Raw genomic sequence first — 72,089 nt, forward strand, 5'->3', positions numbered from 1 at the left:
ACAAAGTCGTATCTGGTCCCCGGAGTGTCAGCCTTGGTCCCCTGACCTTGCAGTGAGGGCTAAGCACTTTTAAGTTTTTAAGATTTTTTTTTACATGTGTGTGTGTGTGAGAGAGAGAGAGAGAGACAGAGAGCAGAGAGATCAGAGCGATGCTCAGCTCTGGCAAATGTACGTGTGTGAGAGAGAGAGAGAGAGAGAGAGAGAGACAGAGAGATCAGAGCGATGCTCAGCTCTGGCAAGTGGCAGTCCAGGGATTGAACCTGGGGCCTGAGACATGCAAGTCCTGTACTTCCCACTGACGTGCTCTCTCCTGGCCCTAGACGTGCCGAATTGAGGTTTGTACGGAGGCCCAGACTAACATTTCAGCAGGACCTTGTGGCCTTTCTGTGTATGTTTATGCAGTCAGAGCCAAGTACATGTATCATTCCACCACTCTCAGCCACTTTTTCATTCAGATAGAGAGACAGGAAGAGAGAAAGACCCTACAGCACAAGAGCTTCCTCTGTTGTCATTGCTCTTCCCATGTGGTGCCAGGGCTCACACTACTCCCCTTCCTTATCAGCGTGTAAATGAGCTCAAAAGTCCCCAGTGCACATAAATACCCATTTCTCCCACTCTCCCTCTCTCTCTCTCTCTTTCTCCCCCTTTCCCCATCTCTTTCCCTCTCTCACATACATGAATTTCACACTCTGTCTTTAAACACAGCCCTGCTAGTTGCCAGGCATTTTTTTTTAACTAGTGAACAGGTCAGCTTTAACTGAAGGTGGTTCTGGGGATTGGACCTGGGACCTTGGAGCCTGAGGTGTGAAAGTTTTTTTTGCCTCACCTGTCCCCCAGCCTGCTAGGCAATTTTTGCCAAGCCTAAGATAAACATATAATAAAACATATTCTAAGCATATTCCTCTCTCTCTCTCTCTCTCTCTCTCTCTCTCTTTCTCTCTCTCTCTCTCTCTTTCCCATGTACAGAAGCCAAAACTGTGGCAATGACTTTTATTGCCAGGTCAACTCACAAGGAGACAAGAGGGAAAATTCCACCTGTCACCCTGTTTCAGGACCTGGAGCGAGTCATGGAGTTGAGAGAAAAGACAGATGTGGACAGATGTGGAGAAAGGCTGACCTGGGCCGAGGTGACGGCTAGTTTTGATATAGTTCATAGGAGGTGGGCCAACAGGTCTGCCTTGTGGAAACTCCCCCTTTGGCATGTGCCCCTGTGGACTGTGCTTCCCAGCGAGGCCACCTTTCAGCTTCTTGTTCCCGTCCAGCTTCAAGGCAGTGGCGAACAGGGGTGTCTTCTCTCACCAGCAGCAGTCAGAGAGAGGAAAGCCTGCCAGAGGACACTGCCTAGCTCCTGCTCTGCTCTGCCATGCACATTCTGTTCCACTGCCCTTGCAAAAAAAAAAGGGGGGGTGGGGGCTGAAAGATGGTAGCAAATTAAAATGGCAAATCACCTCAGAACTAGAGAGAGAGAAGCTTGAGAAGGAAGATGTCCTGGACAGAATTTATTGTGAATTTCAAAAAGAAAAGAAATGTTGACCTCTTGAGCCAGCAATCTTTGCAGAGAGGTACAGACCCTGAAATACCCAGGAATCATTCTGAACAGCTGTGTCACATTCCAGCAATGGCCCGTGATGCTTTGCTTTATAATGGAGAACAGTTTTGACAAAAATAGGTCACTAGGTGACTCCATCATCACAGGAAGGCTATAGGGTGTAGTTACGGAAACCTAGGCGCTCCAGTCTACCGCACGCACCCAAGCTGAACAGCAGGAACTATTTGGGGTGGGCGGTGGCACACTGGGGAGACACTCCGTGTCTCCATGCTCGAGGACTCGGGTCCAAGTCCCCGGTACCTACCTGCAGGGATGGGGGAAGCTTCAGGTCTGCAGGTATCTCTCTTTCTCTCCCTTTCTATCTCCCCTTCCCTCTCAATTTCTCTGTCTGTATAAAATAACAACAAAAGGCTAATGAGAGTTGTGGATTTGTCATGCAGGCACCAAGTCTCAGAGACAACCCTGGTGGCAATAAAAATAAGAAGCGGGGCTAGGAAGATAGCATAGTAGTTATGAAGCAGACATTTATGCCTGAGGCTCTGAGGTCCCAGTTTCAATCCCCCATACCACCATAAGCCAGAGCTGAGCAGTGCTCTGGTACCATAAAATTAAATTAAATTAAATTAAAATAAAATAAAAATAAGAACATGGGAGCTGGGTGGTAGCACAGTGGGTTAAGTACATGTGGCGCAAAGTGCAAGGACTGGTGTAAGGATCCCGGTTTGAGTCCCCAGATCTCCACCTGCAGGAGGAGACACTTCACAAGTGGTGAAGCAGGTCTGCAGGTGTCTGTCTTTCTCTCTCCCACTCTGTCTTCCCCTCCTCTCTCCATTTCTCTCTGTCCTATCCAACAACAACAGCTATAGCAACAATAATAACTACAACGGCAACAGACATGGGAAAAATGGCCTCCAGGACCAATGTATTCATAGTCTGGGCACTTCTTCTTCTTCTAGTGTTTGCCCTTCTTCCGTAGCCAGTCAGCAGCGTCAGGCCGAGCCTGATGTAAAGTTTCGAGACCTCCTTTGAATCTGGAGAGGTGGCAGTCGTTGACTATGTGGGTCATAGTCTGTCTGGAGCCGCAGGGGCAGTTCGGGTCGTCTCTGGCTCCCCAGCGATGGAACATAGCGGCGCACCGGCCATGGCCTGTTCGATAGCGATGGAGGAGGGCCCGATCATAACGTGCTAGGTCAGAGCCGGGTTGACGCTTGCAGGGGTCTGTGATGAGGTGTTTGTTCTTGACCTCAGCTGACTGCCAACTCTGTTTCCAAGAGACTGGAACAGAGAAGTTCAGTGTAGGCGTAGGGGACCAGATTGGGTGACGAGACGTCAAGCGTTGGACAGGGTGGGCGAAGATCTCCGCGTAGATTGGCAGGTCCGGTCGAGCGTAGACGTGGGAAATGAACTTAGATGATGCCGCATCCCGACGAATATCTGGCGGGGCGATGTTGCTGAGAACTGGCAGCCATGGAACCGGGGTGGAACGGATGGTTCCAGAAATTATCCTCATGGAGGAATATAATTTGGAATCAACCAAGTGGACATGGGGGCTACGGAACCATACTGGGGCACAGTATTCTGCAGTGGAGTAGCATAGCCAGAGAGGATGATCGTAGTGTGGAAGCGCTCGCGCCCCATGAGTTAAGCCCCCGAGATTAGCAACTAGGACCACCATCGTAGACGTGACCCACTGTTGGCCTAGATGCCCCTAAGTGAAGCGTGATTCTAAGCACGAATGTAAGCGCCCGTCAATGGACGTCTAGGTGGCTTTGACTCTTGTACAGCTATGAAAGAGACAGCGATCTACCTGCCGCAAAGGGGCCTGGGAATGTCTGGGGAACTGTCTCCTCGAGATAAATGTCAAGGCACTGGATTGCCCATCCCAGACCTCTGCTCACTTCTTCAATTCTCAGCTGTTCCCCATCTCCCAGAAAGGTTGTAGGGACTTTACACATTCAATGCCACACCTGACTTTGCCATTAGACTCCTTCCCCCACCAGGAACTCTTGCCGCTGCACCTGCTGTCTTGTCAGCTCTGAGGCTGAGGATTCCATTGTGGTGGTGCTAGTGCGTTGTTTGCACTTAGCCAAGGCTGGGCAGTCTTTCCACACGCTTCCTGGCTCTCTGTGTCTCTTCTGTAATAGATTCGTTATTCATGTCCTTTGGTCCTGTTGTCTATGTGGGTATTTATTGCTTTTGTAAATCAGCGATACGTGTTATAAATAAATTTCCTGGCTTGTGTTCTTTAATTTTTTTACAAGCATTTACAGTTCTTGTATTGACAAAAATACTAGCTTTTAAAAATAGTTTCTGGATGGTTAGAAGGGCTTTCTCGACTCCCAGAATTATAAAGATAGAGCTTCTCTCTTCTGTAGTTTTATTTTTCTCATTCATTTATGTATTTATTTTTGCATTGCAGTCCTTAATCTGGAAGTACCAAGGACAGCACCAAAGAGTTCTCTTTTTAAAAAAAAGATTAGTGATTTACAAGATTATCCGATCATAAGGCCTTCATTCCACACCCCTGCCATCACCAAGGTTCTGTATTCTCCACCCACACCACTCCCCCCAGTGGCGACCACCACAGTTCTCCCAAAATTATTGTTATGGACTGATTGTATTTTTTTTTTCTTTTTCCAAGTTCAAGTTCATGGGATTCAATTCTCTGTACTCCACTTCCTCTTCTCCTAGTGTTTGCCCATGCGTGAAATCACCCCACAGTTGTCCTCCCTTTTCTTCCCTCTCAGGTAAGAGAAACAGCGCCTGACTCCCTCAGGTGTTCTTCAGAACCTCTTCCCTCTCTCGGTGAGCACCAAAGACTTCTCTAGGCCAGACGGAGTGATTTCTCCTCTTGTCATCTCTCTCCCCTTTTCCTTCTTGTTCTTTTTGCGGTTATTACTGTGCTTCCTCAGATGTTTCTGCTGCTTCTCCTCCTCCCCTACCTTCTCCTCCTCCTCCTCCTCCTCATCTCTCCCTCACTCCTCTGTGTGTATGTATATAAAATAAAAATATGGGAGTCGGGCGGTAGCGCAGCGGGTTAAGCGCACGTGGCACAAAGCGCAGGGACCGGCATAAGGATCCCGGTTCGAGCCCCCTGCTCCCTACCTGCAGGGGAGTCACTTCACAGGCGGTGAAGCAGGTCTGCAGGTGTCTGTCTTTCTCTCCTCCTCTCTGTCTTCCCCTCCTCTCTCCATTTCTCTCTTTCCTGTCTAACAAGGACAATAATAATAATTACAACAATAAAAGCAATAAGGGCAACAAAAGGGAAAGTAAATAAATAAAAATCAAAAAAAATTAAATAATAAAAAATAAAAATATGAGACCAGGGAACTGCTTAATAGTATCACACATACACCGAGTCCTGGTGCCACATTTTTTTTTACTTTACTTGGAATTTATTCTGGTATAAGAATAAGGAAGAAGGGGGCAGGGGTGGCGCACCTGGCTAGGCGCACACATTACAGTGTGCAGGGGCCTGGGTTCAAGCCCCTGGTCCCCACCTGCAGGGGGGGGAATGCTTCACAAGTGTTGAAACAGTTCTGCAGATGTCTCTCTGTCTCTTTCCTTCTCTATCTCCCACCCCTCTCAATTTCTTGCTGTCTCTATTTAATAATAAAAATATAATCAAAACAATTTTTAAATATTTATTGTTGTAGTTATTATTGTTGTTGTTGATGTCATCGTTGTTGGAGAGGACAGAGAGAAATGGAGAGAGGAGGGGAAGACAGAGAGGGGGAGAGAAAGACAGACACCTGCAGACCTGCTTCACCGCCTGTGAAGCGACCCCCCTGCAGGTGGGGAGCCGGGGGCTCGAACCGGGATCCTTACTCGGTCCTTGCTCTTCATGCCACGTGAGCTTAACCCGCTGCGCTACCACCTGACTCCCTCAAAATAATTTTAAAGAAGGAAGGAAGAAAGAAGTACATCCGTTTTTTTCCTCACGTGGGTATCCCATCATGCCCCTCTGTCTGCCCTCCTCCTCCCCCAAGACGTCAGCCCTGTCTGGCCTCCCACACACTCCCACTCCCACTCCACACAGAGTTCTCACTCCTCTCTCTCTGGCTACTGCTTCCTGTAGTCACCATCCAGGGTCTCGTCTGCTGTATCCTCTTCTCACTTGGTACAGAGTTTCCGGAAACTTTTATCCACACCCACTATTACAGCTTCTTTCTTCTTCACAGCTCACCTCCTGGGCCACAGTCTGGTGCAGGACTCTGCTCAGCCTCCATGTCTCACACCTGGCTTCTTGCAGCAGAACCAGGGTGTGTGTGTGTGTGTGTGTGTGTGTGTGTGTGTGTGTGTGTGTGTGTGTGCACGCACACACACGCACAGACTTTCCCTGGCTCTCCTGTCTCACCACCCTGCTGCCCCATCCCAGACGCTGCCCTGCCCACACCCTCCCACATGCTACTCCTAAGAAGATGCCTCTCCTGACACCTGTTCATGCCTCTCCCTTCCCTTGTGTCTGTTCCCTTCACTCAATGCCTTGTCATGTCTCTCTCTCCCTCTGGTCCTTCTCCCTCAAGTTCAGATTTCAGTAAACCAACACCTACTCTGTGGAATCCATCCCACCACCTCTGCTTGTGATGCCCGGGAGCTAAGAATAGTTTCACATCTTGCAAGAGTTGTGAAAAGGCTTTTTTTTTTTCCAGACAAAGAAAATGCAAAGCCAGCATAAGGATGCCAGTTTGAGCCCCCAGCTCCCCACCTGTAGGGTAGTCGCTTTACAAGCAGTGAAGCAGGTCTGCAGGTGTCTGTCTTTCTCTCCTCCTCTCTGTCTTCCCCTCCTCTCTCCATTTCTCTCTGTCCTATCCAACAACAACAACAGCAATAACAATGATAAAAACAACAAGGGCAACAAAAGAGGGAAAAATGGCCACTAGGAGCAATGGATTCATAGTGCAGGCACCGAGTCCCAGCGATAACCCTGGAGTCAAAAAAGAAAGAAAGAAAGAAAGAAAGAAAGAAAGAAAGAAAGAAAGAAAGAAAGAAAGAAAGAGAGGAAGAAAGGGAGGAAGGAAGAGACGAAAGTGCAAAACAAAATAAGTCAGCAGGAAAAAGATAAGATGGTAGGCGATTTCACCCATGTACGTATGCAGCCTGAAATACCAGTGAGACACAATGCAACATACAAACAAACCAGTGGAACCTTGAAACAGAACAAGATGGCTGGCTTGGGGGTTGAGGTGAGACAGGGCTGTGGGGAAGCAGGGAGGAGGGTGAGTGCTGGTTTTTCTAAATAAGCAAACAGGGACATAAAACAAGTGACTCCCTTTTTTTTTTCCTCCAGGGTTATCACTGGGGCTTGGTGCCAGCACTATGTAGCCACCATTTCCAGCAGCCATTTTTCCTATTTTTTTCCCTATTTTATTTGATAGGACAGAGAGAAATTGAGAGGGGAAGGGGAGAGAGAGAGAGGAGAGAGAGACATCTGCAGACTTGCTTCACTGCTTGTGAAGCGTCCCGCCTGCAAGTGGGGAGCAGAGGCTGGAACCCGAACCCGGGTGCTTGCACACAGTAATGTGTGTGCTCAACCAGGTGCCACCTGGTGCCACCAACCAGCCCCCAAACAAGTGACTTCAAGAGAATAAACACATAGCAGAGCAGAAGGAGCAAAGAAATGGCTCACTTGGTTAGCGCACAGCCCAGGTTCAGGCCTAGCCTCTCCCAGCATATCTCTCTCTCTCTCTCTCTCTCTCTCTCTCTCTCTTTCTCTCTCTCTCTGCCTCACTGCTTTCTCTATTTCTACCAAAAATATATAATAAAAATAAATAAATAAATAACAGAGAAGCAGATGCAACAGAGGTTTTCGTTGCCCGCAAAGACTGAAATATTTCCTGTCGGTCCTTTACGGCAAACTCCACCTTTGCCTCTGCTCTATGTGCAAGATAACGTGCTGTGTGTGTGGGGGGGTGTTTTTAAAATCCCTGAACTGTTCAGTTGTCACTGTGATGTTAGTTTGCACCTCGGCTAGTCTCCTGTGAATTGGTGGCTTTTGGAGAGCCAGACGGCTGGGGTTTGGAGAAGGAGGCTCGAGCTCAAACGGGGAGGCTCTGGGCCCTGTTCTCAGGATATCGAAGGAAACCTGGACACTGTAGCCTTTAAAGAGAAGCAACAAGAGAAGCCAATAGGGTGTGCCAGATGGTGGCACACCTGATTGAGTTCACATGTTACATTGCACAAGGAACTGGGTTCAAGCCTCCCAGCCCCCACCTGCAGAGGGAAAAGCTTGGCAAGTGATGAAGCAGGTCTGTAGGTGTCTCTCTCTCTCCCTCTCTATCACCCTTCACTCTTGATTTCTGGCTCTCTCTATTCAATAAATACAGATAAAAAAAATAGAAAAGGGGAGTCGGGTGGTTAAACACACGTTGCACAAAGCGCAAGGGCCAGTGTAAGGATCCCAGTTCGAGCCCCCGGCTCCCCACCTGCAGGGGAGTCGCTTCACGGGCGGTGAAGCAGGTCTGCAGGTGTCTGTCTTTCTCTCCCCCTCTCTGTCTTCCCCTCCTCTCTCCATTTCTCTCTGTCCTATCCAACAATGACATCAACAACAACAACAACAATAAAACAACAAGGGCAACAAAAGGGAATAAATAAATAATAAATAAATTTTTTTTTAACTGAAAAAGAAGCCAACAGAGACGACCACTCCTCTCTGAGCAGTTTCTCTCTCCTTCTCTAACCCCTCTCCGCCTCTCAATTGCTGTTGAAAATAAAGTTTAAAATAAAAGAAAGAAAGAACCCCGAGACTGTCTGGATCAGGCGCACAGCCTCTTCTTCCCTTTCAGGATTCAGGCAGACGAAGGCTTTGCACCAAAATCCAACTTCAAAGCCAAGGAAGAAGCCAACCTCGGTCTCCAGGAGCCCTTCGGTGCTCTGCAGTCAAGGCCTCTCCAGCCTCGCAGGGTTGGAGCCCAGTTCATCCCACACTAAGTCAAACGTAGACACTCCCGCTGCAGGCAAAGTTAGCAAGGAGAGCTCAGGCGCCCAACACAAGGAGAAGCTGGCAATGAAATGGGACGCCACTGTTGCCTCCATCCGTGATTCCCCGCCCCTCCTGCCCCAGTCCCAGCTGCTTCTCTCTCACTCCTGTCCTGACATCAATTCTAAGAAGATGTACTGGGAAAGCAAAGCTTCTGGGGTGCAAATCAGGGGTTATTTATCTAAGACATGGATCTCACAGTCAAGTCTGCCCGACTCAACAGCCAGATCACAGACCAGCTGCCGGCTCAGCTTCCCAGCACCGATCTCTAAAAACAGAGCTGAGATATTGAGTTGCCAGGAAACTAACAGGCTGTGCGCAAGGTTCATCTGTCAGTTGTGTTAGTGCCACCAACCTCCCACCCATGCTTATCCCTGGCTACTTTCTTATTCGAATCAATGTCTCCTCAGGAAGATGGGTGGCTTCCAGGTTTGAGGTATTACAAATTGTACTGCTATGAATATAGGTGTACACAGATCTTTCTGGGTGGCTGTGTTGGGTTCCTTAGGATATATCCCCAGGAGAGGAATTGCAAGGTCATAGGGTAGGTTCACTTCTAGCCTTCTGAGAGTTCCCCAGACTGCTCTCCACAGGGGCTGGACCAATTTATATTTTCACCAGCAGTGCAGGAGGGTCCCACAAAGGAATACTTTTTTTTATTTATTTTCCCTTTTGTTGCCCTTATTGTTGTTGTTGTAGTTATTATTGTTGTTGTTATTATTAATGTCATTATTGTTAGGACAGAGAGAAATGGAGAGAGGAGAGGAAGACAGAGAGGGGGAGAGAAAGACAGACACCTGCAGACCTGCTTCACCGCCTGTGAAGCGACTCCCCTACAGGTGGGGAGCCGGGGGCTCGAACCAGGATCCTTACACTGGTCCTTGTGCTTTGCGCCACCTGCGCTTAACCCGCTGCGCTACTGCCTGAGTCCCAAAGGAATACTTTTAGTGCAGAGTTGTGGAATGCACCAGTATGTACTAGATATTGCTAAGCCAAGTCCTAGTTCCAATGTTAGTCTATACTGACATTTTTTGAATGGAGAGAGAGAGAAAGACATGAAAGCCCCATCCATGGATTTCCCCTCCAGTACTGCCCTTGTGGTGCAGAGGGTCAAACCCAGGTCTCACACGTGGTCAGACACGCACTTTACTTGGGGAGCCACCTCCCAAACCCTGGTGAGTGTTGATCGTCTGTGTGCTTCACGCAGCTGCAAATCAGACCGTTGGCTTTGTCTAGCCCTAAAACAACCCAACAGAGTCGCGTACCGTGGTGCCATATTGTAGCAGAAACTGGGCCCAGAGAATTCGGGATGGTTCATTCTTCCACTTGGGCTACCGCAGACTCGGAAGATCACGGACTGGGAGGGTTGAGAAGCAGAAATGGGGAGGAGAGAGGAGCCTAAGGAGAGATTAAGTGACTGCTAACAGTTCAGCAGTTTATCAGTGGAGACACCACCTCCAGTCTGTTCCACCAACAAGGGGACAGCTGAAGGGAGGAGAGGACTCCCCAGAGACTCACCAAGTGCAACTCTGAGTCTCCATTGCTACTGCCCTCAGAATCTGGAGCAGCAACAGGGAGGGACACCAGGGGACAGAGATCTAACCCGGAAACTCAGGAGAAGACCTATACCTCGGTGGCATAGCTGAGGGGCTGTGAAAGTCTCTTTGCATAACCACTGGATTATCTCTGCCACACCCCGCTTTATCTCTTGGTCAGGAGTCAGTGATTAAGCTAAGAAGCCTATTGACAGTTTAAAAGCCCTCAGGCTCCCATGGCCTACAGGGAAGAAAAAAAAAAAAGAGGCTTTTACACCACTGAGCTCCAACTCAGGGATTGAAAAAACTGTTAACTTCCACCACGGTAAAACCTTTAATTAAATTACTTAGACACAAGTCAATCCAGGCAATAGTGATCAATAATTTGAAAAGTACTGATAAAGGGAACTCATAACATAATATATAAAATGGTTAAAAGAACAAGAAATGGACTTTCTCATCATCTGGAGGCTGGAAGCTCAAGATCAAGGTGGCAAGTGAGATCTTTCTGCCTGGTTTGCTGTTGGCAGCCTTCTCACGGCTTCCGAGTGGCCTCTCCTCTGTGTAGGGACCACCACCACCCCACCCCCATATCTTCCTCTTCTTATTAGGAAAGCAGATCTACAGGGTCGAGACTCCATGCTCATGGGCTTGTTTGACCTTAATGACCTTCTGAAAGAATTTCTCCCATATACAACCCCATCGGCTGTTAGGGCTTCAAACTATGAATAGCAGCTTGTTGGCTAAAGAGCCCGTAATGGTTAAGAAGCAGAATCAAAGCCGCCTGATGTCTTGTTTTCTCCAAAATAAGACATTATGGTTGTGTTTCATTATGATCAATAGTGGAGTATAAGACTGTCAGATGACAGGGTCTGGTTCCACACTGCACCCACCACCAAGGCTATGTGTCCCCACCCTCCCACCGCCCAGAGATAATCACAGTAGTTCACACAGTCTTAGGAATAGCTTGGGTCTTCTCTTCTTTGTGTCACTCTTTTTTTCTTCTTTTTTTTATATTTATTTATTCCCTTTTGTTGCCCTTTTTGTTTTTTGTTGTAGTTATTATTGTTGTTATTGATGTTGTTATTGTTGGATAGGACAGAGAGAAATGGAGAGAGGAGGGGAAGACAGAGAGAGGGAGCGAAAGATAGACACCTGCAGACCTGCTTCACCGCCTGTGAAGCGACTCCCCTGCAGGTGGGGAGCCGGGGACTCAACCGGAATCCTTACGCCGGTCCTTGTGCTTTGAGCCACATGCGTTTAACCCGCTGCACTACCACTCGGCTCCCTATGGGTCTTCTCTTCTTTCGCAATTGCACTAACCACACACAATTGCATCCAGCTGTGGCTACATGACTTTCTGAAGAAATTCCCGCTGTAATTTGGAGGTTTCCAGGTGATCTTTGTCCTTGCCTTAACTAGCTGGCCTGGGGCAGTGCTACTCCAAGGCCGAGCGTCCAGAAGTCTTTCACCATCATTTTTTAAGTGGGTGTCTTTCCAAACTTGCTGTTGTTGAAATAAGCTTTCTCACTATTTTCTCTATCTTCAGGTAGATAGATTATCCTAATGATCATCTCCATCAAAAGTCTCATCTCCAGCCACCATCAATTAACCTTCTTCCCCATTTTTCACTTTCTAATATTTCATTTATTTACTTATTTGGATAGATATCTGCCCTTTTTATATACCTCTGCCCGCCTTCCCTCTAGCCTCCCTGCCAATCCCCTGGGAATCACCAGTCTGTTCTCAGTGCCTAATGGTTTGTTTTTGTTTTGTTTTATTTGCTGTGTGCTTTTTTTTTTTTTAATCTTCAACACAGGTGAAATAAGATAGTGTTTGTCTCCTAAGTAATAATGTATCCACTAAAAAAAAAATAACCCCCTCTAGATCCGCGCGTGCTGTGACAAATGGTGGGATTTCATCTTCCTCATAACCAAGGAGTGTTCTGTGTGTGGAAAGGTGGTACCACATCGCCTCTCTCCCCCTTGTCTGCTAAAATCATTTAGGTTGCCTCCATGTCTTGGCTGTTAGGAATAATGCTGGAGGCGGGGCATCCTTCACATCAGTGTTTTCATACTCTTTGGAATACGCCTGGGTGTGAACTGGTGACATCACATGGCATTTCTGTTCTCCACAGTGGAGACACTGACTTGCATTCCCATCTGTAGTGTAGGGACAATCCCCTTTTCTTCTTTTAATAATATTTATTCATTACTGGATAGAGACAGAGAGAAATTGAGAGGGGAGGAGGAGAGACAGAGAGACACCTGCAGCCCTGCTTCAGCACCTGTGAAGCTTTCCCCCTGCAGGTGGGGACCGGGGCCTTGAACCTGGGTCCTTGTGTGTAGTATGTGCCCTTAAGCAGATTCCCCTCTGGCCTTAGACTTTCTTCCTTCTCAGGAGCACACAATCCCCTTCCTGTGCAGGCCATGGCTTCTCGGACTGAGTGAGGAAACATCCTGCTGCTGCCTCTTAGAACTTGCTAGAAATGAGACAGTTTCCCTGCAGCAAGCTCGGTTACAGAGAAAGACAGATGGCGAAATGTCCACAGCATAGCGGTCACAGCACATGCATCCACACCAAGCAAAGTTCTGTCCAGATGACCCCATGGAGAAAGGCCACCTCTCTGGGAAGTAGCACACCTGGTCAAGCATGCACATTACCGAATGCTAGCACCTAGGTTCAACTCCCCCACTGACCACCTACAGGGGACACTTCAAGGTCAGTGAAGCAGGTCTGTATCTTACTCTCCCCTCCTCTCTCAATTTCTGTCTGTCCTATATAATAAAAATTAGAAAGAATAAAAAACAAAAAAAAAAAACTAAAGAAAGACGAAATTTTATTTTCAGAATCTCTGGTTAATGGCTGGGGAGATAGTCACAAAGGGTTATGCAAAAAGACTTTCATGCCTGAGACACTAAAAGTTCCAGCTTCGGTCCCCAAAACCACCCTAAGGCGAGCTAAGCAGTGCTTTTGTAACTAACAAAAGCTAAAGCTAAATAAATAAGGGAAAAGACTATCAAATAGAGAAAAGACACATTGTAGCCTGACACATGGAGGTGAACCCCCTTTCCCCAAGACAGACTCATCAGGTCTAGGGGAACCTCGCTATATACAGATGCAACCTGGCCAAACACCTAGCTTGCAGTGTCAGGAAATCCTAAGCAGAGAAACACATCAGTACTTCTAGCCCATAGGAACTGGGAGATAATAAATGTATTGTTTCACGAGGGCAGGCAGTGGCGCACCTGGTTACATGCTCACACTACAGTGCGCGAAGACCCAGGTTCAAGCCCCTGGTCCCCACCTGTGGGGAGGTGGGGGGGGGACTTTGCGAGTGGTGAAGCAGGGCTGCAGGTGTCTCTCCGTCTCTTTCCCTCTCCATGTCTTCCTCCCCTCTCAATTTCTCTCTGTCTGTATCCGCGAAGAAATAAATATCATTTAAAATAAGTGATGATAATAAATAGATGTATTGTTTTCAAGTAAAAAAGGAGACAGCCTCTTGGAAAGGGGTTTGGCTTCATGACCGCACACCAGAGGCGGCCAGGAGGTCGGCAGGAGCCCCGAGTTTCACGTGGTGTTCTCTTTTCTCTTCCCCAAACCGCCAGCTAATGTCCTGGAGGGTGACTCCATGGACCAGGACGTGGAGAGCCCCGTGGCCATTCACCAGCCCAAGTTGCCTAAACAAGCCAGGGACGACCTGCCCAGACACATCAGCCGGGACCGGACCAAAAGGAAAATCCAGAGGTACGTCAGGAAGGACGGCAAGTGCAACGTGCATCACGGCAACGTGCGGGAGACCTACCGCTACCTGACCGACATCTTCACCACCTTGGTGGACCTCAAGTGGAGGTTCAACCTGCTCATCTTCGTCATGGTTTACACGGTCACGTGGCTCTTTTTCGGGATGATCTGGTGGCTCATTGCGTACATCCGGGGGGACATGGACCACCTAGAGGACCCCTCATGGACTCCCTGTGTCACCAACCTCAATGGGTTTGTCTCTGCCTTTTTATTCTCCATAGAGACGGAGACCACCATCGGGTACGGTTATCGGGTCATCACGGACAAGTGCCCGGAGGGGATCATCCTCCTCTTAATCCAGTCCGTGTTGGGGTCCATTGTCAACGCCTTCATGGTGGGGTGCATGTTTGTGAAGATCTCGCAGCCCAAGAAGAGGGCGGAGACGCTGGTGTTCTCCACGCACGCGGTGATCTCCATGCGGGACGGGAAGCTGTGCCTCATGTTCCGCGTGGGCGACCTGAGGAACTCCCACATCGTGGAGGCCTCCATCCGAGCCAAGCTGATCAAATCCAAACAGACCTCAGAGGGGGAGTTCATCCCTCTCAACCAGACCGACATCAACGTGGGCTACTACACCGGGGATGACCGCCTCTTCCTGGTGTCTCCTCTCATCATCAGCCACGAGATTAACCAGCAGAGTCCTTTCTGGGAGATTTCCAAAGCCCAGCTACCCAAAGAGGAACTGGAGATCGTGGTCATCCTGGAAGGAATGGTGGAAGCCACGGGTAAGGAGCACAGCGCCCTGGGGCGGCCCGGTAGTGGGTGGGGGGCTCCTTTGCAGCTGGGCCTGGCTGGACTGGGCTGAGTGAGGACGGGAGGTGGGCGAGCCTGGACTCCGGGCTCATGTGGTCGCTTCAGGAAATCCTACGGCCTATGGTGTGGTTGTCCTGTGGCTTGAAGGAGATGTGTCAAGAAGCTAGCCACTTGGCTGCTTTTTTTTTTTTCTTCTCTAGTTTCTTGTGTTGATATTTTATTTATTTATTGTATAGAGGCGGAGAGGAATCCGGGGAAGGGGGAAGGAGAGAGGAAGGCTTAGCTTTGTTGTTGTTCACTAACTTCTTGTATTAATATTTTATTTATTTGTTGGCTAGAAACAGAAAGGGGGCGGGTGGTAGCACAACGGGTTAAGTGCACATGGCACGAAGCGCAAGGACCTGCTCAAGGATCCTGGTTCGAGCCCCCAGCTCCTCACCTGCGGGGGGGAGGGGGGGTGCCTCAGAAGTGGTGAAGCAGGTCTACAGGTGTCTGCCTTTCTCCGCTGTCTTCCCCTCCTCTCTTGATTTCTCTCTGTCCTATCTAACAACAATGATAACAACAACGATAAACAACAAGGGTAGCAAAAAGGGGAAAGATAGTGTAATGCAAAAAAAAGAAGAAAAGAAACAGAAAGGAATTGAGAGGGGCCAGACGGTGGTGCACTGAATTAATCACACACATTATAATGCACAAGGACACAGGTTCAGTCTCCTAGTCCCCACCTGCAGGGAGAAAGCTTCATGAGTGTCGAAGCAGGACTACAGGTGTCTCTCTGTCTGTCTCCCTATCCTTGTCCCCCCATCCTCTCTCAATTTCTATCTCTATACAATAATAAATAAATAAAAAGATTTTTTTAATGTCTTCAGACATGAAAGAGAGGAATCAAGAGGAGAAGGGGGAGAAAGAGAAAAAGAGATCTGCAGCACTGTTTCACCATTTGTAAAGCTCCCCAAACCCCCCATCACAGGTAGAGACTAGGGACTTGACCCTGGTGCTCTGAGCATTGTGACACATAAGCTCTGTCAGGTGCACCACCGACCCCCACCTCCATTCAGCTTTTACTGATGACCTTCAGGAGACTGATGTAAAAAGCAATTTTTGAAAACACCGCTTAATATTTTTGAATTTCCAAATATTTGCTTAAATTAAAAGGGGGCTGTCTCTATAGAACATGTTAAATGGTTTTAAACCTTTGCTTAATTTAAATACTTGAGGTTATTTCTTGCCAAGCCAGGAGGAAGAAGGTAAGTCTTTCAAACAAAGACTGACAAATTGCTTTAATAAAAATGTAATCGTATTCCTTCTTGGGGAGCCGTTTATAAGAACAGCTATGCTTTTCTCCATACTTCACCTACCTAATAGCCTCAAAATGTAATCCTTCCCTGCAGTGCATAACTTCACACACACGGTGAAGATCCATGTATCAGAATCCTATTGACTGCTTCTCAATATTAATTTACTTATTAATGATTGGGGGGGGGAGAAGAAGGAAAGCATCACTCTGGCATTTGTGATGCTGAGGATTGAGCTCAGGACCTTATGCTTGAAAGACCAGTGCTTTATCTACTGCACCACCTCCTGGGCTGCCCTACTGACTGTTAATAACTAACCACTGGGGGGTTGGGCGGTAGTGCAACAAGTTAAGCGCAGGTGGTGCAAAGCACAAGGATAGGCATCAGGATCCCGGTTTGAGCCCCTGGCTCCCCACCTGCAGGGGAGTCGCTTCACAGGCAGTGAATCAGGTCTGCAGGTGTCTGTCTTTCTCTCCCCCTCTCTGTCTTCCCCTCCTCTCTCCATTTCTCTTGTCCTAACCAACAATGACAACAATAATAACTACAACAACAAAACAACAAGGGCAACAAAAGAGAATAAATAAATAAATAAATAAATAAATATTTAAAAATACAAAAAAAAAACTAACCACTGGAATCTTTCAGGAAAGATGACCTGTTCACAATCAAGAAAAATGTCCTATTTTTACTGAGGTTTTTTTGATCATGCCTGGAGTTTCCATTGTAGCATGCCCAATGACACATCAGATTCTGCTGTGAGCCGTCTGGGACAGCCCAGAAAATAGACCCAAAAACTCTGACTTAAGCTAAGGATGGGGTTTCACAGGGAAAGGACACACTAGAACTCAAAGTCAGCAAATCCTCTTCTTCTGCAGAGTTACCAAGTGTAGCCTTTGGTTAGACACTCTGCGCTACTAGGCTCTGGAATCATCTGTGAAGCTCAGGGCTGGCTCACAGGACTCAGCAAAGTGTGACCCTGTTCACAGGCCAACCCCACACTCTTCGTGAGCCCTGAAAAAAATCAGACAGCCTCAGACACTCCTCCCCCTGGGGGCCATGGAGTCCCTGGTTCTCTCTCCTTCGACCCCACAGACCAGTTCTAACTCCCAACCAGTCTCTGATACTGGTGGAAACTCTTGCGGTTGACTGTCAAAACGCAGCAGGCCATGAAAATGCAAAGGAAGGGCTTTGCCTAGAGCACTACAGCCTGAGCCTGAAGCTCTGTGCTCCCAGGTTCAATCCCCAGAACCACCATTAGCCCAAGCTGAGCAGGGGTCTGGTAAAATAAACAAACATGAATATAATCCCAAAATGTTTTGTTCTTATTATTGCTATCATTCATATTATATATTTACAAGTTTATTTGCTTTCATTATCTATATTCCACATATGAATAAAATCATCTGGAAGTTGCCTTTCACCTCCGAAATCCACCTACCATCATCAACTCCAGTTCCATCCATTTTTGCCCAGGAAGGTGCGATGTTATCTCCTCTAATGGTGTGGAATTCTGTTGCGTATGCGTTCTATAAATACCGTCATTACTATTATCATGATCATCTTCATTTATTTATGGGATAGGGACAGCCAGAAATTGAGGGGGAAGGTGGAGAGAGAAAGGGAGAGAGACTGAGAGACACCTGTACCCCTGATTCACCACACGCAAAACTTTCCCCCTGCAGGTGAGGACCAGGAGGTCTCAAACCTGGGTCCTCACGCATTATAACAGATGCACCGCCATCCAGCCCCATAAATTCAGGTCACCTGCTGATTGAGGGACATTTGGGTTGACTCCACAGTACAGCTATGGACATAGGGGTGCAGAGGTCCTCCTAACTGAATGTTTTTGCGTCCTTCAGATAGATGCCTAGCAGTGGCAAGGCGGTGTCCTAAGATGTTTATGCTTAATTTGTCTAAGGACTCTCTGAACTCCTTTCCAAAGTGCTGCACCAGTTTGCATCCCCAACAGCAGTATACATTTTCCTCAAAGCCCTCAGCACCAAAAAGGTCTTTAAAGAGTAACAAAATGATCCTGTGAGATTGAAATAAGTGGGCTGTGTGTGTGTGTGTGTGTGTGTGTGTACACACAGGAGCAATTTCTCCCACCTGGTCTGAGCCCGGGGGGCTCTGGCTCCCTCTAGTGGCCATCACTGAGGTCCAGACTAGGCCAGTTCTGATGCAGTGTTTCGGTTTGTGTTTTTAATTTTTTATTAGTGGTTTAATAATGATTAACACAATTGTAAAATAATAGGGATACAATTCTGTGCAATTTCCACCGCCAGAGTTTTGTATCCACTCCCCTCCATTGGAAGCTTCCCTATTCTTTATCCCTCTGGGAGCATGGTCCAAAATTCTTTATGGGAAGCAGAAGGTGGAAGGTCTGGCTTCTGTCATTGCTTCTCCACTGGACATGGGCGTTGGCAAGTGGATCCACACCCCCAGCCTGTTTCTACCTTTCCCTAGTGGGTAGGTCTCAGGAGCGGTGGGGTTCCAGGACACATTGGTGAGGTTGTCTGCCCGGGGAGGTCAGGATGGCGTCATGGCAGCATCTGCAACTTGGTAGCTGAAAGGCAGTAAGATATAAAGCAAATTGTGCAATAAACAGGAACTCAAAAGTATGAGTAGAGCAAATAAAACTAGGGGTATTCATAAGAAGTTAGGAAGTCTATTTTAGGTCTGTTCCATGTGGCCGATGACTTTAGTCATTCTTGCCTGAGCCCAATAGCTAACATGCAGATGGACTGAAAGTAGTGTCTGGGAAGTTGGTGTCAGAGTTGAGAATAGGACTAGAAAGCTGAATTAGGGCACAGAGTAGCTCCCAAACTTGAAGAAAATATATAAATGCAATTAACTGCTTACCACATCAATCTGACCCAGGGCCCACATCTATTCATATCTAGCATGGGAGCCTGTGTGACCTCTGAGTCCCTGTCAGTCTGAGCTCACAGTCTCTGGTCACAGCTGGTAATGTTCTAGGCTGCTGTCATTTCAGGACCCGTCTTCCTCGAGGGGGCAGAGTGGGCCGACCAGCAGTTTTAATACTATCAGCAGATCTCTCACTGCACGGCGTGGGGGAGGGGGGCATCCTGGTTAGCCCAGAGTCTCTGAACTCCAGAAACAAAAAGTTCTGGAGTTGTGCCCTCTGGTTACAGGTGTTAAGCTGAGTTTCTGCAGGGCCTCTGCCAAAGATGTTTCTCACTAAAGACACGGATCCAGAGTCCATAATGAGCTCGTTCTCTTTGGGGCACCCCTGGGGTAGACTTTGTCTTTCCAATGACAGCTTGTAGTGAGTGAGCTGGTCCGCAGGCAGGGACATCAGAGTTGTACGGGGTGACTGGCAGTGTTACTGGCCTCTGAGCATTCAGTGGCCTTTCTGTTGCTTTCTGAGAAGAGGCCCTGTAGCTGCCAGGCAGAAGAAAATGTGTCCCCTTTCCTGGGGTAAAAGAGAAAAGGAAAGAAAAGAAAAGAAGGGAAGGGAAGGAAAGGGAAGGGGAGGAGAGGGGAGGGAAGGGGAGGAGAACACACTCATGAAGCTTTCCCCCTGCAGGTGGGAAACAGGGACTTGAACCCAGGTCCTGGCACGTTGTAACATGTGCGCTCAACCTGGTGCGCCACCACTTCTGAATGAAGAGCAACTTCACCAGGAGGCAGCCCTGCGGGAGAGCACAGAACTTGCCTTCTCTGAGGTCCCAGGATCCGCCCCGGCACCACATGTGGAGGAGTTAAACAGTGCTCTGGCATTTCTCTCCCAGAAATAAGGACTGAACAAGCTAAACTTTAAGAAAGGCTACAAGCAAAGGCATCGTCACTCCCTGTGGACATTGAACAGGCCCTTGAAGGAGAGAGGGAGGAGCCTTAACAAATCCAGATCTTACTTGGTTCTCTTGGGGAGAAGGGAGTGTGGGGACACAGAGCTGTGGTGGTGGGTGTGGTGTGGGACTAGACCCTGTCATCTCACAGTCTTGTCACCTGCTACTCAAACAAATGAAAAGGATATTAAAGAAATACACAATGTTCTCCTGGCGTGAAGCCCTGGTGATAGCTAAAGAATCCAAGTCTTAGTGGGGGTCGGGCAGTAGCACAGTGGATTAAGCACAGGTGGCGCAAAGCACAAGGACCGGCGTAAGGATCCCGGTTCGAGCCCCCAGCTCCCCACCTGCAGGGGAGTCACTTCACAGGCGGTGAAGCAGGTCTGCAGGTGTCTGTCTTTCTCTCCCCCTCTCTGTCTTCCCCTCCTCTCTCCATTTCTCTCTGTCCTATCCAACAATGAACAACATCAACAATGGCAATAATAATAACCACAGTGAGGCTACAACAACAAGGGCAACAAAAGGGGGAAAAATGGCCTCCAGGAGTGGTGGATTCATGGTGCAGGCACTGAGCCCAGCAATAACCCTGTAGGGAAAAAATAGAAATAAAAAAAAAAGAATCCAAGTCTTAGCAAAGACATAAAATAATAATAACAATAACAGGGGTCCTGGCGGTGGTGCACTTAGATAAGTGCATGTAGTACTAAGCACAAGGATCGTGGTTCGAGCCCCTGCTCCCCACCTGTGGGGCAAGGGGAGGCTTCACAAGTGGTAAAGCAAACCTGCAGTTATCTATATTTATCTTCCCCTCGTCTCTCAGTGTCTCTCTGTCTGATCCAATAAAATAGGGGGAAATGTCCACAGGAAGCAGTGGGTTTGTAGTGCCTGCACTGAGCCCCAGCGATAACCCTGGAGGCAAAGAAATAATAATAATAATAACACCAGTGAAGCCCAAGTGGACTCCCAAGTTGCAGGGCCCTGTTATGTATCCTTGACGGGAAACCAGGATCTGGGAACAGAGCAAAGCAGACACACAGCAGCTTCTGCTTCCTTTGCTGCTTCTTTCAAGGAGTCTCACTTGGAGCCAGTGAGCTGCTCTCCCTCTCCCTCCCTCTCACTCTCTCCTCTCCCTCTCCCTCTCCCTCTCTCCCTCTCACTCTCTCCTCTCTCCCTCCCTCTCCCTCTCTCCTCTCCCTCTCACTCTCTCCTCTCCCTCTCCCTCTCTCCCTCTCACTCTCTCCTCTCTCCCTCCCTCTCCCTCTCTCCTCTCCCTCTCACTCTCTCCTCTCCCTCTCCCTCTCCCTCTCTCACTCTCTCCCTCTCACTCTCTCCTCTCTCCCTCCCTCTCCCTCTCTCCTCTCCCTCTCACTCTCTCCCTCTCCCTCTCCCTCTCTCCCTCTCACTCTCTCCTCTCTCCCTCCCTCTCCCTCTCTCCTCTCCCTCTCACTCTCTCCCTCTCCCTCTCCCTCTCTCCCTCTCACTCTCTCCTCTCTCCCTCCCTCTCCCTCTCTCCTCTCCCTCTCACTCTCTCCCTCTCCCTCTCCCTCTCTCCCTCTCACTCTCTCCTCCCTCTTACTTTCCCTCTCCCTCTCCCTCTCCCTCTCCCCTTCTCCTTCTCCCTCCCTCCCGCCTTCTCCCTCTTCTGTTGTTAAAGTTCAGAGGCGCCAGCAGGCCGGGCTAGCTTCGTGGCGGTAGACAGAGACAGAGACTCGGGGACACACGGCTGGGCTGAGAAGCTGCAGTTTAATCTTTAGTCACGAACAGGCAAATCACCACACCATGTGCTTCCCCATCATTCTCCCTCCGCCTCTGCTGCTGGGACTCTGGGGGGGGGGGGAGAAAGAGGGGTGCTGGGACTCTGGGGCGGGGAGAAAGAGGGGTGCGAAACTAGCAAGGGCCAAACCAATTCTCTCAGAGCTGGGGGGAAGGGGAACAAACCAACATGAAACATACCAACACTCTTCCCCTTCCCCTCTCCCTCTCCCCCCTCTCCCTCTTCCCCTCTCCCTCTTCCCCTCTCCCTCTCCCTCCCTCTCTCCTTCTCCCTCTTCCCCTCTCCCTCTTCCCCTCTCTCTCCCTCTCTCCTTCTCCCTCTCCCCCTCTCCCTCTTCCCCTCTCCCTCTTCCCCTCTCCCTCCCTCTCTCCTTCTCCCTCTCCCCCTCTCCCTCTTCCCCTCTCCCTCTTCCCCTCTCCCTCCCTCTCTCCTTCTCCCTCTCCCCCTCTCCCTCTTCCCCTCTCCTTCTTCCCCTCTCCCTCCCTCTCTCCTTCTCCCTCTTCCCCTCTCCCTCTTCCCCTCTCCCTCCCTCTCTCCTTCTCCCTCTCCCCCTCTCCCTCTTCCCCTCTCCTTCTTCCCCTCTCCCTCCCTCTCTCCTTCTCCCTCTTCCCCTCTCCCTCTTCCCCTCTCCCTCCCTCTCTCCTTCTCCCTCCCCCTCTCCCTCTCCCGCTCTCCCTCTCCCCCTCTCTCTCCCTCTCTTCCTCCCTCTCCCTCTCTCCTCTCTCATTCTCTCCCTCTCCCCCTCTCCCCTCTCACTCTCCCTCTCCCCCTCTCCTTCTCCCTCCCTCTCACCTTCTCCCTCTTCCCCTCTCCCTCTCCCTCCCTCTTCCCCTCTCCCTCTTCCCCTCTCCCTCTCCCTCCCTCTTCCCCTCTCCCTCTCTTCTCTCTTATTCTCCCCCTCTCCCTCTCCCCCTTCACTCTCCCTCTCTTCCTCCCTCTCCCTCTCTCCTCTCTCATTCTCTCCCTCTCCCCCTCTCCCTCTCCTCCTCTCCTCCCTCCCTCTCTCTTTCTCCCTCTCCCCATCCCTCTCTCCTTCTCCCTTTCCCCCACTCTCCCTCTCCCTCTATCCATCTCCCTTTCTCTCTCTCTCTCTTTCTCTCTCTCTCTCTCCTTCTCTGTCTCTCAAGCCCTGTCACAATCCTACTGATCCTTCTGCTCTGAGTGACTACCCACTGGCATGTTTGAGGCTGGATGTGTGTCCTAGCTAGCGTGTGACCTGTGGAGGCAGCCTGACCGCAGCCTCCAGGCAGAGCCTTGCTCCCTCCATGCACAATCCCGGCCTCATCGTGCTCCCACATGGGGCCGGCTAGAGACCCGAGTGCTCCTACGCCTTCCATTGCCCGGAGCTCTGACCTGCCCCAGGTAATGGACGGACGGGGTCTCTACAGCCGTCCCACTGCACCCCGTCTAGAGCCAAGCTTTGCAAAGTCAAGCCGGGTTTCCGAAAACAGGAGCACGGTCTCCCAAAGGCCCCACTGCTCCCCTCAGGCCCCGGCCCTATTCCTATACCTGATGGCTTCCTGGGCTCCCACAAAAGACAGACTCACACCCAAAAGGCCTGCCTCCTCTTCCCCACACCCCCGCCCCCCAGTAGGCAGGAGGCTTGGGCTTGTGTCGCCCAGAGGGATGAGTGCCACGACTTCTCAAGAACCTTCCAGACATGTGAGTCTATTTTTGCTGATGAATCAAACCCTGGAAAATTCTGACACCAGCCGCCCCAACATCTGGGGGCTGGCCATGTCTCATCTCCCAAATGTCTTTTTAAAGGGGTCCCAGTATATCCGTGGTACATGGGCCATCTTGAGGCCCAAGAGGCACGAGGCTACGTAAACAAACCCGCTGGGCAGCTGCAGAGCCTCAAAAGAGGAGCGTTCGCAGAGGCTGTTATTTCTAGACGACAAATCGGCCTGGAGGCTAGCTGACAGGTCCATGGGGCTGGGCGCACTGCCAGCCCCGCCTCACCAGAGCCGTCCTGATACTCCATATTTACGCCCATGATGACGCAGTTGTGACAAGCAGCTATTTCCAACACCTCAGAGAATAAATGTCCCTCCTTGAGATGAATCCCCAGCACGTTTCTTCTCACCCAGCTTTATCATGGAAACTGCACAACAGATAAAGAGCAAACCAAATAGTCTCTGATATCAGTCAGGCTTTTAATATATGTTTTTATTTATTAGAGACAGAGAAATTGAGAGGAGTGGGGGAGATAGAGAGGAAGAGAAACAGAGAGACACCTGCAGCCCTGCTTCACCGCTCTGAAGCTTTCCTCCTGCAGGTGGGGACTAGAGGCTTGAACCTGGGTCCTTGTGCATGTTAGTGGATGTGCTTAGCCAGGTGTGCCACCACCTGGCCCCTATTTTATTTTATTTTATCTTAATGAGAGAGATACAAAGAGAAAGAGGGAGATGGAGGAAGGTGGAGGAAATCAGCTAGAGCCCTGCTAAGCTCGGGCTGATGGCAGCTGCTGGTGGTGCTGGGGATTGAACCTGGGACCTCAGAGCCTCAGGCAGGAGTCTGTTTGCATAATCACCATGCTTTCTTGCCCACTCAGTATCTTTAATTTTATTTTATTTTAATGAGAGAGAGAGAGAGAGAGAGAGAGACTGAACAGGCCCACTACTCAGCTCTGGCTGATGGTGGTGCTGAGGATTAAACCTGGGACCTCAGAGCCTCAGGCAAGAGAGTCTGTTTGCAGAACCTTTATGCTGTCTCCCCAGCCCAGTCAATTTCTCTATAATTGTGAGTTCATGGCCAAACTTCTTTTATCTGTATCTCCACACACTAACTGACCTCCACAGTTTGCTTTACCTGTGAGTAGTCTGGTAGGTGTCTCTAAGAGGTAAGGAAGCTTCTTAGCATAACTTTAACACCACGCTGATACCCGAAATAATTCATGATAATTTCCTCTTTTTAGGATTGATTTTTTTTTTCACCAGGGCACTGCTCAGCTCTAGCTTATGGTGGTGCTAGAGATTGAACCTGGGACCCTTGATGCCTCAGGCATTAAAGTCTTTTGGCATAACCATTGTGCTGTCTCCCTCAGCCCTAGGACTGATTGGTTTGTGTCTGTAAGGAACAGAGACAGGCCAGAACATTGCTTAGCATTGGCGCATGCTGGTGCATATTAAGTCAATTCTGGGGTTTTTTTATTTTATTCATTTAAAAAAGGAGACATTAACAAAACCATAGGATAAGAGGGCTACAACTCCACACAATTCCCACCACCAGATCTCCGTATCCCATCCCCTCCCCTGACAGCTTTCCTATTCTTTATCCCTCTGGGAGCATGGACCCAGGGTCATTGTGGGATCAGAAGATGGAAGGTCTGGCTTCTGGAATTGCTTCCCCGCTAAACATGGGCGTTGACAGGTGGATCCATACTCCCAGCCTGCCTCTCTCCTTCCCAAGTGGGGCGGGGCTCTGGGGAAGCCGGGCTCCAGGACACATTGGTGGGGTCGTCTGTCCAGGGAAGTCTGGTTGGCATCATGCTGGCATCTGGAACCTGGTGGCTGAAAAGAGAGTTAGCATACAGAGCCAAACAAATTGTTGACCAATCATGGACCTAAAGGCTGGAATAGTGCAGATGAAGAGTTAGGGGAGGTCCTTCATTTGGTAGAGAGCTAGTAGGCATATTTTAGTTATTTCAAAGGGCCTGTAGCTAGACTAGTTCTTTTTCTTTTCCCTGAACCTGAAATCTGATATGCAGGTGGATCCTAGTTGTTGTCTGGGGAGATGATGTCATGGCTGAAAAAGGGGCAGAAAGCTGGATCAGGGAAGAGAGTAGCTCCCTAATATGGGGAAGGGGTATAAATATTGTTGACTATAAACCCCATCGATGTCAATTCTGGTTATTATTATTATTATTATTATTGCCACCAGGGTTATCACTGCAGCTCAGAGCTCACACTATGAATCCACCAGTCCCAGAAAATTTCCACCCCATCTTTTTTTTTTTCTTTCTATCTTGTCTGGTAGGACAGAGATAAATTGAGAAAGGAAATGGAGATAAAGAGGGCAAGAAAGAGAGACACCTGCAGACGTGCTTCCCCACTCAGGAAGCTTCCCTTGCAGGTGGGGAGAAGGAGTTTGAACCCAGGTATTTGCACATGGTAATATGTGCACTCAAACAGGTATACCATTGCCCAGCCTGTTAAGACCATTTTAATGCTGAGCTGTCTCTCCAGTCCTGGTAATTCCTCTTTGTTGTTAGTGATTTAATATTGATTTAAAAAGTTATAAACTAGCAGAGGCCTAATTCCACACCCTTCCCACCACCAGAGCTATGTCCACATTCCCTCCACTGGAAACTACAGTAGTTCTCCCAAGATCGCAGGTATGAGTTAACTATTTTATTTATTTATTTATATTAGGGATTTAATAATAATTAACAAGATTGTAAGATAACAGGGGTAGAATTCCACACAGTTCCCACCACCAGAGTTCCATATCCCATCTCCTCCATTCAAAACTTCCCTATTCTTTATTCCTCTGGGAGTATTGACCAAAATTCTTTTTGGGGTGCAGAAGGGGGGTTTCTGACTTCCTTAATTGCTTATTTGTTGGAAATGGACATTGACAAGTTGATCCATACCCCCAGCCTGTTTTTTTTTTAATTTTTTATTTATAAAAAGGAAACATTGACAAAACCATAGGATAGGAGGGGTACAACTCCACACAATTCCTACCACCAGGACTCCGTATCCCACCCCCTCCCCTGATAGCTTTCCTATTCTCTATCCCTCTGGGAGTATGGACTCCCAGGGTCATTATGGGATGCAGAAGGTGGGAGTTCTGGCTTCTGTCATTGCTTCCCCGCTGAACATGGGCATTGACAGGTCGATCCATCCCCCCAGCCTGTTTCTGTCTCTCCCTAGTGGGGCAGGGTTCCGGGGAGGGGAGACTCCAGGACTCATTGGTGAGGTCGTCTGCCCAGGGAAGTCTGGATGGAATCCTAGTAGCATCTGCAACTTGGTGTCTGTGGTTTAAGGAGTTTCTGGTGAAATCCCGGTTGTATCTTGTTGAGTTTTTAGGTGATTTTGTTGTTGTTGGTTTAGTTTGGTTTGGTTTTTCTAGTTTATTAGGAACACAATCAGAAACAGCTCCTGCGCCACAACCATGCTTCTGGAAGTCCAGGTGTCTCCCTTCCTCGCCCCTGGTAACATCTTAAGACCTAGTAACTCCCATGGGCCCCGACTTTCAGTGTCTCATACGGTAAATAACCATTTTTACTCTGTCTTTACCATCTGTTTGCTTGTGTCAGAAGCCCGATGAGGGGAACACACTATCGTTCGTTGTCATCCCCTGAAAGCCTCATCTCAGGACATGAGTTCCTCTTCTCCTTTCTTCTCTTTTTATTCTTGCCTGTGACACTTTTTCCTCAAAGAAGGAAATTTCTAAGAAATTTCAAGGGGGGGGGAGGGAGGTGGCGGCTGAAAGGGAGCCAAGTTAGTGCCAATATGCTAGACAACACTTTAGAGATGAGGAGGCTGCACAGTTCTGCCCTGATGTCAGAGCCAATGCAGCACTTGGTAGCAACCAAAATAGGACCATGGGGGACGTCGTGCCAATTATTCACACACACACACACACACACACACAGACACACACACAGACACACATACACGCAGACACACACACAGACGCACAGACACACACACAAACACACACACACAGACATACACACACAGAGACACACACACACAGACGCACACACAGACGCACACACAGACACACACACAGACGCACACACAGACACACACACACAGAGACAGACACACAGACACACACACTCACACACACAGACACACACTCACACACACACACACACACAAACACACACACAGACATACACACACAGACACGCACACAGACACACACACAGAGACAGACACACACAGACACACACACAGACACACACACACAGAGACACACACACAGACACAGACACACACACCCCTAAGGCTTATACTCGGGTAGGAGAACCTTAGCCAAATGCCAGGCCCCTAAGATCCAACGTGTCCTAGGGCTGAGAGCAAGTAACTTCAGTTGGGAAAATGCCAGGTGCGCCCGTGAGCAGAACTCCGGCAGAGTATTCGTTGATAAAAATCACATCACATCAAAAGGAACGGGAAGAGCAAAGATGCTTTTAGGTAGAAAAATAAAATAAAATAAAATCCATGAGCAACTGTCAAAGCACGAATGGCTTTCAAGCTGTGAGAGACAAGAATGTGTCCAGATCTTGGTGACAATGGTCTTGGCCTGAACGTCGTCCATCAGGTGCGATTCTCTGAGGCCCCGAGACAGCTTCAGCTCAGGGGTCAGGTGGTGGCGCAGCTGGTTAAGCACACACAGTACAGTGTGCAAGGACCTGGGTTCAAGCCCCTGGAGGTAATCTGCTGCAGGTGTCTCTCTGTCTCTCTCCCTCTGTATCTCTTCCTCCCCTCTCAATTTGTCTCTGTCTCTAACCACTAAATAAAAAACAAATAAAAAATATTTTTTAAAAAACATAAAAGGGGCCAAGTGGTGGCGCCACGCACCTGGTTGAATGCACATGTTACAATGCACAAGGCCTGGGTTCAAGCCCCTGGTCCCCACCTGCGGGGGGGAAGCTTCACGAGTACTGAAGCAGGGCTGCAGGTGTCTCTCTCTGTCTCTCTTCCTCTCTCTCTTCCCCTTCCTTCTTGATTTCTGGCTGTCTCTATCCAATAAATAAATAAAGATAATAAAAAAATTTTAAAAAACATTAAGAAAGAAAAGAAGGGAGGAAAGAAGGGAGGGAGGGAGGAAGGGAGGAAGAAGTATTCAGGGCACTCCAAACACAGCCCTTCAGTGAAGGACCAGAAGCCAGAGTTACAGACACGCATCGCCGCAATACCTCTAGAGCTGCAGCCTGCTGCACTTCACTCGGAGCCTCCTTCATACTCTGCCTTAGCAGGGGGGAGTCGTGACCGAAGGAGAGGCTGGAGCCATACTTACTGGGCAGGCCTTGTGGTCTCCTTAGAAAGGAGGGTACCATGCAACTAGCTGAACAAGCTAAAACAGTATCAGAGCAGAGCAGGGCAACAAAATAGATGAACTCCAGAAAGCAGTAGAGGGCAGAGAGAATAGAATCAATGAGGCTGAAGACAGAATTAGCAAGATTGAGGATGAATTAGAGACAACTAAAAAAGAAGTAAGAGATCTCAAAAAGTGATTAAGAGATGCTGAAAACAACAACAGAGTCCTATGGGATGACTTCAAAAGAAACAATATACGCATTATTGGCATACCAGAGGAAGAAAGAGAAGGAGAGGAAGAAAGCATTCTCCAGGCCATAATAGCTGAAAATTTCTCTAGTCTAGACAACATCAAAGACATAAAGATTCAAGAAGCCCAGAGGGTCCCAAACAGAATTAACCCAGACCTAAAGACACCAAGACATGTCATACTTAGAATGGAAAGGAATAAGGATAAAGAAAGGATCCTGAAGGCTGCAAGAGAAAAACAAAGAGTCACCTACAAAGGAAAACCCATAAGATTAGCAGCAGACTTCTCCATACAAACACTACAGGCCAGAAGAGAATGGCAAGATATCTATCGAGTGCTCAATGAGAAAGGCTTTTAGCCAAGAATACTATATCCTGCTAGATTGTCATTCAGACTAGATGGAGGCATCAAAACCTTCTCAGACAAGCAACAGTTGAAGGAATCAACTATCACCAAGCCTGCCCTGAAAGAAGTTCTGAAAGGTCTCCTATAAACAATCAGACCATCACAAATAGGACATATAGCAAAACACTCTAAAACTCTACAAGAATGGCGTTAAAATATCTTCAATCTTTGATATCAATAAATGTCAATGGCCTGAATTCACCTATTAAAAGACACAGAGTAGGAAGATGGATCAGAAAACACAACCCAACAATATGCTGTCTACAGGAAACCCACCTAACTCAACAAGACAAACACAGACTTAGAGTGAAAGGATGGAAAACTGTCATACAAGCCAATGGCCCACAAAAAAGGGCAGGAGCAGCTATTCTCATATCTGACATGATAGACTTTAAAATAGATAAGATTTAAAAAGATAGGAATGGACACTACTTAATGCTCAGAGGATCAGTCAGTCAAGAGGACTTAACTATTATAAACATCTATGCACCCAATGAGAAGCCATCTAAATACATCAAACTTCTACTGAAAGAGCTACAGCAATATATTAACAGTAAAACAATCATAGTAGGGGACTTCAACACCCCACTCTCTCAACTTGACAGATCATCCAGGCAAAAAATCAATAAAGACATAAGGGAGCTAAATGAAGAGATAGATAAACTAGAACTATTGGACATTTTCAGAGTCATTCATCCCAAGAAACTGGAATACACATTTTACTCAAATCCACATGGGTCATTCTCAAGGACAGACCATATGTTAGGCCACAAAGACAGCATCAGCCAATTCAAGAGCATTGAAATCATCCCAAGCATCCTCTCAGACCACAGTGGAATTAAACTAACACTTAACAATCAACAAAAGATTAGTAACAGTGCCAAAATGTGGAAGCTCAACAGTACACTTCTGAATAACTTCTGGGTCAAAGAGGAAATCAACAAAGAAATCAAAATGTTTCGAGAGTTCAATGAAAATGAAGACACAAGCTATCAAAATATTTGGGACACAGCTAAAGCAGTCCTAAGAGGGAAGTTCATAGCTATACAAGCACACATTAGGAAACAAGAAAAAGCACAAATAAACAGCCTGATTGCACATATTAAAGACCTAGAAGAACAAAAAAGGAACCCTAAAGCAACCAGAAGGACAGAAATCACTAAAGTTAGGGCAGAAATAAATAACATTGAGAATAGGAAAACCACACAAAAGATCAACGAAAGTAAATGTTGGTTCTTCGAAAGAATAAACAAAATCGACAAACCTTTAGCCAGACTCACAAAACAAAAAAGGGAGAAGACCCAAATAAATCAGATAGTAAATGAAAGAGGAGATATCACAACAGACACCACGGAAATTCAACATATCATGCGAGGCTTCTATGAACAACTATATGCCACCAAGCTAGAGAACCTGGAAGAAATGAATGATTTCCTAGATACCTACCAACTTCCAAAACCAAGTAAAGAGGAAGTGGATAACATGAACAGGCCCATCACAGCTAATGAAATTGAAACAGTTATCAAAAATCTACCCAAAAATAAAAGTCCTGGACCAGATGGTTTTACAAATGAATTCTACAAAACCTTCAAAGAAGAACTAATACCTCTACTTTTAAAAGTCTTCCAGAAGATTGAAGACACTGGAATACTCCCTGCCAACTTCTATGAAGCCAACATCACCCTGATACCAAAAACAGACAGGGACACAACCAAAAAAGAAAACTACAGACCAATATCTCTGATGAACATAGATGTGAAAATATTGAACAAAATTCTAGCCAACCGGATACAGCAGTATATCAAAAAGATTGTTCATCATGACCAAGTGGGGTTTATTCCAGGCATGCAAGGTTGGTTTAATATACGTAAATCAATCAATGTGATCCACCACATTAACAAAAGCAAGACCAAAAACCACATGGTCATATCAATAGATGCAGAGAAAGCCTTTGACAAAATACAACATCCCTTTGCGATCAAAACACTACAAAAAATGGGAATAGATGCAAAATTCCTGAAGATAGTGGAGTCTATATATAGCAAACCTACAGCCAACATCATACTCAGTGGTGAAAAACTAGAAGCATTTCCCCTCAGATCAGGTACTAGACAGGGCTGTCCACTATCACCATTACTATTCAACATAGTGTTGGAAGTTCTTGCCATAGCAATCAGGCAGGAGCAAGGAATTAAAGGGATACAGATTGGAAGAGAAGAAGTCAAACTCTCCTTATTTGCAGATGACATGATAGTATACATGGAAAAACCTAAGGAATCCAGCAAGAAGCTTTTGGAAATCATCAGGCAATACAGTAAGGTGTCAGGCTACAAAATTAACATTCAAAAGTCAGTGGCATTCCTCTATGCAAACACTGAGTTAGAAGAAATTGAAATCCAGAAAGCAATTCCTTTTACTATAGCAAGAAAAACAATAAAATATCTAGGAGTAAACCTAACCAAAGAAGTGAAAGACTTGTATACTGAAAATTATGAGTCACTACTCAAGGAAATTGAAAAAGACACAAAGAAGTGGAAAGATATTCCATGTTCATGGGTTGGGAGAATTAACATTATTAAAATGAATATACTACCCAGAGCCATCTACAAATTTAATGCTTTCCCCATCAAGATCCCAAGCACATTTTTGAGGAGAATAGAAAAAATGCTACAAATGTTTATCTGGAACCAGAAAAGACCTAGAATTGCCAAAACAATCTTGAGAAAAAATAACAGAACTGGAGGCATCACACTCCCAGATCTCAAACTGTATTATAGGGCCATTGTCATCAAAACTGCTTGGTACTGGAACATGAATAGACACACTGACCAGTGGAATAGAATTGAGAGCCCAGAAGTAAGCCCCCACACCTATGGACATCTAATCTTTGACAAAGGGGCCCAGACTATTACATGGGGAAAGCAGAGTCTCTTCAACAAATGGTGTTGGAAACAATGGGTTGAAACATGCAGAAGAATGAAACTGAATCACTGTATTTCACCTAATACAAAAGTAAATTCCAAGTGGATCAAGGACTTGGATGTTAGACCACAAACTATCAAATACTTAAAGGAAAATATTGGCAGAACTCTTTTCTGCATAAATTTTAAAGACATTTTCAATGAAACGAATCCAATTACAAAGAAGACTAAGGCAAATATAAACCTATGGGACTACATCAAATTAAAAAGCCTCTGCACAGCTAAGTAAACCACTACCCAAACCAAGAGACCCCTCACAGAATGGGAGATCTTTACATGGCATACATCAGATAAAGAGTTTAATAACCAAAATATATAAAGAGCTTGCCAGACTCAACAACAAGACAACAAATAACCCCATCCAAAAATGGGGGGAGGACATGGACAGAATATTCACCACAGAAGAGATCCAAAAGTCTGAGAAACACATGAAAAAATGCTCCAAGTCTCTGATTGTCAGAGAAATGCAAATAAAGACAACAACAAAATACCACTTCACTCCTGTGAGAATGTCACACATCAGAAAAGGTAACAGCAGCAAATGCTGGAGAGGGTGTGGGGTCAAAGGAACCCTCCTGCACTGCTGGTGGGAATGTCAATTGGTCCAGCCTCTGTGGAGAACAGTCTGGAGAACTCTCAGAAGGCTAGAAATGGACCTACCCTGCAATTCCTCTCCTGGGGATATATCCTAAGGAACTCAACACATCCATCCAAAAAGATCTGTGTACACATATGTTCTTGGCAGCACAATTTGTAATAGTCAAAACCTGGAAGCAACCCAGGTGTCCAACAACAGATGAGTGGCTGAGCAAGTTGTGGTCTAGATACACAATGGAATACTACTCAGCTGTAAAAAATGGTGACTTCACCATTTTCAGCCGATCTTGGATGGACCTTGAAAAAAATCATGTTGAGTGAAATAAGTCAGAAACAGAAGGACGAATATGGGATGATCTCACTCTCAGGCAGAAGTTGAAAAACAAGATCAGAAAAGAAAACACAAGTAGAACCTGAACTGGAATTGGCATATTGCACCCAAGTAAAAGACTCTCGGGTGGGTAGGTGGGGAGAATACAGGTCCATGAAGGATGATAAATGACATAGTGGGGGTTGTATTGTAAATTGGGAAACTGGGGAATGTTATGCATGTACAAACTATTGTATTTACTGTTGAATGTAAAACATTAATTCCACCATAAAGAAATAAATTTAAAAAAAAAGAAAGGAGGGTACCTATTAACCAGCAGCCAGACATGTTCTGTAAACAAGGAGGCTTTAGGTAAAATCAACAGAATTTCTAGCAACAAGTTATCAAGGTCTGGGACCAGGAAGCTTCTTCAACACAGACACACACCCCTCTGCTAAATAGACAATTTGGTCTTCTTCTTTGGCTGTCTCATGGTGAAATACCAAACGACTCTAAGGACTTAAAACAAAAAGTCATATAGCATGTCCACTGTGACTGTTTCCACATCCGGGTGACTCCAGCACCCTACCTAGGATATACTCTTCTCAAGGGGTGGGAAGGGGGTGGGGAAGACAAGGAGAAAAACACAGCAGAACCCTGGGCTTCTGTTCACCTTTGATGAGTCACAGCGAGGCGTCTAGAAGCACCCAATGCCCGTGGAATAGGGAAATAGAATTCTCTCGCAAGAGGAGTGAGATGAGAACAAAACTAACAGAATTTACCATGGATGCCAACTGGTTCTGAAAAACCGAGAGACGGGATTGCGACAGTTCACGAGTTGGGAGGGTCTAAACCCCGCAGGAAGCATTAGTGTTCGTCACCAAGCGGGTCTCACTGTCCTCCTTCTGCACATGTCAGGACCGAATTTCTCTGCTCCCGTTGAGCTGCCGTGGGACTGAGTCTAGTCCTGGCAGCACAAGCCTAAGTCACAAGCACTACCCTGGTGGAAACACAAAAAGCCAGCCTGGGACGCTGAATTCCACTCTTGGAGAAGAAGCCGTGACAATGACGTTTCTGTCATCCTGGACCCTTGGCTGACTTTGAAGAGTAGACCTATCCCAAACCACGAGGGACATGAAGTTTCTGTCATCCTGGACCCTTGGCTGACTTTGAAGGGTAGACCTATCCCAAACCACGAGGGACTTGGGACTCATCTGCAAAATGACCTTGTGTTGGACGCAACACAGGTTGCAGCCAGGAGAGGATGGAGCCTGTCTTGACTGGTACTAAATGTCCTGCTGAAATTTTGACAGCTTGGCTATTGTGTGCCACTAATAGCTCCTAGCTTCTTGCCATGAGATGAGCTTGCAACTATCTTGCAGAACTTGCCCCTCTCCGTTAGTGTGTCCCTCACTGCACATGATTCCTTCAAGCTCCATCAAGATGAGATGAAGAAGGTGAACCCACCATTTTTAACAGCTGAGTAGTATTCCATTGTAGCACTACAAATCCAAGGCTCCTAGTGGCCATTTTTTCCTTTTTTTCCCTCCAGGGTTATTGCTGGGGCTCAGTGCCTGCACTACAAATACACAGCTCCTGGAGGCTATTTTTTCCCTTTTGCTGCCCTTGTTGTTTATCGTTGTTGTTGTTGTTATTATTGTTATTATTATTGTAGTCATTGCTGTCATTGTTTTTGGATAGGACAGAGAGAAATGGAGAGAGGAGGGGAAGACAGAGAGGGGGAGAGAAAGAGAGACACCTGCAGACCTGCTTCACCACCTTCGAAGCGACTCCCCTGCAGGTGGGGAGCCGGGGGCTCAAACTGGGATCCTTACACCAGTCCTTGTGCTTCATGCCATGTGTGCTTAACCCACTGTGCTCCCGCCTGACCCCATTTTTTGGATTTTATTGGATAGGACAGAGAGAAATTGAGAGAGAAGGTGAGACAGAGACAGCCAGACACCTGCAGACCTGCTTCAACCCTCATATGAAGCTTCCCCATGCAGATGGGGAGCAGGGGGCTCCAACCTGGGTTGGGTCCTTCCTCTGGTCCCCCCCTCATGGTACTATGAGCCACTGCCCAGCTCCCGCTGCCTACCTTCTCACTCCAGCTGTTCCTGTATGTGGCTAGAGGAGCCTAGGACACAAAAGGGCGCTTGAAGGATCCTGCACATCAATGCTCTGACAGTGGTGACTTGGTGATGTCCTCTCTTGACTACTGTCCTTAGCTTCCCCTGGAGGCTGACCTCACCTGACCACAACAGCTAGGCAGAAGGAATTCTCGCTTGCATAACCGTTGGCATGGAGTCCCTTGAAAGGGGTCATCCTCCCAGGTGCCACCCAATTCAATATTGTCAGCTGACCACACCAGAGGGCATCCTGGGCCAAGCCCATGCAAAACGGTAGACTGCCAAGTTAAACCAAAGTGCTACCAGGCAGCCAGCTCCAACCATCCCCACTGGAAAGGAAAGCACAGAGCTTAGCATTGAATGAAGTATCCATGGTAACTCTGACCTCTCCGCAGGAAAGCACTGGAATACAAAGATTCAGGCGTTGACCAGCCTGGCTAAACCCCAAGAGGGCTTCTATTTTAACATGGAACATCCAGCAGGTCCCCTTAGGATGGTTGGGTGATGATTAGGATAATCATTTTTCTCTGGTCACTAGAGCCCTCATTAGAAGCTTTGAATTAATCATTTGCTAAGTAAATATATTTCTTTCTGTTTTCTCAAGTTTAAATGATTCTGTGCATGGGGGTCAGACAGTAGCACAGCGGGTTAAGTGCACATGACTCAAAGCGCAAGGAGCCTGGTTCGAGTCCCCAGCTCTCCACCTGCAGGGGTGTCACTTCACAACTGGTGAAGCAGGTCTGCAGGTGTCTATCTTTCTCTCCCCCTCTCTGTCTTCCCCCTCCTCTCTCCATTTCTCTCTGTCCTATCCAACAATAATGACAGAAATGACAACAATAATAATAATAACAACGATAAGCAACAAGGGCAACAAAAGAGAAAAAATAGCCTCCAGGAGCAGTGGGTTCATAGTGCAGGCACTGAGCCCCAGCAATAACCCTGGAGAAAAAAAAAAGGCAAAAAAATAATAATAATAATTCTGTGCAGCAAGACTCAAATGACCTAAGTAGGAGGGGAAATGGACCCATGTGTCAACAGCGACACTGGAGGGGCCAGGTCAGGGTACACATGATTAAGTGCACATGTTATGATGCACAGGGACCTAGGTTCAAGCCCCTGATCCCCACCTGCAGAGAGAAAGCTTCATAAGTGATGAAGTCGTGCTGTAGGTGTTTGTCGCTTCCTCTCCCCCTCACCCTCCCTCTATATCCCTTCCTGCTCAATTTCTCTCTTTCCTATCAAATAAAATAATAAAGTATAAAAAAAATAAAGACCTTAAAAAAAACAATATGGGGCCAGGCAGTAACATGGCCAGTTGGCTCTCGTTTGAGTACCTTGCTTCCCATCTGCAGGAAGGAAGCTTCAGAGGGTGAAGCAGGGCTGCAGGTGTCTCTCTCTCCTCTGTCTCCCCCTTCCCTTTCAATTTATCTTTGTTCTATCAAGTAAAAGCAGGGGGGAAAAGGAAAAAAGGAAAAAACTCACTGCTGGGAGCAGTGGATTTGTGGATTTGTAGTGTTGGCAGTGAGCCCCAGTGATAACCCTCATGACAATTAAAAAATGAAAGTAGGGAGTCAGGCAGTAGCGCAGTGGGTTAACCGCAGGTGGCGCAAAGCACAAGGGCCGGCGCAAGGATCCCGGTTTGAGCCCCCGGCTCCCCACCTGCAGGGGAGTCGCTTCACAGGCGGTGAAGCAGGTCTGCAGGTGTCTGTCTTTCTCTCCCCCTGTCTGTCTTCTCCTCCCCTCTCCATTTCTCTCTGTCCTATCCAACAACAACAGCAATAACTATAACAATAAAACAGCAAGGGCAACAAAAGGGAATAAATAAGTAAATAAATATTTTTAAAATAAATAAATAAATAAATAAATAAATAAATAAAAATAATACTGTACCCCACTAACCCCCTAATAAAGAAAAAGTGGAATGGTTAAAGGAGGAAACACCAATGTGATGACACTGTGCATGTGAACACTGTGTTTCCACGCCAGCAAAGCAAGTGTCCCTTGCTTGAGTGACACGGTGGCACCGTGGGCATTGCTGGGAATACTGTGAGAACCAGGTTGAGCATGGTGAGGTTCTTTGCATTGAAAAATGGGGAACTGAGGAAACGAAACTCCCTGTCAGACTCCCTCTTACTAAGGCTGAGCTGGAGAGAAGTATGGGCCTCAGTTTTCACTTCCCTGTCAGCTACTCCCTGTCTCCAGAAACCCCGCATTGTTCTGCCTCCAGGGGCTCGGCATTCCTTAAAACATTAAGCCAGCTCTGCATTCCTTGATACAGTGACCCTCTCTCTTATTATCTACATATCAGTGTTCTGCTTTGTCTAACAAATGACTTAAGGCCTCCTCCCTATTTCCCCGCCCATTCTGCTCATTGGATATATTCTTTTCCTCCCCTCAAGACCCTCCCTGCCTGCAGGGTATTATTAATCCTGCCAGTTAAACCCCCTCGCAACAGTTGCTAAGATAGTCCCTACATTTCCCAGCCCCCTTTTACCTTTCTCCGCCCCTTTCCTAACCATGGATGGTATTGTCAAGCCACTTCCATTTCCGACTTGGGACTTCTGTTTTCCGGCCTCGAAGAGCGTGCGTGTGGACCGGGATTTTTATGCCAGCCGTGCACCTTGCACCATGTGCGCTTAACCCGCCGTGCTACCGTCCAACTCTGGGGCGCTCAGATGAATAAAGATTTGAACGGCCTCGCCACCATGAGCTCAGTTCCTGGGTCATCTCTCTCACGTCACTAGCCCGACAGGCAGGAGACACAGGGACTTCTACCAAAGTGCTGTTGTTGCCTTGGGTGCTTCCTTCATGTCCAAGTGCAGAGTCTCTTCTCACATCGAAAGATCCAGAGAGGAATCCCACCCACAGAAATCACAATTCCCACTTTCAATACTCCAACAACACCTCCCTCTTAGATGACAAAATCGCCTTAACACTCCGCCTTCACGACTCCTTGCCCTCCTGGGACTGCCCTGCTCAGCCAGGGACCATCAGCCCCCTTCCTTCACTCGACACAAACACGTGTGGTCTGTGCCCATCTCCTTCCTGTCCTCCAACGTCAATATTACTGAGATGACTTTACTGAGGAAATGAACATTTAAAAGACGTTCTCACACGTGAGTGGAAGAAGTTTCCTAATCCCAGAGTTCTTGATATTTGTTGTCAGAAAATCCACTGGGGCACACCTGGTAGAGTGCACACATTACAATGCATAAGGACCCAGGTTCAAGCCCCTGCTCCCCACCTGCAGGGGGAAGCTGCACAAGTGGTCCAGGAAGTGGTGCAGTGGATAAAGCACTGGACTCTATCAAAAGGTCCTGAGTTCAATCCCCGGAAGCACATGTACCAGAGTGATGTCTGGTTCTCTCTCTCCTCCTATCTTTCACTAATAAATAAATAAATGTTTTTTCATTTTTTTATATTTATTTATTCCCTTTTGTTGCCCTTGTTGTTTTATTGTTGTAGTTATTATTGATGTCGTTGTTGTTGGATAGGACAGAGAGAAATGGAGAGAGGAGGGAAAGACAGAGAGGGGGAGAGAAAGACAGACCCCTGCAGACCTGCTTCACCGTCTGTGAAGCGACTCCCCTGCAGGTGGGGAGCCGGGGGCTCGAACTAGGAGCCCTAAGCCGATCCTTGTGCTTTGCGCCACCTGCGCTTAACCTGCTACACTACCACCCGACTCCCATAAATACAATATGCTTAAAAAACAAAAGAAAAGCTGAACGATTGAAGTAGAGCTGCAAGTGTCTGTCTCTCACTCTCTCTCTCTCTGTCTCCCCTCCCCTCTCAATTTTTCTCTGTCTCTATCCAATAACAATAATAATGAAAATCTATTGGGGCCAGGCAGTGATTAAGTGCACACAGTACAGTGCGCAAGGACCCAGGTTCAAGTCCCTGATCCCCACCTGCAAGGGGAAAGCTTCATGAGTGGTGAATTGGGGCTGCAGGTGTCTCTCTCTCTCCTTTCTCTCCATCTCTCTGTCTCTATCTAATAATAAATAAATATTGAAAAAGACTTTCCCATCCATAACTAGGGTCAAAAAACAAAGGAGATAGATGCAAATCCTTGAAAATTAAAGGAGGGGGAAGAAGAGGAAGAGAGGATAAAAGGGAAAGAAAGAAAGAAAGAAAGAAAGAAAGAAAGAAAGGAAGGAAGGAAGGAAAAGGAAAGAAAGAAAGAGGAAAGAAAGAAAGAAAGAAAGAAAGAAAGAAAGAAAGAAAGAAGAGAAAAGAAAAGAGAAAAGGGGGTCGGGTAGTGGCACACCTGATTGAGCGCAGTATTACAGCGCACAAGGACCCAGTTCGAGCCCCTGGTCCCCACCTGCAGGGGTAAAGCTTTATGAGTGGTAAAGCAGGGCTGCGGGTGTCTCTCTGTCTGTCTCTCTATCTCCCCCTTCCCTGTTGATTTCTGGCTGTCTCTATCCAATAAATAAAGATAATTTAAAAATTTTTAGAAAGAAAGAAAGAAAGAAAGAGAAAGAAAGAAAGAAAGAAAGAAAGAAAGAAAATCTACTGACTTGACCTAAGCCTCCATGTTTATAAAACATGCCATGGTTACAAAACATGCCCTCAGGTCCATTCCTTCGTGTGAAAATACCAGAAGCCTGCCCAGTGAGAAAGGCTCCAGGCCCTCTTGTCACCACTCCCTCCTGCCCTAAGTGTCAAGAGTTCACCATGCACCCACAGGCCTAGAGAGAATGCAAAAATGCATTTATCTGTCACTCTGGCTTTGGCTCCTTCCCCTCACAAGAGTGCTCTGAGAAGACACAGAGATTCCTCCAGCATCAAAGAGGTGCACCTGATGCAGTGGCATCAAGGTCAGCACGTTTTTCATGTCTCCTGGAAAGTTACTTGTGCCTTGACAGTCACTCCTTTATTATGTTCACCTAATAGCATCTTTGAACGTCCTCGTTCCTTCTGATGCGATGCATGACTTACCCGTAGATGGACTTCTCAAAGCAGGACTTCTGCCACTTGCCCACCTCTGAATGTCTGGGCGCATTCCCCCAGACTCTTCAGATTCACTACACGGTGACTGCAGCTGTTGTATCAGCCCTATGGTGTGTCAGATCTCAGGCTCCCGGCGTCTATCTGAGGTTCTCCACCTGCATATTAGCCATACAAGCGCACAGTTTCACTTTTCCCCATGACAGGTGCCAACACCGCACCCTCCACCAATTGGTCCGTGTCCTCTTCTGCAAGACACTGAATCTCCAACCCTTGACAATACTTCTCTCCTGTCTCCCCACTTCAGAGTCCTTGGGTCTGCTGCAATGGACCAAAGCTACTTGAAGTTTCTCCTTGTATTTCTTTGTCTCTTTTTTGTTGTTGTTGTTTGTTTGTTTTAATTTTTTTAATTTTTAAATATTTATTTATTTATTGGATAGACACAGCCAGAAATTGAGAGGGAAGGGGGTGAGAGAGAGAGAGAGAGACAGAGAGACACCTGCAGCCCTGCTTCACCACTCATCAAGCTTTCACCCTGAAGGTGGGGACCAGGGGCTCGAACCTGGCTTCTTGGCGCTTTGTAACATGTGCGCTCAACCAGGTGCGCCACCACCCGGCCCCTCTTTGTCTCTTAAGTCCCAGGGATGAGCTAATCCTCCTGACTTAATTCACTTAACATGACCCCTTCAAGGTTCATCAAACTTACAGTGAAAGAAAACACTTTATTTCCTACAACTGAGTAATGTTTCATTATGTATAGAGACCACAACTGCCTTAGCCTTAACCTTAACCATTCTTTCAACGTCAATTTTTTTTTTGGCCTCCAGGATCCAGGGGCTCAGTGCCTACACTATGAATCCACTGCTCCTGGAGGCCATTTTTCCCACTTCGTTGCCTTTGTTGTTGTTGTTGTTGTTGTTGTTGGATAGGACAGAGAGAAACCAAGAAAGGAAGGCAAGACAAAGAGGGGAGAGAAAGAGAGACACCTGCAGACCTGCTTCACCCCCGTGAAGCGACCCCCCCGCCGCAGATGGGGTGCGCTTAACCCACTGCACTACTGCCCAGCCGCCTAATTTTTTTGTCTTAATCATCTGTTTCCATCAGCGTTCTCTGCTCCTATGTTCTCCGCCATCTTTGAGAACAAACAAAACCAGAACACCTCTCTCATCTGGGTACCAGGCTCCCCACTACTTTGAGGAAGAACTGCCTGTCCATCTCCATAGATGATGGAACACTGCCCACAAACATGGCAAAAGGAATCATGGAACATGAATGCATTAGCATAACGACTGATGTCGAGAGCAGATGGCAGAAGTATGCAGACTCGCAAAGGATGGTGGATATAGGAGGTGGCTTAAACTGGTGTCTGGTGGAAACCAGACTCTTTCTTTTCCTGCCTACTCTTCATGGGCTCACCTCTGCCTCCTCCCTGGACCTGCCATACTGCCTCCCCCAGGAACTGTAGCTCCACGCTGGTAAACGGAGTTAAAAAGACTCATGGCTCAGGATGGGCAGACAGCATCATGGTTCTGCAAAAGACTTTCATGCCTGAGGCTCTGAGGCCCCGGGTTCAATCCCCTGCACCACCAGAAGCCAGAGCTGAACAGTACTCTGGTATTTCTCTCTCTCTCTCTCTCTCTCTCTCTCTATCTCTATCTCTCTCTCTCTCTCGTAAAAAATAAATAAAAATTTTGAGGCCAGGTGGTAGGGCACCTGGTTGAGCACACATGTTACAAAGCTAAAGGATCTAGGTTCAAGCCCCCAGTCCCCACCTGTAGGGGGAAAGCTTTGTGAGTGGTGAGGCAGTGTTGAAGGAGTCTCTCTCTATCTCTATCTCTGCCTCTCTCACCAGAGCACTGTTCATCTCTGGCTTAGGGTGATGCAGGGGACTAAACCTAGGACTTTAGAATATCAGGCAAGAGAGTCTCTTGGCATAACTATTGTGTTGTCTACCCTCTGCCTCTCTCTCTCCCTCTCTATCACTCCCTTTCATCTCTATTTCTATCCAATAAATAAATAAATAAAGATAATACCAAAAAATGATAAGAAAGGAAGGCAGAAAGAAAGAAAGAAAGAAAGAAAGAAAGAAAGAGAGAGAGAGGAAGGACTCTGGGCTCCCCGCCACATGGCTAGCCAGTATTTCCTTCTTTGCTTATGTTACTGCCATGGTTTTTATGTACCTAGGAAATGGGCCTTGTAATAAACCTACTGGCTGATCGAACCCACAGAAAAGCACCACAGAAGCGTTTATGGTTTGATTATTGTGCATAGCAGCATGCTTAGTGCACAGCCAAGACGAGTCCCTGCAAGTACCTGCACAAACCCTGCTCAGATCCTGCACTGACCATACCGGACCCTGAACAGACCCTGCACAGACCCTGCTCAGTCCCTGCACAAACCCTGCACACACCCTGCACACAACCTGCTCAACCCTGCTCAGACCCTGCACACACCCTGCACACACCCTGAACACACCCTGCACACACCCTGCACAGACCCTGCACAGACCCTGCTCAGACCCTGCATACACCCTGCTCAGACCCTGCACACACCCTGCACACACCCTGCACACACCCTGCACAGACCCTGCTCAGACCCTGCATACACCCTGCTCAGACCCTGCACACACCCTGCAGAGACCCTGCGCAGACCCTGCTGGACCCTGCACACACCCTGCACAGACACTGCTCAGACCCTGCACACACCCTGCACACACCCTGCTCAGACCCTACACACCCTGCACACACCCTGCACAGACCCTGCTCAGACCCTGCTCAGACCCTGCAAACACCCTGCTCAGACCCTGCACACACCCTGCACACACCCTGCAGAGACCCTGCTCAGACCCTGCTCAACCCTGCACACACCCTGCAGAGACCCAGCTCAGACCCTGCACACACCCTAATCAGACCCTCCTCAGACCCTACACACACCCGGCACAAACACTGCACACAACCTGCACAGACCGTGCTCAGACCCTGCTCAGATCCTGCACACACCCTGCAGAGACCCTGCTCAGACCCTGCTCAGAACCTGCACACAACCTGCTCATACCCTGCACACACCGTGCACAGACCATGCTCAGACCCTTCACACACCCTGATCAGACACTGCACACACCCTGCACACACCCTGAACAGACCGTGCTCAGACCCTGCTCAGACCCTGCACACACCGAGCAGAGACCCTGCTCAGACCCTGCACACACCCTGCACAGACCCTGCTCAGACCCTGCACACACCCTGCACAGACCCTGCTCAGACCCTGCACACACCCTGCAGAGACCCTGCTCAGACCCTGCTCAGAACCTGCACACAACCTGCTCATACCCTGCACACACCGTGCACAGACCATGCTCAGACCCTTCACACACCCTGATCAGACACTGCACACACCCTGCACACACCCTGAACAGACCGTGCTCAGACCCTGCTCAGACCCTGCACACACTGAGCAGAGACCCTGCTCAGACCCTGCACACACCCTGCACAGACCCTGTGCAGACCCTGCTGCACCATGCACACACCCTGCACAGACACTGCTCAGACCCTGCACAAACGCTGCAGAGACCCTGCTCAGACCCTGCACACACCCTGCACAGACCCTGCTCAGACCCTGCACACACCCTGCACAGACCCTGCTCAGACCCTGCACACACCCTGCACAGACCCTGCTCAGACCCTGCACACACCCTGCACAGACCCTGCTCAGACCCTGCACACACCCTGCACAGACCCTGCTCAGACCCTGCACACACCCTGCACAGACCCTGCTCAGACCCTGCACACAACCTGCTCAGACCCTGCACACACCCTGCACACACCCTGCACACACCGTGCACAGAATATGCTCAGACCCTTCACACACCCTGCTCAGACGCTGCCCAGACCCTGCACAAACCCAGCACAGACCCTGCACAGACTCGGCTCAGAACCTGCTCAGATGCTGCACACAACCTGCTCAGACCCTGCACACACCCTGCTCAGAACCTGCACAGACCCTGCTCAAACCCTGCACACACCCTTCTCAGACCCTGCACACAACCTGCAGACACCCTGCTCAGACACTGCACACACCTTGCTCAACCCTGCACACACCATGCACACACCCTGCAGAGACCCTGCTCAGACCCTGCACACACCCAACTCAGACCCTGCACACCCTGCACATACCCTGCTAAGACCCTGCACAGACCCTGCTCAGACCCTGCACACACCCTGCTCAGACCCTGCTCAGATCCAGCACACAACCTGCAGAGACCTGGCTCAGACCCTGACACACCCTGCACACACCCTGCTCAGACCCTGCTCAGAACCAGCACACACCCTGCTCAGACCCTGCACAAACCCTGCACACACCCTGCACAGACTCGGCTCAGACCCTGCTCAGACCCTGCACACACCCTGCTTAGACCCTGCACAGACCCTGCTCAGACCCTGCACACACCCTGCACACACCCTGCTCAGACCCTGCACACACCTTGCTCAGACCCTGCACACACCCTGCACACACCCTGCACAGACGCTGCTCAGACCCTGCACAGACCATGCACACACCCTGCTCAGACCCTGCACACACCCTGCAGAGACCCTGCACACACCCTGCTCAGACCCTGCTCAGACCCTGCTCAGACATTGCACACACCCTGCACACACCCTGCAGAGACCCTGCTCAACCCTGCAGAGGCCCTGCACACACCCTGCAAACACCCTGCTCAGACCCTGCTCAGACCCTGCACACAACCTGCACAGACCCTGCACACACCCTGCACAGACCCTGCTCAGATCCTGCTCAGACCCTGCTCAGACCCTGCACACACCCTGCACAGACCCTGCACAGACCCTGCTCAGACCCTGCATACACCCTGCTCAGACCCTGCACACACCCTGCACACACCCTGCTCAGACCCTGCTCAGACCCAGGCGCTGGATGTCTTACACCTGCCCCTCTGTGTGACTCCCCGGTGCCCACCGCTCAGAGCTTCTCCTGTGCTCCACCTCAGACATTAACTGGCAAGAGCTTCTGGCTTCCCAGCCACCAGCATGAGAAAGCGGCCTCCGTCTTGGCCTCTCTCCCTCCCTTGGCTCAGGTCCCCCAACGGCTCCCTTATGCAAATGAAGAGAAGCCTCCCTCCGCATGACCCTGTGCTGCCCTCTGCTGGCGCCTTCAGGCAACTACACGTGCGCGTCGTGTATCTTGGTGACTGCAAAGCCACCTGCCAGCCCTAGGTGGCCGCTATATTGGCTCTCAGCGCCACTCCCCTGCACTCTAGTAGTGTCCACACTGACTGCCCGATTCCAGACTTGTGTTTCTGCAACCCGTCCTCCCCTCTTCCTCCTCCTCTTCCTCCTCTTCCCCTTCCTTCCTCTCTTCCTTCCTCTCCTCCATCCTCTTCCTCTCTCCTCTTCCTCCCTCTCCTCGTCCTCCTCCCTCTCCTCCTCCTTCTCACTCCCCCTCCTCCTCTCTATTCCCAGATGAGCTTTGTATGCGTCAAGCCCCTCACACACACACACACACACACAGCTGCCTCCTCAGCTCAGCCCACATCTGCAGCTTCTGAACAGATGAGGCCCAGGAGTCACCGCCCTGCACCTGCACAGGTGTGAGACGCAGCTGCTGCTGCGATTCCTCGACACACCCCGGGTTTACTCTGCCTGTGGGCTGCCTACGGGCTGGAGTGACATCCCTCCTCACGGGCTGGAGTGACATCCCTCCTCAAACACCCTCCTCCGTCCTCTCTCCCACCAGCCTCTCCTCTGCAAACACTGCCCCCATGATACTGTCCCTGCTGCTTGACGATTGCAGGGCCCACTCCCTCCTCTGTGTCCCTGAATGTCTGCAAAGCGTTGAGATGTTGCACGCAGATTGACATGGTTGGGTCTAGGCAGAAAAGCACTCTGCCTCCGTATTAACTGCCGGCTCCTCTCTCTTGAACTCCAACGAGGTGCGCTGGGGTGCCCACCACACCTATTCCATATTCCGAAGAATACCTCCACCTAAAATTATCTGCAGAAGGAAGAAAAAGAGCCTGCCTGGCAAGTCGTTGCCAAAATAAAAACTCAGCTCAGGGCTGGGTGGTGCATCCAGCAGAGCACACAGGCCTCCTGTGCAGACACCTGTTCAAGCCCCAGGTCCCCACCTCCGAGGGGAGGGCGTCACAGGTGGCAGAGTAGCACTGCCGGTGTCTCCTCTTCCTCTTCTCCTCCTTCTCCTTTTCCTCCTTCTCTCTCTCTGTGTGTGTGTTTCTCTTTGCCTCTCAACTTCGATTAAATAAATAAGTAACCCAGAATTATCAAATGTGTTTTGAGTCCAACAAAGAAACGTTGGAATCGCCCAGCACGTGTTTATTGGATGACTTGATCCCACTAGATCCACAGCTAAGAGCCCAGAAGTCAAAGGGAAGTGCAGCCACAAGAGCTACCACGACGTCCGTTCACTCTACACCACGCACTCAGCGCCGAGACTTAGTCTGACACGCAGGCACGCAGGAAGCTATCTCCACAGGGCTCTGACAGATAGTGGCGCTGGGGATCGAACCTGGGATCTTTGATGCCTCGGGCAGGAAGGGCTTTTTGCATAACTATTATGCTATCTCCCCAGCCCTCTCTCTTTCTGTACTAATAAGAATCTTACATTGCCTTACAATCAATGCCTTGGGTTCTAGGCCTGGCAACACATGAACAGAATCAAGAGAACTCCTTGCATGGTGGAATAGTGCTTTGATATCTCTCTCGCTCTCTCCTTTTTTAATTGCCGGCAGGCTTATTGCTAGGGCTCAGTGCCTACAAGATAAACCCACCACTTCTGCTGCCATTGTTTTTTTGTTTGTTTCCAGAGCACTGCTCATCCCTGGTTTAAGATGGTGCAGGGGATTGAACCTGAGGCTTTGGAGCCTCAAGCACAAGAGTCTCTACCCCCAATTTTTTTTTTTTTTACTTTTTTATTAGACAGGACAGAGAGAAATTGAGAGGGGGGAGAGATAGAAAGGAGGAGAGACAGAGAGAAACCTGCTTCACTGCTCATGAATTTTCCCCCCTGCCAGTGAGGAGCAGGGGTTTGAACCCAGGTCCACACACATGGAACGGCGTGTATTCAGTCAGCCAGGTGCACCAGCCCCCGGCCCTGTAACCTCTCCACCCGCATCCCCCGGCCTCTGGAGTGTTCAGCCCTGAGGCAGAAGGGAGGCGTCCAGGAACTACAGAGAGCCCCTTGGTCGCAAAGTCGGGGTGCAAGCAGAGAACACTCCTCCCCCCGAAGATGCTGTAGGACCAACCAAGCTCCCCCGCCATCTCCCAGACTCAAGTCACCTGGATTCACTGACCAGCCCTAACAGTCAACTGCCGCCAGCGCCACCTGGTGGTGACATGGCCACATAGCGGTCCCTACTCGCAGCTGGACTGTGTGATTTGAGAAACCGGAGCAACCGGCTAATTCGTCCCCCTCCCCCCCTTTTCTGGTTAGTCACCTGGGTCGTGTCTACACCTGTGAGGCATCCGGACCATTCCAGGAAGTCCAGGCAGTGAGAGGGAGCTGAGGATTGGCACCCACATGCTCACGCTCACCCCGACTCCACTGCACACGCACACTCACACTCACAGGGACAGCCCTGCCCTCACACCGCTCACACACACTCACACACACCTTCACACAGCTGGTGCTTACGCCACCTCACGCACACCACAAACGCTCTAGAATCACCCGTCCTGGGATGGCTGCCCCGGGAGAGAGCAGCCCAGGAAAGGGAGAGCCCTCTGCACATGGCAAGGAGCGTGGGCTCTGGGGTGATGGATGAGCTTGTGCTTAGAAAGGTTTCATAGGTCCCATGCAGACCTCCCCGGGCAGAGGACCTCACCGGCTGAATACACACAGTGCCATGTGGGAGGGGATCTGGGTCCGAACCTCTGGTCCCCCACCTGAAGGGGGAGAAGCTTCATGAGCAGTGAAGCAGGTCTGCAGATGTCTCTCTGTCTTCCCCTTTCTACCTCTCGCTCCCCTCTCAATTTCTCTCTGTCCTATCTAATAAAAAAAAGGGGAGGAGAGGTGGGGTTAGATAGCACAATGGTGTCCTGGAGCCTCCCCTCCCCAGAGCCCTGCCCCACTAGGGAAAGACAGAAACAGGCTGGGGGGGGGGGGGAATCCACCTGCCAGCACCCATGTCCTGTAAAGAAGCAGTGACAGAAGCCAGACCTCCCCCTTCTGCTCCCCATAAAGAATTTGGGCCCATGCTCCCAGAGGGATAAATGTTAGGGGAAGGTGACCGGAGGGCTCTGTACCCCCATTCCACCAGGACCTAAAGCCTTTGTCACCAAGAATCTTTGTCTTTATCCCATCACTGAAAGGAAAGGGAATCCAGAAAACACCAGAGGAAGCCAGGCAGGGTTTGTCTTACCTGAGAGAGAGGAGATAAAAGGGGAAGGATAAATAGCAATGGCTGCAGATGAGACTAAGAAGGGAAGTGAAATGGGGGCCAAGCGGTGGTGCGCCTGTTTAAGCGCACATAGTATTATGCACAAAGATACTGGCAAGGACCTGGGTTCAAGTCCCTGGCTCCCCACCTGCAGGGGGGTTTCTTCAGAAGCAGGAAAGCAGGTCTATAGGTATTTTTCTCTCTATCTCCCCTTCCCCTCTCAATTTCTCTCCATCCTATCTAATAAAAAAGGGGGGCAAGGCAAACAGATGCAGGGGATTCACAGTGCCAGCACCAGGCCCCAGTGACTGGAGCAAAAATTTTAAAAAGAAAGGAATTGAAGACAGGAATGTAGGACAAAGTGGGCAAAAAGAATATATATATCTATCCAGCCCATATCTGTGGCCTTAGGAGAACCATTGCAGTTTCCAGTGGAGGGAGGGAATGAGGACACAGAACTCTCTCGTGGTGGGAACGGTGTGAAATTACAACCCAACTATCTTATAATTTTGTAAATCACTAAGTAAAAAAATTTAAATAAAAAAAATGTGTGCTAGGCAAGGCCACAAGGTGACACACCTGGCAGAGCACACGTGTGTCTAGATCATGTGCAAAGACCTGGGTTCAAGTCCCCCTACCTCCACCTGCAGTGGGGATGCAGCCTGAGCAGTGCTGCGGGTGTCTCTCCTTTCTGTCTCTAGCCCCCTCTTCATTTCTCTCTGTCTCGCACCCACTATTAAAAGAAAGAGGAGGAAACAATGAAAATGCCACTAGAAGGGGGGGGGGGGAATAGCATAATAGTTATGCAAAGGGACTCTCATGCCAGAGGCTCCAAAGCCCCAGGTTCAGTCCCCTGCACCACCATCAGCCAGAGCTGAGCAATAAAAAAAAAAGAAAGAAAGAAAGAAAGAAAGGAGAAAGAAAGAAAGAAAGAAAGAAAGAAAGAAAGAAAGAAAGAAAGATAATGCCACTTGAAGTGATAGAGTCACTGCAGGTCCGAAGCCCCAACAATAACGGTGATGGCAGAGAGAGAGAGGAGAGAGGAGAGAGGAGAGAGGAGAGAGGAGAGAGGAGAGAGAGAGAGAGAGAGAGAAAGGGAGACAGAGAGAAAGAGGAAGCCAGGCTGACTGGCTGTTTTCTTTCTTTCTTTTTCTTTCTTTTTTTTTTTTTTTGCAGTCGCTGGAGCTCCGTGCCATGCCAGCACTATGAATCCACTACTTCTGGCTGCCATTTTTTTTTTCTTTTCATTCGCTAGGACAAAGAGAAATTGAGAAATAGGAAATTGAGAGAAATACGGACACCTGTAGACGTGCTTCTTCACCACCTGTGACGCGTCCCCGCTGTAGGCGCGGAGCGGGGGCTCAGACCCGGGTCCTTGCTCGTATCCTTGTACGTGACGCTACGTGCACTTAACTGGGGCGCTGTTTGCCCAGGGCTGTTTGCTTTCTCCAGAATCTGGCTAACCCTGGGGTTTCTTCCAGAATCAGCTCTGCCCCAGAGAGGAGCGTCCAGATGACAGAACACAACAGAAAGGTGAATCCTTTCACTCAGGACGTGTCACTGGATGTTGCTCCCCCTCACGCCCCTTAGCCAGGACTTCGCGGTTCCTAGGAAGACCTTAGAAAAGCAAAATAAAATAAAATTTAAAAACGCAGGATCCAAAGAAATGAGCAAAAAATAAAATAAAAATCAAAGCCTTGAGGAGATAATAAGAAAAAAAATGCTCCATCTTTTCTTGATGGACAGCATTAAGGTTGGTCTTCAAGGTGTTCAAGCAGGCTGGACGATGGGCAGCCAGTTCAGCACGTTACCAGGTTCAAGCCCCCGTCCCCACCTGCGGGCAGGAAGCTTCATGAGTGCTGAAGCAGGGCTGCAGGTGTGGCTCTTTCTTTCTCCTTCCCTATCTCCCTTGTCCCTCTCAATTTCTCTCTGTCTTAACAAATAAAAGGAAATGGGGCAGAAGGGGTGGAGAAAAATGGCCCCTGGGAGCAGTGGATTCATAGTGCCAGCACTGAGCCTCAGTTATAGCCCTGGCGGCCATAAGAGAATAATAATGATGAAAGGGGCAGACAGTGGTGTCCATAAAGAAGCTTCTCGTAGCCGGCGACATGCTCGGCCCGCTGCAGAGGCCTCCTGCGTGGGTCTCTCTAACGTGTGGCAGGTCTGTCTCAGGCTGGGACACGTGAGGGCACCCCTCCTCCCCAAGCTCTTGAGCTCTGAGCTGCTGCGACAGGCACCGTGACTCAGTTCCTGGTACCTGCTGTCCAGCCGTCTCTCACACACTGGCTGCTGGAACATTCCGGCCTTCCTCCTCGAGAACAGGGAGACGAGATGGCAGAGATTAGCCCAGGAAGGAATGTGGTGTCGTAACCCGTCCCTCCTGCCTTAAGAGGCAGAGCCAAGTCCGTCAGAGAGCCGGGAGAACAAGTCCCTGGGGTGATAACAAGTGGGAGGTGGTCTACTAGAACCCTCTGTCCACCATCACTGACCGCCCCCACTGGGAATGTCATCATAAGCACTTTTGTGGTCCCTCCAGGACTTTGCCCGCACAATGAAGTAGCAACAGAAGGGAGACTGGGTCAGCCTGCTCTGCCTCTCGAGGAAGACGGGTCCTGAAATGAGAGCAACCTAGAATGTTCCCAGCTGTGACCATGGACTGCGAGCTCTGACAGGGACTCGGAGGTCATACAGGCTCCTGTGCTTAATACAAACAGACATGGGCCCTGGGTCAGATTAATGTGGTAAACAGTTAACGGTACTTCTGTATCTTCTGCAAGTGTGGAAGCTACTCTCCGTCCTAATCCAGCTCTCTAGCTCTATGTTGACTCTGACTGACACCATATTCCCAGACAAGACTTTTAGTCCACCTGCATGTTAGCTGTTGGGCTCAGGCAAAAATTACTAAAGTCATGGGCCCCTTGGAACAGACCTAAAATAGACTTCCTAGCTTCTTTCTTTTTTAAAATTTTTTGTATTATCTTTGTTTGTTTATTGGATAGAGACAGCCAGAAACTGAGAGGGAAGGGGGTGATACAGAGGGAGAGAGACAGACATCTGCAGCCCTGCTTCACCACTCCCAAAGCTTTCCCCTTGCAGGTGGGGACTGGGGACTCAAACCCGGGTCCCTGAGCACTGTAACGTGTGCTCAACCAGGTGTGCCACCAACACCTGGTCCCTTCTAGCTTCTTTCTACTCTAAGATTCCAAAATTCATCTGCTCTACTCCTACCTTTGGGTTCCTGTTTATTGAACAATTTGTTCTGCTTTATGTCTTGCCGCCTTTCAGCTACCAAGATGCCATGACGCCAACCTGACTTCCCTGGGCAGACAACCTCATCAGTGTGTCCTGGAACCTCCCCTCCCCAAGGCCCTGCCCCACTAGGGAGAGACAGAGACAGGCTGGGGGTGTGGATCCACCTGCCAACACCCATGTCCAGCAGAGTAGCTACTACATAAGCCAGAATTTCCACTTTCTGCATCCCAAAAGGAATTTTGGCCCATACTCCCAGTGGGGTAAATGATAAGTTTCCAGTGCGGGTGGGGACAGGGAACTCTGATGGTGGGGACTGTGTGGAATTGTACCCGTTATCTTACAATCTTGTAAATCATTATTAAACTTTTTTTACATGGGGGGTGAGACACTGAGAAGGTGTGCCTGTTAGCTGCCAGAGTGTGACAGGCAGGAGACAGCTGTGGTCCCTGGGGATGGCCCCAGGGGACAAGGACGAAAACTGGCCAGCTTTTGGCCACACCACACTTCCATGTGTCCCTCCAGAATCTTTGGTTCTCATTAAGTCAGTAGCAAAGGCCCCGTATGTGAGTGATTTGGTATGAGGGGTGGTGTAAACAGTTGCTGACCTATGGGCCTGAGCTCAGTATCTCACACGAGGGTTTCATCAGCCGTATGTATGACACACACGTCCATCTAGGGGTGTGCTCCTCCAGAAAGCTTTCCTCACACCTCACAAACCAAGGCAAATCTTGGAAGGGAAAGCAGCTTCCTGAGCCAAGTGTCAGGAGACTCCCACTTCTTAACCCTTCACTGGGAACAAAGGCTCAAAGAAATCCTAGCTCCTCTCAGACAAAAACTCACTTAACTGAATGTGACTCAGTCAATTTGTGGTCACCATGAACCAACCCCAGGTGTGTGTGTGTGTGTGTGTGTGTGTGTGTGTGTGTGTGTGTGTGTGTGTGAACTGGCCCAATATTTCACGTTGAGGTCACATTTAACTGGAGCATCCAATGCATGATGGTGGAGGGGCCGAAGCTGGGATGAGAGCGTTTTGCAACCCAGAAGGAGATCAGAAATGGCTCCCATGTGTCACAACTGTACTGTGATTATCCATTAGCTCCCCAATAAAATGATTTTTAAAAAGGAGCCAGAATAAGACCCCACCAATGTGTCCTGGAGCTCCGCTTTCCCAGAGCCCCACCCTACTAGGGAAAGAGAGAGGCAGACTGGGAGTATGGACCGACCAGTCAACGCCCATGTTCAGCGGGGAAGCAATTACAGAAGCCAGACCTTCCACCTTCTGCAACCCACAATGACCCTGGGTCCATGCTCCCAGAGGGATAGAGAATAGGAAAGCTGTCAGGGGAGGGGGTGGGATATGGAGATCGGGTGGTGGGAATTGTGTGGAGTTGTACCCCTCCTATCCTAGGGTTTTGTCAATGTCTCCCTCCTTAAATAAAAAAATAATGAAAATAAGAAAGGAACCAGAAAACCAAACAGTGAGGCAGGACCCTGGCTCTTACAGGGCGCCTCTCCCTGGTCCCTCCTGCCCATTTCGCGCTGGTCCATTCTAAAGCGTGCAGGCTGGGTCACTGGAGTGTCACTGACTTGCCTCTGGCGATGTGGTGTGACCACCGTTAGTGAGTTGTGATGGGTGATGGTCCCTCAGCTCCATCGCTGCTGCCCAGTCCCCTCCTGCAGGTACCAGCCCCGTCAGCAGCCCTGCCCTGCCCCCGAGCCCACCCTCAGCCGTGCTAAACCTCCCTTCTTCTCCACAGGCATGACGTGCCAGGCTCGCAGCTCCTACATCACCAGTGAGATCTTGTGGGGGTACCGCTTCACCCCAGTCCTGACGCTGGAGGATGGATTCTACGAAGTGGACTACAACAGCTTCCACGAGACCTACGAGACCAGCACCCCTTCCCTCAGTGCTAAAGAGCTGGCCGAGTTGGCCAGCAGGGCTGAGCTGCCTGTCAGCTGGTCCGTGTCCAGCAAACTCAACCAACACGCTGAACTGGAGACGGAAGAGGAAGAGAAGAATGCGGAGGAGCAGACGGAGAGGAACGGAGAAGTGGCCAACCTGGAGAACGAGTCCAAAGTCTAGGCCCCCGGCTGGGCACCCCATCCGCTCTCCCCACCTAACCCCCGACACGTACACGCCCCTCCCCTTGTCTCTCGAGCCTCTGCTTTGTCTCTTTCACTCTGTCTTCTGTTGACACTCTTTCTTTCCGCGTTCTCAGAAAACAGAGCTTCAGGGTGTGAAATGCCTACCTGCCTGCTCTTCAGTAGCTTTGTTTTGTTTTGTTTTTTTCTTTCAGGTTGACAAGGCAGACAGGATTCAGTGAAGGGACCATCATCCTTCGTTAGGGAGGTTAACCTTCTCTCTAAAAACCATGCTTCCCCCTCCTAGTGGTCTAAGCTACCTTCCTGCATGATGCCCGACCACACAGACAAGGGGGCATGACAAGAAAGGTCTCCGTGCCTATTAACCCAGGCAGCGAGGTCTGGAGCAGAGTCCTCAGTGCTCCCGACCCCAGTACCTGCCATCTCCAGGGACAGGTGCTTGTCCCATGTAGGTGTGGCCGTTCCAGGACCCAGGTGAGCTACAGACAAGACACTGTACATAGTTATGCCTTATGTAATTCTATCTTCTTCTTGCGGTGAGTTAACAACCGAGCATGTACAAAAGGTCTGGAGACCGTAACTTCTAATGTACATAGATGTATCATTCATGTAGCTTTAGATCTATGACTTTAGAAATAAGATGCAAAAAAAAAAAAAAAATCAAACAAAAACAAAACAAAGATTCCCAGTGTACAGTAAGCACTCCCTGCTGAGGCCCGTGTTTCCTGAGTGTCTCTGAACCCATCCGCCACAGGGCTTCCTGTGCATGGCCTCCATCCCGTGTCCATAACTGGCCATCGTTCCTGGTAGCTCAGCGAGCCCTTGCTGACGCTTTCATGGAATCTAATAAAGCCATAGGTCTGAGGGAAGTTGGGAGGTCCAGGAGCTGACAAAACCCACCACCCACATGCTGACCTACTGTGAAATGTTTACAAATTGAGGTCTCTTCTTTAAGATCCCAGAGGGCCTCACCGCCTCACGTGGGAGAGAAACCCCCAGAGGACCCACTTGGGCTGTCCAACTCACGTTGGGTGATGTTCATTTGTTTTTTTTTCCACGTGAGCTTTCTCCCCAGGGAGTACAACCATTGGGAAACTTTGCTTCTGCAAAATCACGAACTCAACCACTGTGCCACTCTGTAGGCAGGAGACACGTCAGATGGTGAAGGGTAGGTAAGGTGTGAGAGGGTGGCAGCAGATGGTTACAGCTGCGACACCCACAGAGACATGGAGCCGGCAGTGTGGAGTATGACCCCTGCCTTCCCACACTTGACCCTGTCCCTGCTCTGTCTATTTCTTGCTTTGGCATTGGTCATTTTTTGTTGTTCTTTTACTGTTCATAAGTGACCAGAGTTTAGCAGTCAAGATTACGTCCGCCACCTTTCTGAACGTCTAAGAATTCTCTCCACACTCTACTGCAGATTACAAGTTGAATCCAAAGTGTCTCCCACTCGAAAGTGAAAAAAGCAAACAAAACTTCAGTCTTAATTCATTATAATCTGCAAAGGCAAATGCAGAAGGAGAGAGGAAGACAGGCAGGCAGGCAGGCAGGAAGGAGGAGAGGAAGGTAGAAGGGTATTTTATATTTAAATACATCGAAACGTCAAAATTTAAAAAAGAAATCCCACCTCAGATCAGACTTCCAGGGCAGTGGAGATTCTGTGCTATTGACTTGCTTGCATTCATACACTGTCCTCTCACACCACCTTAAATGTTCACAGACTTGATCCCAGTTCATTTTCAGGTCCTAGTCACCATGTTCAGTCTAGGGCTTTGCACCACAGATGTGAAAGAGCTCAGTGGTCTCCCCTCCCTGTGGCCCTTGCCTTCCCTGTCCCGGGGGCAGGACCTGCCTACCCAAGACCGTGGCCCAGAGACAAGAAAGGAGACTGCTCCACTCAAACTGGGGTTTCTCTCCTCCCACTTGCAAGACCTCTGCTCGGACAACTGCTTCTTGGCATGGATCTGATGGACAACAAAACCCTTGGCCAAAGCCCTTCCCTGTTGGCCAACGTCTCACTCCTTGTATTGAATACCTGGTTTGATTCATCGCACACACGGTGGAGGAGGAGTCTGTGGAAAAGGAAAGAGGAGGAGGGAGCCCCAGGCACCTGGGGGTGTGGCCTTCCCTGGCTGTAGCCCTAGGAGGGAAGCTCTGAGCTTATGTGATGGTCACTCTGCCTCTTCAGTAGACTTGCCAAGCAGGGCTTGGGAACACAAAACAAGACGGGGCCAGGGCTTCACAAAGTCTGCTCATTTAGCTCTTGAAGATTCCCGGGGCCTTCTGTTAACCCGTTACTAAGTCTAGAAGGGCAACACACGCCTGGTGACCAGTTGGGAGAGAAGTCCCAGGTCTTTCAGCACAACCAATCCAAGAGCCTTGATAACCTCTCAGTCATGCGCATGTGTCTGTCCTGTCAGGGCGCCTCCATGTGGGGTCTCTCCTTACGTTTCGCTATCTTTGGAATTCATGTCGGTGGAGTCAGAACATGAACCAAATCCCGTTTTTTGTAGTGTGAGCCTCTAAATCTTTGAGGGAGGCTCCACAGGGACCTTTTACTAGAGTGTCCGCAGCAAACATGTCTATTTTTCTACAATTCTTGATACTGCAGTTTAGCGGTGGATTTTGTGTCAGCTGTTAACATTTGGAAGCAAAAGAAGCTCTTTGAGGCTGAGTTTTCTAAGCAGCAAGTAGGGAATGGTGTCTTATTTTCATTCAGACAGGGGAACAAAGATGATCCTACCCACGTCTACCCCTCCTATCCCATAATACTCGGTTCTCGTTCACCCAGTCGCTCTGTTATCAAATCAAAGTGCCGTGAAAAGAAGTCAAGCCTATGTCAATGCAACAAGACCATCCAAAACAGGGGTCACGTCCGCGGGGGTGTTGTGGTCCCTGGGCTGGTGTCTTGAGTCTCCTTTCCACAAAAGCACGGTGAGGCCCTTCAGCCAGGTAAACGCTTCAACCCCAAAGTCTAGGTTCACCACAGCTGCGCCCGATCTGGGGGGTTGGGGGGGGAGGAAAAAGGCAGATTCAACTGGAAGCATGAGCCCCGCCCCCATCCAAGGGTTGCTTGAGACCCTCAGATTCTTCAAACCCACCCATGTTTACAAGTCAACTTTATGAAATGAATAAAACTATTTATGTTTCTGACTTGACTATGCCCTAGGCGAACTCTGCGCTCTAAGTTTAGCGCACGTGCGCTCACTGTAATGCCCAGCAGTGGCTATCCCTAAACACGGTGACCCAATCTGCCTGATTCATCAGACAGGCACTCCATGTTCATCAAAGGAATCCTCTCTTCCCCCCACTCCCTTCCTCCGGTTGGCCCTCTTTTTGGCTCTTTCCCTAACTCTCCAGTTCCAGATTTGTTTAGTTCAAGACCTTGTGATCCCTAAGAGGCAGGTGAATCCAAATCTTTCCTCCCTCCCCAGTCTATTTCTTAAGCACAATTTTCTCTTCTGGCTTTACCTGAACTAAAACTCAGAGCTATCTATTTCTCGTTAGCCTTCAATTTAAAATCTTTATGGATCCATTTATAAGCTTATATTTTGGAATCTCTAGAGAAACAACTTTCTGCTCCCCCTCTCTCTAGAGTGTGTATATTTCCAGTTGTTGCTATTGATGATGATGCTTTAGATGTAGATCACTTTTACAAAGGTGGGATTTGGTAGACAGAGAAAGAGATCAATAAAAAAGGGGGGGCAGGTGGTGGTGCACCTGGTTAAGTGCCACACTGAAATGCACAAGGATGCAAGTTCAAGCCCCCGGTCACCACCTGCAAGGGGAAAGCTTCATGAGTGGTGAAGCAGGGCTGCAGGTATCTCTCTGTCTCTCTCTCTCTATCTCCCCCCTCCTCTCAATTTCTGGCTGTCTCTATCCAATAAATTAACAAATAAATAAGAAAGGTAGGGGCCAGGTGGTGGCACACCTGGTTGAATGCACATGTTACAGTGAACCCAGGTTTGAGCCCCCAGTCCCCACCTGCAGGGGGAAAGCTTTGCAAGGGGTGAAGCAGGACTGCGGGTGTCTCTCTGTCTCTCTCCCTCTCTATCACCCCTTTCTCTCTCAATTTCTGGCTGTCTCTATCCAATAAATAAAGACAATAAAAATTTGTTTAAAGGCATAGGACAAATTAAAAAGTCTCTGCACATCAAAAACAAAGTACACAAGACAGGGGGGAGCTTAAGAGTATTCCGTATGCTTCTCCAAAGAATGCGAATCATCTGATCAGCTGACTGGCTCAAGATTTTGAAAGTCAGGATGTTCATAGTGACTTGCAAGACAGGCTGCCTGCAGACTGTTATCATTTTCCGTGTTTCTTCCTTAACTTGGGTGATGTATCTTGTGACTGAGAAGACTCGAGAAGGGGGTGCCAGGCAGTGGTGCATGGGATGAAGCATAAGGACCCATGCAAGGATCTGGGTTCAAGCCCCTGACTCCCCACCTGCGGGGGGGGGGGGTGTCACTTCACAAGCGCTGAAGCAGGTCTGCAGGTGTGTCTTTCTCTCTCCCTATCTTCCCTCTCCCCGCTCAATTTCTCTCTGTCCATCAGAAGAAGAGAGAGAGAGAGAGAGAGAGAGAGAGAGGGAGAAGACTCAAGAAGGTGCATGAAAAGTACATGTCCTCCATAAGTGGTGAGCAGCAACTCCTACGATCTCCTTTCACCTGAGGACCACAAAGGCAAATAAATAAATAAATAAATACCCAAAAAAAAAAAAAAAAAAGCCCTAACCAGCACAGGTACAATAAATAATTCACTGAGGCTGTGTTACAACACAGCAAAAAAGTAGGGTCTTGCTTCTGAACAGCAGTGGTCAACTTGTATTTAAGACAATGCTGCCCTTTCCTTTCAAGCTGAGGAAGACACGCCCCTTTCTGAGATTTCTGTCCTGACTGTCTTTGAGTATTGCAGAGGCGTATGGTCATCCAGAAGTCAAAACTCCCTTGGACTGCCAGGAGAGTTGGGCAAAGCACACTGGGGGCTGGAAAAAATGCGACACTGACACATCCTGCTTGGGAGCTTCCAAAGCACTTGCACAATCATCACGTTGAAACCGAAGTCATCACTTGCTTTTTCTGGATGGGGAACTAGGGTCTGGGTCTCATGAATAACATCCCCAGGGTCACAAGACCAGTAAGTCATAAATTCCAGCCTTGAATCCAGGTTCCAGGGCTTGAGCTTTGGGCTGCCTTTCCGACAGAAAAGGTCAGCAAACCGAATCTGCTCACAGAATCTGAGTCCCTGCTTTGTTGAGGCACCACTGGCAAGCTAGGAAGTGATTTTTACATTTTTAATGATGGGGGGGAGACTATTTTGTGGCATGGGAGAAATACAGGAAATGGAAATTTCAGTGTCCATAAATAAAGTTTTATTGGAACACAGTCATGTACACTCATCTATTCTTTGCCAGTGTCTGCTTTTCCATCACACTCAAAGAGACGATGGTTACAGCAGAGACCGTGGGGAGTCGGGGAGGCAGGCGGTAGCACAGAGGGTTAAGCGCAGGTGGCGCAAAGCACAAGGACAGGCGTTAAGAATCCCAGTCTGAGCCCCCGGCTCCCCACCTTCAGGGAAGTCACTTCACAAGCGGTGAAGCAGGTCTGCAGGTGTCTATCTTTCTCTCCCCCGTCTCTGTCTTCCCCTCCTCTCTCCATTTCTCTCTGTCCTATCCAACAATAACGACATCAATAGCAACAATAATAACTACAACAATAAAACAAGAGCAACAAAAAGGGAATAAATAAATAAATATTTTTAAATAAATAAATAAATAAAAATAAAAGAGACCATGAAACCAGAAGAGAATATCTCTATTGTCTGATCCACTACGGTTAAAGTTTGCTGACCTCTATATAATCATGCACCACTAATGCCCCTAAGGACTATTAATTATTAGACCTTGCTCTGTAATTCTAAAAGAGATTCTTAAGCAACGTAGTCATGACATTCTTTTGCAGTGTAAACCTCTCAGAGTTCAAAAATAAATAAATAGATAGATAAATAAATAACAGCACATTTTCCAGTATGTGGAAACAGCTGCTTTTTGAGAACTGGAGAGTTCAGTCATGTGTTCAGGTCTCAAAGAAGCCTTCCTGCTCAGAACCCATCTCCCAACATGGTAAATGAACCTCTCCCCAAGAGTCTAATGGTTAACTCAAGAAGCAGTGTAGTGGCAGTCCGGTGGTAGCGCAGCAGGTTAAGCGCAGGTGGCACAAAGCGCAAGGACCGGCGTAAGGATCCTGGTTCGAGCCCCTGGCTCCCCACCTGCAGGGGAGTCGCTTACAGGCAATGAAGCAGGTCTGCAGGTGTCTGTCTTTCCCCCATTCTGTCTTCCCCTCCTCTCTCCATTTCTCTCTGTCCTATCCAACAACGACGACAACAATAACTACAATAAAAAAGGGCAACAAAAAGGGGAAATAAATATATATTTTTTAATTTTTCTTAAAAAAAGAGGCAACATAGTAAAACTTGTGGAATTCTCAGTCTAGATGCTCCAGGATCAGTGCCACATGCAGGTGGGCGCAAAATGCAGGTGTCTCCTCAGTGAGTGGACCCACACGGACAGTGGCCGTGGTGCCGCCCGAACCCAGCCTCTCTTACCCTCTCGTGGAAGAGAGCAAGACAGGTTGCTAGCCTGTCTCTCGATATTCTTTTACTGATTTTCTTAGCCTACAGCTAATCAACATGATGAAGATGAACCTTGAACGACTAACCACATCTAACGCTTCTAGTTCTGGGGGCCAGGCAGTGGCGCACCTGGTTAAGCGCAAACTGGCTAGGGCGTCTGCCTCACAAAGCATGTGACTCAGGTTCAAACCTCAGTATCACACGCTGTGCTTGGCTCTGGAGGAGGCTTCAGTGTGAAGGTTCCTCTCACCCCACCCCACCCCAGCCCACATCCATGGACTCTCTCAGAGCTAAAAAGCTGCTTGGAGTAGGAAAACCCCAACTCCAAATTCCACAAGAACAGACCCTATAGAACACTGCCTTGCGGTCTTGCAGACCCTCTGCCCCAGGGTGACGGCTGGGCATCCTGGCTGCAGCCGAAACTGAGGAGGTTCCGGGAAGCATCGGTGAGGATCTTTTACACCTTTTAAAAAATTATTATTTTTATTTTTAATTTTACAAGAGCACTGCTCAGTTTGGTTTGTGGTGGTGCGGGGACTGAATGTGGACTTTAGAGCCTCCGACATGAGAGTGTCTTTGCAGAACCATTATGCTACCTATCCCCACGAACCTTTTAGATCTTTTAGGGGAGAGTTCATTTACTGATTAGTGAGGTGGCAGCAGCTGTTTGGACAGCTGTGACACCAGGGACATAAATTTAGTTTTGGAGTCATTTTTTAAAGGTTTTTGAAGTGTGTGTGTGAGTGTGTGTGTTTGGGAAGATGACCTAAGCGGTTACTGTCCTAGCGGGAAGAGAAGGACCAGCTGACGCTGAGTACCTGCTCGCCCGGGACCTGCACAGTATCTCCCTGGTCTACCTGCGCGCGCGCGTGCGTGTGTATGTGTGTGTGTGTGTGTGTGTGTGTGTGTGTGTGTGGAGCAGCCCAGGGCAGCTCTGTTGGGATGCCCGCAGTGATCCTAGTTTTCAGCTGCATGTTGCCATGGCAGCAGCCAGGTGCACTGTGGGTAGGCAGGCCCCACATGGTGGCAGCCTTGTCCTCCAGAGCACTGTCTGTGTGGACCCTGGGAAGGGAGAGAGCCCCAGGGAGTTGTCCAGGCTGTCATTCCAGAGCCTGTCCACACGCGACAGGCAGAGCGTCTGTCTCTGTCTCTGTCTCTCCCAGAGCCCGGCCCCTCTAGGGAGAGACAGAGACAGGCTGGGGGTGTGGATCCACCTGCCAACACCCATGTCCAGCAGAGAAGCAATTACAGAACCCAGAACTCCCACCTTCTGCTCCCCAAAAAGAATTTTGGTCCAGACTCCCAGAGGGTTAACAGGGGACATAAAACAGAGGACTCTGTACCCCTATTCCACCAGGACCCAAAGCATTTGTCACCAGGAACCTTGTTTGTATATCATCAGTGAAAAAGGAAGTGAATCTAGAAAACATGGGGGGGGGGGGCACACCAGGTTAAGTGCACACAGGATGAAGCATGAAGACCCACGCAAGGACCCCGGTTTGCAACCCCGGCTCCACACCTACATGGGGTTCACTTCACAAGTGGTAAAGCAGGTCTGCAAGTGTCTATCTTTATCTCTCCCTCTCTGTCTTCCCTTCTCCCTCTCTATCTTCCCCTCTTCTCTCAATTTCTCTCTGTTCTATCCAAAAAATTTAAAAATGGCCACAGAAGCAGTGGATTCCTAGTGCTAGCACTAAGCCCCAGCAATAACCCTGTAGGCAAAAGAAGGAGGAGGAGGAGGAGGAGGAGGAGGAGGAGGAGGAGGAAGGAAGGAAGGAAGGAAGGAAGGAAGGAAAGAAGGAAGGAAAAGAAAGAAAGAAAGAAAGAAAGAAAGAAAGAAAGAAAGAAGACCAAAGAAGTCAGACACAGTTTCATTTATCTGAGAAAGAAAAGGGAAAAGGAAAGACACTAGAAACAGTAATAGGTATAAAGGTGAACTGAAAAGGAAATGAAAGGGGCCAGGAAGTGGCACAAGTGGTTAAACACTCACATTGCAGTGCTCAAGGACCCAGGTCCAAGCCCCTGGTCCCCACCTGCAGGGGGGAAGCTTCATGAGAGGTGAAGCAGGGCTGCAGGTTATCTGTCTCTCTCCTTCTCTATCTTCCCCTCCCCTCTCAATTTCTCTCTGTTTCTATCCAATAATAAATAAATAGGAAAAGATAAAAGGAGTATGTTTTTAAAAAAATACAAGATGGGGTAGGGGCATAGCATAATGGTTCTGCAAAGAGACTTTCATGCCTAAGGCTCTCAAGTCCCAGGTTCAATCCCCACACCACCATAAGACAGAGCTGAGCAGTGCTCTAATTAAAAAATAATAATAATACAAGATCTGGGGAGGTAGCACAATGGTTAGGCAAAAGACCTTCATGCCCGAGGCTCTAAAGTCCCAAGTTCAATCCCCAGCACCACCATAAACCACAGTTAAACAGTGTTCTGGTCTGTGTCTCTCTCTCTGTCTCTCTCATTAAAAAAATAAAATAAATAAAATATTTTAAATAAATAATACAAAAAAGAGCTGGGGAGACAGCATAATAGTTATACAAAAGAACTTCATGCCTGAGGCTCTAAGGTCCCAAATTTTATCCTCCACACCACCATAAATAAGCCAGAGCTCAGAAACGTTATCATTCATATATATATATATATGAATGATATATATATATCATATATTTATATATATTTATTTATTTATATATATAAAATATGTAATAAAATATATAATAATATATCTTAATATATAATATATAATAAAATAAATAAAAGTAAAACACTTGATAAAAATACAAAACAGCTGACTGAAACAATGGGAGAGAAGCATACAGATGATGACTGACAGAAGAAAAAAGATAGTGAATAGACTTGTTACGTATAACTAGGTAGGTGGATTGGTAAATGGATGGAAGGAACGAGGGGTGGATGGATGGAGACGTAACAGAGCTTACAAATCGGCAACAACTCAATCACCAGCTCCACCTGAGTGTGTCCAGAAGCTGTGCTACAGAGGACGCCTGGCAGAGGGCCTCAGAGTTCTCCCAGGAAAGGACTTGACCTCCTTCTCTCACACAGATGCACTCCTCTTTCTCTCCTTTCTTACTTCGACCCTGCCCCGAGAGCTGTTGCCGTCTACTCGGTCGCCAGCACTTAAATCCATCTGCCTCTCCTCTCAGCGGCTCCTGTTTCTTGAATGGCGGCACAGGGGCCTTGGCATTCACTCCACCGTTAGCATGTCCGTAACAAAACAGAAATGCTCACACCAGGTGGAGTTTAAAAAAAAAAAAAAAAAAACAGCCAAAGGGTCTGGAGCACACATTCCAGTGTGCAAGGACCCAGGTTCAAGACCTCAGACCCCACATGCAGGGGAAAACTTTGAGAGTGGTGAAACAGGGCTGCGGGTGTCTCTCTGTCTCTCTCTCTTTCTATTTCCCCCTTCCCTCTCAAATTCTGGCTGTCTCTATCCAATGAGTAAAAACAGATTTAAAAAAAAAAAGAAAGGATTATGCATACACTAAGTGTCGCATCTAGGTTCTGCTACAAGTTACACAACACTTTTTCCCCCCCCCAGAGATTACTGCATTCGTTACCACTAAGAGACACATGGGGTGAAGGCCAAGAGGGAGACGGGGAGGCCACAGACAGAAGAAATGAGTTCTCTAAGCCTGCTCACTTGCAACCTGGCTGACCCCAGGGCACCACCATGGGGTCGGCGGGAAACACATGGTCTGAACACCTGCTGGAGATCTAGGACATTCTGAGTCACGAAGCACCTCAAGCATTTCAGGGACCTGGGGCCTATGCATTCTTTGTGTCCCCAGGCCTGAAACCGCTCTCTCGTGCCTTCCTGAAGCCCCCCAGACACGGCAGCATCACCGAGCTTACCGACACAGGCTCCTTCAAAGACCCCGATGTGAATGACCAGCGCTTGTAACCCCACACACCGGCACAGCCGCACGTGTGCGGGAACCGGCTCCTCAGGGAGGACACCTCTTCCTAATGTCCCCGGCCGGCTTCGCTTGGGCCCTGAGAAGATCGTGGTTCTGCTTTCAAATTGCCTAAGGAGTTTTTTCCTCCCTAAAGATTTTTTTTCCCCCTCTAGAGGGGTAGCTTTTCTGCTCTTTCTGTTGACATTTCTCTCAGATCTTTTCTGACAGAGGTGCAAACATGGTGACAAGCTCCTAACAATCTGAGAAGATCCTTCCTTGGCACAGAGGTGTTCTCTGCTGAGGGGAAGCGGGGCCGCCGTAGCTGTTAGTGTGCTGGTGCCCTGTCAGAAGCAGGTGGGTGGATGTCTGACAGCAAGGAGCTGCAGGCTGCCTCTCCTGATCAGCAGAGCAAATCTCAAGACCGTCAGTGCATTTGCAGGTGTTTAAAAACCACCCTTAAATGCAAGGGGGACAGCATCGTGGTTCTGTGACAGATGCCTGAGGCGCTGAGGTCACAGGTTCAATCCCAGGCACCACCATAAGCCAGACCTAAGCAGGGCTCTTGTCTTTCTCTCTGTATCTCTCATTAAAAAGCAAATAAGGGAGTCAGACGGTAGCTCAGTAGGTTAAGCGCATGCGGCACAAAGCGCAGGGTCCGGCGTAAGGATCCCAGTTCGAGCCCCCGGATCCCCACCTGCAGGTGTGTCGCTTCACAGGTGGTGAAGCAGGTCTGCAGGTGTCTGTCTTTCTCTCCCCATCTCTGTCTTCCCCTCCTCTCTCCATTTCTCTCTGTCCTATCCAACAACAATGACATCAATAACAACAACAATAACTAAAACAACAATAAAAAACAAGGGAAATGAATATAAAAAAATTTTTTTAGCCCAGAAGTGAGCCCCCACACCTATGGACAGCTAATCTTTGACAAAGGGGCCAATGGGAAATGGGGGAAAACAGAGTCTCTTCAACAAATGGTGTTGGAAACAATGGGTTGAAACATGCAGAAGAATGAAACTGAATCACTACATTTCACCAAATACAAAAGTAAATTCCAAGTGGATCAAGGACTTGGATGTTAGACCACAAACTATCAGATACTTAGAGGAAAATATTGGCAGAACTCTTTTCCCCATACATTTTAAAGACATCTTCAATGAAATGAATCCAATTACAAAGAAGACTAAGACAAGCATAAATCTATGGGACTACATCAAATTAAAAAGCCTCTGCACAGCTAAATAAACCACTACCCAAACCAAGAGACCCCTCACAGAATGGGAGATCTTCACATGCCATACATCAGACAAGAGTTTAATAACCAACATATATAAAGAGCTTGCCAAACTCAACAACAAGACAACAAATAACCCCATCCAAAAATGGGGGGAGGACATGGACAGAATATTCACCACAGAAGAGATCCAAAAGGCCAAGAATCACATGACAAAATGCTCCAAGTCTCTGATTGTCAGAGAAATGCAAATCAAGACAACAATGAGATACCACTTCACTCCTATGAAAATGTCATACATCAGAAAAGGTAACAGCAGCAAATGCTGGAGAGGGTGTGGGGTCAAAGGAACCCTCCTGCACTGCTGGCGGGAATGTCAATTGGTCCAACATCTGTGAAGAACAGTCTGGAGAACTCTCAGAAGGCTAGAAATGGACCTACCCTACGACCCTGCAATTCCCCTCCTGGGGATATATCCTAAGGAACTCAACACATCCATCCAAAAAGATCTGTGTACACATATGTTCTTGGCAGCACAATTTGTAATAGCCAAAACCTGGAAGCAACCCAGGTGTCCAACAACAGATGAGTGGCTGAGCAAGTTGTGGTCTATATACACAATGGAATACTACTCAGCTGTAAAAAATGGTGACTTCCAACAAGGGCAACAAAAGGGAATAAATAAATAAAATTAAATTTTAAAAAAAATGGTGACTTCACTGTTTTCAGCCGATCTTGGATGGACCTTGAAAAATTCATGTTAAGTGAAATAAGTCAGAAACAGAAGGATGGATATGTGATGATCTCACTCTCAGGCAGAAGTTGAAAAGCAAGATTGGACAAAACAAAACAAACAAACAAAAAAACACACAAGTAGAACCTGAATTGGAATTGGCATATTGCACCAAAGTAAAAGACTCTGGGGTGGGTGGGTGGGGAGAATACAGGTCCAAGAAGGATGACAGAGGACCGACCTAGTGGGGTTGTATTGTTATATGGGAAACTGGGGAATGTTATACATGTACAAACTATTGTATTTACTGTTGAATATGAAAAATTAATTCCCCAATAAAGAAATTTAAAAAAAAATTTTTTTAAGTAAATTAATGGGCCAGGCAACAGAGTAAGCACACATGGCACAAACCAGCATAAGGATCTTGGTTCGAGCCCCTGGCTCCCCACCTCAGGTGTCTCTCTATCTCCCCTCCCCCTCTCAATTTCTCTCTCTCCTATCCAATTTAAAAAAAAAAAACAGAAAAAAAAAAAAAGGCCGCCAGGAATAGTGGGTTATAGTGGGTTCATACTGCAGGCACTGAGCCCCAGCAAAAACTCTGGAAGCAACAAAAATCAATAAGCATTAAAAAGAAAGGAAATGCACCCGTTTAAGAAGCAAACTGCGTGTACAAAATTTGGGGGCTCTCTGACGTTGAGAGGAAAACTCAGTCATGTTTATACTGAATTCCTCCTCCCTGGCTAACTTCTCCTGTCCTCAGACCCAAACCCCCTGGCGTGGACTTGGGGCTTTCCTTGTTTACAGGCTACCTCCCTCTGGGTCTTTGTCCGAGTCTCCCCCACCCCCACCCCCACCCCCACACATCTGCCCCATCATGGCGCTGGTCCCAAGTCTTGTACTCTGAGCATCTTGTCCTGAAAGCCCCGCTTCTTCTTCTAGCGTTTGCCCTTCTTCTGTAGCCAGTCCACAGCATCAGGTTGAGCCTGATGTCAAGTTTCGAGACCTCCTTTGAATCTGGAGAGGTGGCAGTCGTTGACTATGTGGGTCATGGTCTGTCTGGAGCCGCAGGGGCAGTTCGGGTCGTCTCTGGCTCCCCAGCGATGGAACATAGCGGCGCACCGGCCATGGCCTGTTCCATAGCGATGGAGGAGGGCCCAATCATAACGTGCCAGGTCAAAGCCGGGTGGACGCTCGCAGGGGTCTGTGATGAGGTGTTTGTTCTTGACCTCAGCTGACTGCCAACTCTGTTTCCAAGAGACTGGAACAGAGAAGTTCAGTGTAGGCGTAGGGGACCAGATTGGGTGACGAGACGTCAAGCGTTGGACAGGGTGGGCGAAGATATCCGCGTATATTGGCAGGTCCGGTCGAGTGTAGACGTGGGAAATGAACTTAGATGATGCCGCATCCCGACGAATATCTGGCGGGGCGATGTTGCTAAGAACTGGCAGCCATGGAACCGGGGTGGAACGGATGGTTCCAGAAATGATCCTCATGGAGGAATATAATTTGGAATCGACCCAGTGGACATGGGGGCTACGGAACCATACTGGGGCACAGTATTCTGCAGTGGAATAGCAGAATGCCAGAGATGACGATCGTAGTGTGGAAGCACTTGCGCCCCATGAGGAGCTGGCCAGTCTTGCAATGATGTGATTCCTCGCGCCCACCTTTGCTGCAGTTTTTATGAGATGTTTGTGAAATGACAGGGTGCGATCGAGAGTAACGCCAAGATAGACTGGCTGGGCTTCATGCCGGATTCTCGTATCGCCAAGCTGCACATTAAGCTCACGCGAGGCCGAGGCATGGTGTAGATGGAAAACAGATGATACCGTTTTTGCAGTGCTAGGGATTAGTCGCCATTTTTTACAGTAATCAGATATCAGAGACATGTCTTTCGTGAGTGTTTCCTCGAGGATGTCGAACTTGGATGCCTGAGTTGCACAGCACATGTCATCGGCGTAGATGAACTTCCTTCAAGAAGTTTCTGGGAGGTCACTGATGTAAATATTAAATAGCGTAGGAGCCAGAACAGAGCCCTGGGGGAGGCCACTTGAGACAAGTCTCCATCTGCTAGACTTGTCACCCAGATGCACCCGGAATCTTCTGTTTTGGAGAAGAAACGATATAGTGTTGGCCACCCACGGAGGCAGGCATCTTGAGATCTTGACTAGGAGACCACGGTGCCAGACCGTGTCATAGGCTGCTGTGAGATCAACAAAGACAGCACCCGTCTTTAAATTCTTCTGGAATCCATTTTCAGTGTAAGTTGAGAGGGCCAGGGCTTGTTCGCAGGTAGATCTTCCTGGGCGGAAACCAGCTTGGGCGGGTGATAGGAATTTCTCTGTAAGAGGAGAAGTACGTGACAGAAGCAGTCTCTCAAGGAGTTTGTAACACACGGAGAGGAGAGAAATCGGTCTATAGCTGGCGGCCAGTGTTGGGTCTTTCTTTGGTTTCAAAACTGCTATTATCTTCGCACGGCGCCAAATTTTGGGCATAGATTCAGATTCCAAGATGTGGGACAGGAATGAAGTGAGCCACTTCTTTGCCACGGGGCCCAAGTTGAGAATGAGTTCTGGGGTGATGTTTTCATAGCCAGCAGCCGTTCCTGGTTTAACCCTCTTCAAAGCGTCTTCCAGTTCAGACAGTGTAAAGGGAGAGAGTTTTGGAGATGGACAAGATAACTGGAAGTGGGATGACCACTCATGGGAAATTTCTCTTTTCCAGATTGGGTCGATCTTAGCACATCCAACCTGAGTTAGGTGACTGGCCACTGAGTTTGGAGATACGGGAGGATGGGAGACGGGAGGGGGTTGGCTACCGGCACCCAGTCTGTGAGGAAGCTTCCAGGCCTTCCTACTTGAGTGGGTGAAGTTCAGACTTTCCGTGAGTTGTTGCCAGCGGGCTTGGCGTGCTGCATCCAGGGAGGCAATGAGATGGTCGGCCACATCTGGGTCGCCCAACTCATCATACTGCTTTAGTAGTTGCTCGCATTCAGCATCAAGACAAGGCGTATAGTTAGCACGTCTCCCACGAGGAATGGCTTGGGAAGCTGCTTTGAAGATGGCTTGGCGGAAGCGCCTGTAGGAATCTTCAGAGGGGATAGAGCCCCGCTCTTCTTCCTTCTGTCCTAGGTGACAGTTTGACCAGTGGGACTCTGTGAGGATGCACATGTAGGTGTGTATGACTCCTCTCTCTCTCTCTCTCTCTCTCTCTGCCTCCAGGATTATTGCTGGGGCTCGGTGCCAGCACTACGAATCCACTGCTCCTGGAGGCTGTTTCTTTTCTTTTTTACATTTTATTTGACAGGACAAAGAGAAATTGAGAGAGGAGGAGGAGATAAGGAGAGAGAGAGAGAGACAGCTGCAGACCTTGTGAAGCGCCCCTCCTGCAGGTGGGGAACCAGGGGCTCAAAACCCAGATTCTCATGTAAGTCCTTGTGCTTAGTACCACGTACATTTAACCGGATGTACCATTTGCTTGAATTTTGCTGATATTCCCAGGGGTGAGTTTAAGGAATCCCAGTTTGTGAATGTTATCGTAACAGCTCATTCATTCAGAAAGTTTCTGTTGACCATCACTGGGGTACCAGGACAGAGTGACGTGTGAGTGATGTGTGAGTGACAGAAACCACACACAGCCTTCCTGGTTCTTACTTTAAAAAGAAATATTTGTCACAGGTGGAGAAGCAGGTCTGCAGGTGTCTGTCTTTCTCGCCCCCTCTGTCTTCCCCTCCTCTCTCTGTATTTCTCTGTCCTATCCAACGACGATGACATCAAATAACAAAAATAACTACAACAATAAAAAACAACGGTAACAAAAGGGAATAAATATTATATATATGTATATATATATATTTTATATATATATATATATATATATATATATATATATATACATAGGGGTGGATGGGTGGTGGAGCAGCGAGTTAAGCACAGGTGGTACAAAGTGCAAGGACCGGAGTAAAAATCCGGGTTCAAACCCCCGGCTCCCCACCTGCAGGGAGGGGGGTCGCTTCACAGGATATGAAGCAGGTCTGCAGGTGTCTGTCTTTCTCTCCCCCTATCATCCCTTCCTCTCCCATTTCTCTGTCCTATCCAACAACAACGACAGCAATAACAAGAACAACAACAATAAACAGCAAGGGCAACAAAAGGGAAAAATAGCCTCCAGGAGCAGTGGATTCACAGTGCAGGCACCGAGCCCCAGTAATAACCCTGGAGACAAAAAAAAAAAAAAAAAAAATATATATATATATATATATATATATATATTAATTCACTTTTGGATAAAGAGAAATTGAGAGGTAAAAGTAGAGAGAGACAGAGAGACACCTGCAGCTCTGTTTCACTACTCATGAAGCTTTCCTTCCTGCAGGGGGAGGCAGGGGCTTGAACCTGGGTCCTTGTGCACTGTAACATGTGCACTCTACCAGGTGCCCAGCCCCCTGGAGCTTAATTTCCATACAGGAAGAAGACCAAATAAACAGAAGCACAGTGTCGGGCTGAGGAGAGCTAGGGCAAAAACCAAGTCGAGAGGTGAGGGTTGAAAGTGGAGGGTGAGGAGGGACAGGACGCGACTGTAAACGGACCTCGGCGAGGTCTTGGTGGAGGGCCGACCTTTGAGCCGAGACCTGGAAGAGATGTGTGAGCCCTGGGGACAGAAGAGGGAAGGGCTCGGGCAGGGGCGGCAGGTGCAAAGGTCCTGTGGTAGAGAATGTTCTCAGGGACTTCTGTCAGTCATCAAGGAGACAGGAGACAAAACTCAAATCCACCTGATCTAGTCTGGTGACGAGGGGAGATTAAGACTAAGCACTGGACCTGGCAACACCCATGTTCAGCGGGGAAGCAATTCCAGAAGCCAGACCTCCCACCTTCTGCATCCCACAATGCCCCTGGGTCCATACTCCCAGAGGGATAGAGAATAGGAAAGCTGTCAGGGGAGGGGATGGGATCTGGAGATCTGGGGGTGGGAACTGTGTGAAGCTGTACCCCTCTCATCCTATGGTTTCCTCAATGTTTCCTTTTTATAAATAAAAGATTTTGAAAAAAAGAAAAAAAAAATTAAGCGCACGTGGCGCAAAACGCAAGGACCAGAGGAAGGATCCCAGTTCGAGCCTCCGGCTCCCCACCTGCAGGGGTCATAGCCTCACAGGTGGTGAAACCAGTCTGCAGGTGTCTGGCTTTCTCTCCCCCTCTGTCTACCCCTCCTCTCTCCATTTCTCTCTGTCCTATCCAGCAATGAAGACAGACAACAATAATAACTACAACAATAAAACAAGGGCAACAAAAAGGGAATAAATATTAAAAAAAAAAAAAAAAGGAAAAAGAAAGACTAAGCACTCACACAGAGTGAGGACTGCCTGCCTCCCCAACACACACACACACTCACACACACACACTCACACACACACACACACACACTCACACATACACACTCACTCACACACACACTCACACTCACACACTTACACTCACACACACACACACACACTCACTCACACACACACACTCACGCACACACTCACGCACACACTCACGCACACACTCACACACACACTCACACACTTACACTCACACACTCACACACACACACTCACACACACACACTCACACACACACACTCACACACACACTCACACACACTCACGCACTCACACACTCACACACACACTCACACACACACACTCACACTCAC

At 48.5% G+C, this 72,089-nt stretch overlaps 1 protein-coding gene across 1 annotated transcript; it reads left to right on the forward strand.

The window, feature by feature from the left end:
* Positions 1 to 13,466: 13,466 nt before the first annotated feature.
* Positions 13,467 to 59,279, forward strand: KCNJ6 (potassium inwardly rectifying channel subfamily J member 6). The gene is made up of 2 exons (XM_007532248.3): positions 13,467 to 14,592; positions 53,535 to 59,279. The coding sequence occupies exons 1-2, from the start codon at positions 13,695 to 13,697 to the stop codon at positions 53,858 to 53,860; spliced, it is 1,224 nt and encodes a 407-aa protein (XP_007532310.1). The 5' UTR covers positions 13,467 to 13,694; the 3' UTR covers positions 53,861 to 59,279.
* The last annotated feature ends 12,810 nt before the right edge of the window (positions 59,280 to 72,089 follow it).

Source organism: Erinaceus europaeus, unplaced genomic scaffold (assembly GCF_950295315.1).
Source record: "Erinaceus europaeus unplaced genomic scaffold, mEriEur2.1 scaffold_539, whole genome shotgun sequence".
Lineage (NCBI taxonomy): Eukaryota > Metazoa > Chordata > Mammalia > Eulipotyphla > Erinaceidae > Erinaceus > Erinaceus europaeus.

Coding starts and splice junctions, on each gene's coding strand:
- KCNJ6 (XM_007532248.3), top strand. CDS start 13,695: ATGGACCAGGACGTGGAGAGCCCCGTGGCCATTCACCAGCCCAAGTTG. Junction 14,593..53,534: donor AGGAATGGTGGAAGCCACGG/GTAAGGAGCACA, acceptor TCTTCTCCACAG/GCATGACGTGCCAGGCTCGC.